The sequence below is a fragment of the Diceros bicornis genome, chromosome 12 (assembly GCF_020826845.1).
Source record: "Diceros bicornis minor isolate mBicDic1 chromosome 12, mDicBic1.mat.cur, whole genome shotgun sequence".
Taxonomy (NCBI): Eukaryota; Metazoa; Chordata; class Mammalia; order Perissodactyla; family Rhinocerotidae; genus Diceros; species Diceros bicornis.
In genome coordinates, this window is record NC_080751.1 from 21,855,955 (window position 1) to 21,928,043 (window position 72,089).

A 72,089-nucleotide genomic window follows, 5' to 3' on the forward strand; every position below is an offset into this window, starting at 1 on the left:
GGGAGGAGTTTCAAAAGGGGTTACAAGGATCAATGGAGATCTTCTTGGAGGCTTTCCTGGGTATTTTATATGTAGACCTTGGCTCCAATTCCTGTTGTGAGGCAGTGTTCCGCCTTCACCCAGAGACTCATTGCCAAAGCCTAGGGATTAGTTAGAGGAAGACAAGCCACTTAAATTCATGAGGTTTTGTGATCCTAGTGAGATCTGTCCAGAAGTCTACAGTTCATTCACTGATTTCACGAAATACTTGTTGAGCATTTACTACATTCTAGGCACATTTCTAGGTGCTTGGAATTTATCAGTGAGCAAAACTAAACAACAGGCAAGTATATTCATTCATCATCTGTTTTCTTTCTAGACTTTTGAAAAGGAGAGACAGACATCTCATTTCTGGGCTTCTTGAAAGTCATTCTGTTAATTCTAGAACTTGGCCTTCATACATGTGAAACCAAAACAACAATAACAACAACTATTACTGTTGTATAAATAACATTTGTAGGATATTTACTATGTGCCAGATGTATGTTAAACAGTTTACATTTACTATATCATTTGATAGTCTTAACAGCTCTATGAACTAAGTACTACTATCATCAGCATTTCTTTGCAAATGAGGAACCAGAGGCTTAGGTAAATAACCTGTCCAAAGTCATACAGTTAGAGAATGGAAGATCTGGGACTCTAAATCTAAAACTGTCTTACATCAAAATCTGTGTTCTTAAAGGTGATGAATCATCCCCTAGCTGACGTTGAAACTCAAATGCCTCCACAGCCGGGTTAAGTGATGTAAGGGAAGAGAGCTAATGAGACAATAGGGAGTGGTGAGGACATTGGTGAGCCATTGACTCATGTCTGTCTCAAGGCATGAAAGTTCACATATTTCTGAAACACTGCGTTGGCCAAATAAAATACATCTCAGGGCCAGACTGAGCTAGCAAGACTCAGGTTCAAAGTTAAGGTATCATATGTTAAATTTAATTAATTTTTCAACCACAAAAATCTTTAACAATCTTGTACGGCTTGGTTTTCATCCAAAGCTTATATTTAAAATATTCGTTTCTCATGATGAATGAGACAGTGCAGGATAGACAATGACTAAGATTTCATTCTTCATTTATTCATTCAACGGATATTTATTGAGAGGCTTCTATATGCTAAGCTCTGGGGTTAAAACAGATAATATAATAGATGTCGTTCCTGCCTTCTTGGAACTTAGATCTAGTTATCGAGATCTGTGTTGAAACTCAAGAGGTGACACACAATGTTTCTCAAATTTGTTTTAATATTTTGTAAGACCTAAGTGTTCCAAGGAAAAGACTTTGGGAAGTACTTTGCCTTAAACCAGAAGATGCAAGATGACAGCACATTAGCTGAGAGACATGCTTGGTTTGGCCAGCATAGTGATTTACGAAGCTTTTGGAAATGTCTTTAGGAAGGGCCTGCACTCTGCTGTTGGACACAGACCCCACCATTATCTATTGGACGTCACCTGTCCTGCTTCCAACATTTCTATGGCCTAATGGGTTCTGAATGCTGCTACATCTACAGCCTCTTTTCACAGCACAGACTCCCTGCTGCTCTGAAATCCTCTTGGCATCTCAGGAGAACTTAAGAAAGAATGAAAATTGGTGATTTAAATATTCCAGGTGGAGAGAAAGCCTGGGCAATGACTGGGAAGCAAGGAAGCAAATGCCAACATAGGAAAACAGCAGACTCTCCAGGCATCTCTGTAGAATGGTAGGAAGCAGAAATATCAAGGGAAACTGACTTGGGAGACAAACCCACAGGCAATAAAATGAGATACATGTTACCCCGGAATGCAGTCGAAACAGAACTCCACATGGATTAGGCTGCCAAATAAAATACAGAATTTCCAGTTAAATTTTAATTTCAGATGAATAACAAATACTTGCTTACCATAAATATGTCCCAAGCATTGCATAGGACACCTTTATTAACAAATTATTTGGTGTTTATCTGAAACTCAAATTTAACTAAATGTTATGGATTTTTATTTGCTCAATCTGGCAACCCTACTCAAGGGACAACCAGCCAGTGGCTTGGTGGCAACTTGCGCTTTTTATTTTTTTTTCTAACATGAAAGAGAGGAACTAGTGGTCATCTCCCATGTTTAGATGCTCCACTCCGTGGCCTGATTCGGATTGTAAAGGCTGTGGGATACAGCAACTGTCGGAAACGCAGGGAAGCTGAAATCCAACTATTTGAGAACAGAATCAGTGGCTTTGGGCGTGGGAGGCGCCTTACAAGACATCCAGTCCCACTCCCTGAGGAATCTTCCAGAAATGGCCAACGTAGTGGCTTAGTTATAACCAGACTGAAAAATATCACTGCAGAGGGGGGTGGACACAGGCCCCTGGACTTGTATCTTGCTCCTAGACAAAGAAGAAATATCCAGAGGCTGGCTCCGCAGAATACCAGTCCAAATCTTGGCCAAAAGTCAGAGGAAGATAACTGTCAGGTAGCTTTTTTACAATGTCACCAAACATTTGCTATACTTTCTTCTAGATACTTGGAAAAAAGAGACAGCTTTTTGTTTATTATCAAGTTTTACTATAAAAGTATATCTAATTCCACCAAAATGTATGCGTCTTTAAAAATGAAATCCTGGTCATTTCTCAGACAAAGGTTTTCTTCCCACTGGAACGAGGATCACTGTTGCACTTTAAAATTAAGTTGGGATTCTTTGAAGAGAATTCTCTTCATCGTAGATGATGGATCTACGGTGATCCATCATCCTCAAGGACTTTCATAAACAAAAGGGAGTATCGCTGTGCAAAGATTTCTTCCCCAGACAGAGTGATATTTGAGCTGCAACTGTTTTAAAAAATCAGACTTTCACCTTAGGAAATTCCAACAGGAAAGACTGAAGGTTGTGGAGTTTCCAGGGCCAAATTTCCCATTGCTTATTCAGATGGGGGAAATGTATGGGACACAGGGGGCTGTGTACCTTTGATTTTCCTTTTTAACTAACTGCTTTTGTCCTGAAGCTCATTTGTGCTTTTACCCGGATGTACTTGTGGTCCATAGGAGTATGTGTGCGTGCATGTGTGTGCATATATGGATGTGTGGTGAATACATTTGGTTCTACCGTCTCATATGATATGGAGACTTCTTTCATACCTTGGTTCTTTTGGTATTCAGGGAAAAACAAACAGATATAAATATTCTCATACTTAGGGCTTGTGATGGTTAATTTCATGTGTCAACTTGGCTAGGCCACGGTACCCAGATATTTGGTCAAAGGAGTTCGCTGTGCAGGCATTTTTTAGATGAAATGCCTTTTAAAATTTAAATCAGTACACTTTGAGTAAAGCAGATTATCCTACATCATATGGGTGGGCCTTATCCAATCCGTTGAAGACCTTAAAAGAAACAGACTGAGGTCCCCTAAGGAAGAGGGCATTTTGCCAGCAGACTGCCTTCAGACTTAAGCTATAATGTCATCTCTTCCCTGAGCCTCCAGACTATTTGCCTACCCTGCAGATTTCAGACTTGCCAGCCTCCATAATCATGTGAGCCAATCTCTTAAAATAAATCTCCAGTTAAACACAAACACACACACACACACACACACACACACACGCACACACACACATTAATATAGGTCTCTTACCCAAAATTTTATCAAATAAGATGGTCAAATTCTATTTTATATTATGTAATCAGTTCCTGGAATCCTCTGGAATCTTCTCTGAGTTCTATACGGCTTTCTGGGCTCTCTGTCTTGACTTAAAGGACGCATGCAGAAGACCACCTTTACATTCAGCCTTGGCCAGAGATTTCAAGGAGATGAACAGGCCCTCCTCCTTCCTTCCCTTTGCCACTTCATTCAGGAAGGATGAATTCACCTACAAACACGCCTTCTCCACCCCCTAGCCTGGAGAGTGGGTTTTAGTATCAGAGACAAGACAGGGAGGTTATTTGAAAGCTGGCCAAGAGGAAAATGTTGCTATTCGCACTGTATGTGTGAAATTTTTGCACAGCTCTTGGCTTCAAGGGAGCCTCAGTGTGAGGGAGAGGAGCAGCAGGCTGGATCCCAAGCTCTCCAGAAACTTTAGGGACGTGAATCAGAATTCAGCTCTCAGTGCTGAATCGAGGAACCTCCATGAGGACCGCGGAGCCAGGCTAAGGGATGAATGGGAGTCTGTGACCAGGCCTCCTCAGAAGATATTGCTGTTACCCAGATGGCATGAAACAGTTACGCTTGCTTCAAGGGAACGCTGAATCACGTGTGCCCCGGGTGTGTTAAAAATCCACCAGTGAGGTTAGCTCAAACACTCACATTCTGCTTTCCTATGCATGGGTATCAAAGTTAGTGCAGACCCCTCAACACCATAATCCATTATCAAAAACTGAAAGCAGCTGGTTGGATTTCTAAACTTTCTACACAGAGAAACTCATCTGGTCCCAGTTTGCTGCAAAGAAATCAGTTTTGTTCCTTCTCACAGCCCAGCTACAGAAAGCACTGGGAGCAGCCTGGTTCCCCAAATAAAGGGCCATCCTGCTGATCTTAAGGCTTCATTCATGCTGAGGAATTTGCAGCCCAACCCCACTGCCAGTGCCATTCTGCGTCCAACTTGGAGGCCCCAGCCAAGCAGGGACTCTGAAACCCCACCAGTTCAGAACGAGGAGGCTCGGATTAGCAAAGCAGCTCCAGCCCCTCAGAGAAATCTCTGCACAGATCATGTGTATGATGGGAAAAAAAAAATCGTTTGTAATGGATTGTCTCAGAACCAATTTTTTAGGATTGTGCAAAGTTGAAGTATCGACTCACTTTCCGTTAATTTCAAAGGCAGGGCGCGGCCATAATTTATCCCTTTGATTCCACTGCCCATCAGCAGTTGTGGCCATTTTCTGCCCGGCTGTGGAGAACAGTTAAATGATGATGTCCTTCCCCCCTCTGACTTCTAGCCTGTTTCAGCAGTCTCACCAGGCACTTCCTGTCTCCCCAGCTCCACTGTCTGGCACTTATTTCAGACAAGTCAATATGTTTAAATTATATCTGAACTCAAGGTAATTAATCATACAGCTTTATGCTTTGTAATGTGTTTTGCTTTTTTTTTAACTTCTGGTTGGCATTCCACTGAATCACAATTAAAAAGAAAAGGCTATCTGAGATGCATTGTGAAGATCACGTAAATGCTAAGGCTGGGAATCCTTTCTGGACGAGGCTGTACACGGACTACACTGAAAACCTCTGATCTTCTAGGGATCCAAATAAGAGGGTCAAGATGGCATTTTGGGAAATGTTAAGCAGATCAAAGGAAAGACCTATATGAGCTTGCTGGATCCCAGTGTACAGAAACAATCTAATGTGAAAACATAAAAGTCAGGTGATGAGTTGTCTCTTTAATGCATTTTGCAAACATAGCAAAGGCTTTGAAGCTCATGGCACGATTATGCCACAGGACTGTATTGGATACATGTTACTGAAGATTGATAGGTGCTTGCTTCAAATGAATTATGGTCTCCTCCAGTTTTAATGGCAGCCTTATAGCACATGGCCTTAGTACTCAGTTTCATATTCATATCTAGTCCAAGACTTGTATGCATAGCATGTAATGGTTCCTGACTCTCTCGAGGGTTGATTGACATTCAGGCTCCCATCCCTCAGTGAAGAATTTCCCATCTAGGCAGTGGGTGTGGAGTACCATCCAAGACACTTCAAAAAGGATGGCGAAAAGGTAAATGATAGATTCAGAAAACTGGGGCAGGAGACTCATTTAGAGATACAACCTTCCAAAAATGATTAATTTAGACACATTTCAGAAAATATAAAAATGATATACACTGTTGTATCAGTCAGTATTCAGTGTAGGACACAGATACTTCAGGCATTTTAAGCAGGAAGAGATTCAACACAGGGAATCAGGTGTTTTCAAAATCCCGGGATGGGCTGAAGAAGCAAGTTTTAGGCTGGGCCTTCTGGAATTACTCCCAGAACCATCTAATGCTGACACACAAAGGGAATGATGAAAAGCACAAAAGTGGCTCTTGCAGGACAGTAACTCATCTCTTTCAAAAGCCTTTCGAAGTAGGATTAGTCTTACTAGTCTAAGTACCATCTTCATGCCATGCAGGCCTCGGTATAACAACAAAAATAAAAACAAAAACCAACCAAACAAACAAAAATCACACCCTAATACCCGTGCACATTCTCCAAGGCTCTTTTTTTCTAAGATTCTTGCTATCCCGAGGTTGACACTCTAAGACACATCACGACTGAAAATAAAACAATTAGTCTAATGTCAAAGACAGATATTGTAGGGAGGCTAACAGTAGGTATTTATCTGGGCAGATCCCAAAGGAGGCAAGTTTAAAATGGGTGGCTGTCTACATTTTAATCGCAGCACTGTAGTGAGAATTAGTGAGCAAGCATTGGTCAGTCTCAGGCAATATATTAATTGCATTCTTGGTCAAATTCTGAGACATGAGGGATTATAGAAAGTATTCTAGGAGAGGTATGAGCAAACAATCGCCGATACCTATTTTTGTCAATAAAGTTTTATTGGAACATAGCTATGTCTATTTGATTATACCTGTTGTCAAGGCTGCTTTTACACACCAATGGCAGAGCCAAGTAGTTGCAACAGAGATAGTACAGCCCACAAAACCTAAAACATTTACCACCTGCCCCCTTTACAGAAAAGTTCCCTAACTTCTGGGACCATAATCCATAGATGCCAGTTCTCAATATCCATACAGATGGCCACAAACTAGCTGCTGCCCAACACTCAAACACTGAGTCACAATGGAGAATAACGTTTTCCAGAAGAAAAAGCTATTTGGTATTTTCCTGTCTGACAATACAGACCTCCTTTTCTGTTATCTTTTGGACTGAGCAGGAAGCTCATAAAAATGTTAGCTGGCAAAGGAAGACAGGTTTTCAAAGGTTCTAGATTCAAAAGAGCAAGAATATTTCTAGATAAGAGCTGTCCAGTAGAATTTTCTTCAATGATAGAAGGTTCTATATCTGTGCTGTCCAATACACTTGAACTGAATTTTTAATTTTATTTAATTTTTATTAATTTTATTTAAAATAGTCACATATTTATAGTGGCTACCGTATTAGACGGTGTAGGTATAAACCATCACCTTTGTTCTCCAGGTTGATTTATCAGTCACTAACACCTCGCTTAAAGATAAAAGATTTCAACATTAACTGATGGGGATATGAACAGACTCATGATCAATAAAGATCTCAAAAATATTTTATAAAAAGGCATCTGAAAAAATCTTGATAAATAACACATGGAAAATACCCTCTTATTAGCAGCACATAAAATCTAAATTGTGAAGGCAGTGAAGTCTGGTGGAGTGAAAAAGTGCTATTAGGCCTCAATCCAATGTTGAGGATCTTTTCACCTTTCTGGAGACTCTCGTTTCTAGGACTGTGAATTTCCTTTTGCACAAACTAGAGTTCAGCCTCTAGCTTAGTTCATAAAGAAATCTTTCAAATCATTGATCAGTCCTAAATATTCATATTTACTACCCACGTTTTCGTTTCTAGGTCACATCATATTTATTAGTTAGGTTTTGGTTTTTCTGTTAATTTAAATACTGTTCTTTCTCATTTGGACAGTCAATAATTTTGGGAAATTACTTCAAATCTGTTTTTCACCATTGACCATTATCCCAATAGAAAAATTATTTCTGGGTTTGAACAGGCAATTCACTTCTATTTTTTCCCTATTCTATCTTTCTGAATGTGAAAGAAACATAGTGGAAACTCATGACCAACTCAAAGGAATATGAGGAGTGACAACTCAGCTGCCAACTTCCCTTATCCCAGACTCACACGTCTGTCAGATAAACAGGATATAGGCCACATTTCTCCAGCTGGACATCTGGGCTTTGCAGCTGCCACAAAGACCCCATGTGGGTAGGAATGTCAGCTTAAATCTGAGACTGAGTCAAGGAAAGGAGAAACAGCAGAAGTCGTGTGGTACCTGAGACACCCTGTGTAACCACCTCTACCTCATACCTTTGTCAAATCTCAAAGGACATAATATACACCAGAGCTGTAACTATGTCAAAAAATGTCAAATTGCCACATTTGGGAAGTAAACAACAAAAAGTTGCCCCTGTGGCATTGAATAAAGTATGTGGCTCTATCCAATTTTAAGGCCATTTGTTCCCATTGAAACTTAAAATCTAAGAAAGGAAAAAATGATTTGGGATCTGTTTGACTATATCTGAAACTCTTTCTTTTTCCGTGCAGGGACATTGACAAGGTAGGCTAGATTGAACATGGCAGTGCTAAATGATGCAGTTTCTCCAACTTCACTTGACAATGATTGTAGCATTCTCCTTCCAAGACAAGGACTTTTCAAGAGAATCACATGCATTTATGTCTAAAAACAATGGAGATATCCAGAAAGCTCTAGAAAGTAACAACAGAAGAACCCTCAGCAGCAACACTGTCCACAGATGTTAGAACAAGGGAGGTCCCTTTCTTCACCACTTCAATTAGAAATCTAAAGGGCACCTACCAAGCCTGTCACTGATAATCTTATTCAGAGACTAAGCCATGATTTGAAGGCCCTCAAAGGGATGGTTTCAGTCCACAGCAGGCTGGAACTCCTGTCTTATATGTAATGGTATCTGTGGAAAGTCAAAACCACCAATCTATTCAGGTTCCAATAACAAACAAAATGTATGTGTGATGGATGAAATTTCTGACTGTGACTGTTTCTACATTTGCCATGCTGGTGCAAGTTTCCAGAACTATAGTGACTGGAATTTTGGTCTAAACTGATCAGTCATGGTCCCCAAAGTCACTGTAATCAGAGTAACCAATACTCCTGTGTTTCTGCCAATTGTGCTACTGTGTAGACAAACCATGGATGATAAGATTGGCTTAGTTGCAATTGGAATAGTCTCCCATGGGCTATATTGCCACATGCAAAAGGCCTTGTAATTTTTATCAAGGCAGAGATGCTTGCTAAATTCCAGTGCTACTGTATCTGACCACGTTTTCTCTGGACTCTCACCCAGGGAAAGCCCCTCAGTGAGGACAACTATGGATAAGAAAGCGCACTTGAAGTCAGAGGACCCACAACCCACAAGTCTCTTATCATGTCTGTGCCTCCGCTTCCTTATTTGTAAAAAGCTACCTCACAAGTTGCTTTAGGAGTCAAACAAGATAACGTAAATGTTCCTGTTACATGGTGAGCGATTAAAAAGTGTCAACTACAAAATGCCATGATTTTACGATTGAAGTAAAAGAGGCTATATGATGTCAACCAAAAATTTATATCAAAACTAATTATTTTTAACTTCTCTGCTGTCTGGAGGTATAACTTCCTATCTTCAACCATTTCCTAAGGCCTACAAGCAGTATTCACTCTATCTGCCCAATCTTAAAGTGTGTGTATAAAGTCAGTCTTAATACATGTAGGGATGAGGCTTGTCCCTACGGCTTACTAGAAACTTATTTACTGTTGGTTTTGCAGTAACTCCATTTTTCCCAAAGGGGCCACAATATAAAGGACGTCACTATGGAGCTAAATCAGCCTGCAGCTAACACAGACAAAATCCCTAGATGAACATTCCAGTTCCAATCCATTATATTGTTACTTCTCCAACCAGCATCAGACCCACTTGTCTTATCTTATGGGTTGAATTGTATCACCTCCAAATTCATATATTGAGGTTCTAACTCCCAGTACCTCAGAATGTTACTGTATTAGGAGATAGGGTCTTTACAGTGGTTATCAAGTTAAAATGAGTTCATTTGGGTGGGACCTAATTCAATACAACCGGTGCCCTTACAAAAAGGGGAAATTCGGAGACAGACACACAGGAGAACGCTATGTGAAGATGAAGGCAGAATTTGGAGTGATGCTTCTTCAAGCCAAGGAATGCCAAAGATTGCCAGCACACTGCCAGAAGCTAGGGGAGAGGCATGGAACTTCCTCACAGCCCTAGAAGAAACCAACTCTGTCAATACCTCAGTCTTGGACTTCTAGCCTTCAGAACTGTGAGACAATAAACTTCTGTTGTTTAAGCCAGTCAGTTTGTGGTACTTTGCTACAGCAGCCCTAGCAAACTAATGCATTCTGGAAGGGTTATCCTCGAACAGAGAGATGGGTTTTCCTACCAGAGAGAGGAAGGGGAATGAGGAGAAAGAACTAATGTTTCTCGAGTACCCAATCTATTTCAGGAGTTTTACATTGTCATGTTCTGTCATTTATTCCTCATCATGACCCTACAGAGTAGGTAGCACTTCCATTTTGCAGATGAAGAAACTGAAGCTTACAGAATGTAAGTAACTTCCCTAATATTCTGCAGGCAGCAAATAGCAAAACTAAGTTCCACACCCATGTCTGGCTCTGAAGACCCACGCTGTCCCCACTTCCTCACTTTGCCATCTGACCCTTGAAATGGGGTCTCACATCATCTCCAGACATTTCAGAATTCCTGCTCTGTTGTACTATTCTGATAGCAATTCAATTTCTTGATCAAACTGCTCCTTATATTTACACTGCCTGGAGGCTAAATCAATGACAAAAGAGAAAGTGATAGTTTAAATTTGACATTATCTTCTGGTTGCATGATCATTTTCCAGTCAGCTCAACTGGAATCAGAGTTTTCTTTTTCAAAGAAAGCAAGACTGAGTGCTTTCTAATTTTCCTCAGAGTTTGAGATGCAGAAGATAAGGTTGTCACTGTGATGGCAAAATGGCTAAACCATGAGAAGAGAGTGGAAATTCAGTTTCTGATTGGCTGGAGCAGCACAATGAAATCTGGAGATCTTTTATGTTAAGCCCAGGGTCAGAATTCACCCAGTCTCCATTTGGAATTTAAGTACGTTTTGCACCTACCATCCAGAGAAACATGTTTGCTGTGTTCCTGCTCTCACTCTTAAGTGTTAACTTTTTTGGGGGGGGAGGGGAGAGTGGTGGAGAGGAGAAATGTACTAGTTTTGTTTCTCATATACACAATTAAGAGTTTCTACGGAGACATGTTGGAAGCCAACCCAGAGAAAACGTAGGACATGACAACTCCTTTCTACCATTCGCAGTTAGTGCAACTTTGGCTGCATGGCCCAATGTCAGCTTTTTCAGGAAGGAAGACATGGAGGAATAAGATAGCTACAAAGATGTCTGTCCTCAACTCTTATATTAGCTTTCCAAGTGGTGGTGTTCCGGTCGGGGGCCATGGGAAAATGAGACGGGATGGTAAAGTGGTTCAGAACACGGGCTTTGGAGTCAACTCTTAAAGAAGAGGTCCCAGCTCTTCTTTATTTTCTCCAGGGAAAATATTTAACCTCACCAAGGTTTAATCGCCTTAAGAGAAACAAAGTGCACAGAAGGAAAAGTTTCTCAATTTGAACTCCATAGGACTTGCAAAAAGATTCATTTAAATGACACAATCCATGTAAAGGGCATGGCGTAGAGTAGGTGCTCAAAAATGGCAGCTGTTATGATGATGAGTTTAGAGAATATGTTCCTGGGCCTCCTCTCAGGCCTGAGCCAGGGTGGACAAGCCACTTTTCTCTCTGTCACTTTTATGTCCTGACTGTAAGGTGGGGCTGACACCTTCCTTGCTTGCTTAAAGCCTGCTCACTGTTGCATGCTACACCCAGGGAGGAATCCCTGGGCGGGTTTCTGCCTTTGTAATCTCTGTTCTGTGGAAGTTGTGCAGCAGTGCACAATTAGACAAGCTGGATCCCTGCTGGCAAGGCCTGCAGCACACAACAGGAGGTGCACACGCCGGAGCTGACCCCAGCCTTCACAACACTCAGCCAGCGGCTGCCAGCGGCCCTTCACTCCGGGCACTCAGTCTATTTGGAGCTAACAGTTGCAAAGCATGTCAAAGCCTTCAGAAATACCTCCAACCTCCACATCCTACAACTCCCCCTCCCCAACGAACCTACAAGGGCCAAAGCATAACCACCCCTCCCAAGATGGCAAACTGAGAAGTACCAGAGGGGGTGGGGAGTTGGCCTGGAGCTACGAAGCAAGGTGTTGAGAGAGTTCTGGAATGGAGCTCACATCTCAGGACTGGGGAGACTGGGGCAGGGCCCTCCCTTTAGGGGAGTGGCTGAAACTTGCAAACAGATCACTCCCAAGCATGCCTCTCCAGCCCTGAGTAAACTTCCTTAAGCCCCAAGACACTTGGCCCCACCAGGGTTTCCTATGGCTGTCAGGGTCTTCAGGGATTTGGGCCTGGAGGCCAGCTCCCTGGGCATTGGCTAGGATGAGTGTGCAACTCCACAGCACAGAAGGAAGGAGACATTCACCAGATACATTGTGAAAAGGTGCCATTCAGACAGCCAACAAAACGAAGGAAATAATCATGATAACCCAACCCGAATGGAATGATTTGATTTCTAGATTGAGATGATTAAAAAAATTTACCAAATCTCCAATGTCCAAGCATTCATGTATTTGTTGAACAAATATTTTTTATATATTTAAAATACTTCAGGCCCTGTGCTAGGCACTGGAGATACAAAAGGGAATGATATAGGTACGTCCCTGACCCCATCAAGACTACAGTCTAGGAGCTAAGAGAGAGAAGTGGAATGTTAGGGAAGTAGAAGATGACAGGTACTATTTATTCTGGTTTCCCCAGTAGAGACTTCTCAACGATGGAGACAGAGCAAGAACTCAATAAATGATGAATGAATAAATGAATGAAAATAATTAACATCTATTGAATGTGTACTATGCACCACGCACTATTCTAAGCATGTAAACGTATTAACTCATTTTATGCATGTGTTGTATTAATGAATTGATACATGCAATCAAATATATGTAACATTCATTCAGTAAATGGAAGTAGGAAATGAACAAATGATATACACTCAGCCCCTAAAGCTTCTATCCTGAATATGCCTTGAATTTGTAGAAGAAAGGACAAGAATAAACAAAATGAGCTTTGGGTTAGGCATCAAGAAATCTGTATAAACATGGAAGGAAAATGATTTTTGCAATAGCCGTATGAATAAGCTGAGTTCAAATCCTAACTTCACCTCATAGCTGGATGATCTCATGCAAAGACTTTAACCTCTCAGGCCTCAAAATCCAAATCTGTAAAATGGATTTAATGCACTCACCTCTTGGGGCTCTTGTGAGGGTTACATCCATCAGGTTCTATGAGAAAGTGCCCCTGAGCTGGGAGGCACCCTCAAAATAGTAGTTGCTATGGATTTAGGACTTATTAAGAGGCAGCAGAGCATAGAGGGATGTTAAACTTAGAATCCAAGTCCTTAGTGCTAAATCTGGGCTCCATTAGCCAATTGAAATATGTAAACAGAGGGATTAATTGAGATGATGTGTGTTAAGACACTTTAGTACAAAGCTACCGTTGTAGAATGAGAGGGGGAAAAAACAAGGCTTTACTGGGGAATGAGTCACCAAAGGCTTTCTAAGAGTCTCTTGATAATCTTTTGAGCAAGTTTAAATGGATAGAATGAACTAGGTGAACTCCCAGGTCCCTGCTCTCCTGGGAGCCTGTGACCATGCCACACGGGTGTGAGAATCCTGTTATTGATTCTGATTCCCTCAGGACCAACATGACCCACCCGGGTATGGATTCCTGGGGTTACCTGTGGCTAACCAAGGAGTTACTGCTAGGCAAGGAAGAGAGTGACAGGGCAAGAGAGAAGGCAGGCAGGAGTGGGCCTTCTTCATTCTCAGAGCTAGGGCATCTGAGGGTCCAGCAGGGACGGGGCCAGTCCTCTGAAAGAAACAACTAGCCAGTTGCACAACAATGTCAGACCATTTAGGGAAAAATTAACAAAATGTTCCAGCTTTCATCAGGAAGTGTATTCCATGAATAAATTTGCACAAGGCATAGGCACATTGGGTTAAAAGATAATACAGATAGCATTTTATAGACTGTACAATAAATTCTTGCTTTCCTGTCCTTGGCCCACCGAACATGAGACACATTTCGTGTATATTAATTATTTCTAGTTAAAAAAAAAAGTGAGTACAGAGTCAATGAATTAATTAGGTGTATTTAACAATTCACTTTGAATGCAAGTGTATTCCACAGAAACTATGGTACATCTGGTTGATTGGTTTAAGATTAATTCATTAACATGCTGGTTCAGAAAGAGTTAACTGATGTCAAGAGCTATCTCTTCAGACTGCTTTTGTAAATAGTCATGACACCACAAGAATTTCAAGTTTTTGGTTCAAAACTCTAAACCTGTGAGGTTATAAACTTGGCAAAACCTGTTCTGCCTTTGCGGTGAACAGAACACATGCTATTTTGAAACGTAAATCTACACAGCTCAATTTACAGCTCCTTAGGTTAAATGTTAAAGAAGTTATAACAGACTGGAAAATATGTGTAGCAAGTAATTATTTGATTTACAGGGGAAAATTACAAAGAGGCCATTGGCCTAATGTCTTAGGAAGCTTTTTTTTTTTTGGTCTGTGAGCTCTGGTCCCATTGTCCTGGTCAGATGAGAAGGGGAGAAGAGTCCTTGGAGCCGTTCCTACGGGATCCATGTAATGAATTGCTTGAGGCTGACTTTCAGATTGTGCATGCTAAAATTAAAACCAAAATAAAACTGCAGAAGTTCCAAGACACCTCTGTATGCCACACGGCCCTTCGTCACTTACACTGATGCACCGTGTTGCAAATTTTATCTAATCAACCGACATTTTAAGACATGGAGAATTCAACAAGAATAACAATGTGGTGACAATTTAGTCCTTTCCCCCCTTCTTAAAAACACCGTCTTCTATTTGGTCTCCACTCAGGTCAAGACATTTCACTAATTTGCTAGTCATTAAAAAGATATTTTTATACCCAGCCTGTAATATTATACTCTTCGGTGATTATGATAGCTCCCAACAGAATTCCAGACTCGAAAATGAAGGCTGGGAAGTTGAACTGCAATTATGATACTTTAAATAATTCCACAAAAGTAGAACCACTGTTAAATAATTTATGGTCTTTGATCTTGTCACAGATCTACTGAAATCTTCACATCACTCAAGCTAAATATTTTCAAACAGAAAAGGGATAGTTACTTTCCCCTCTACAACCCACTCACCCAGGCTGAAGATACAGAAATCAAGGTTCCAGATGTTCATCTTGTTGCAAGGTTGGACCGTAGGAGGGGCATTTCTGCCAGCCTTGGGAGATCTGCCAGAATCAAACACTTTGCCTGGCATTTGACTCTGCTTTTCTGATTCATGTATCTCTAAAAGTAGAACTGGGAGGAGGTGAGAGAATAAGTAACTTTTGATTAAATTTATTTGAATTTTTGCAAGAACTGGACCAGTGGCTCTCAAACCCCAGCATGCATCAGGATCCCCTGCAGAGCTGGTGAACGCACAGATTGTCTGCCTCCAGCCCTAGAGTTTCTGATTTAGGAGATCTGGGGTGGGGCCCAGGAATTTGCTTTTCTAACAAGTTCCCAGGTGACACTGATGTTGCAGTGCTGGTCTGGGCACTGCATTTAGAGAACCCATGAGCTAAACCTTTCCTTTAACACAGTGAAATTGCGACCTGCAAGACATTGAGCTCTTAGACTCCATCAGAGCTGTCTTGGGAAATAAGTGTGAGGGAGAAAGGGGCAGGCCTAGGTCTCTCCACGGCCAAATCTAGAGCTCATTTTAAGAAAGCAAATGAGAAGAAAGAAAGAAGGGCCTTCTGCCTTCACAGTGAGCCCTCAACCCATGACTAGGGGAAGGAAAGTGTTCTCAACTGAGAAAGGAACCAGCCTGGGAGCTCAGAAGTTTTAGTATCTGAGAGAAAAGGCACCAAATTGTTAGTCACCATATTCATCGGGAAAAATCTCTTTTCACTTGAAGAGCAAAGAGGAAAACACAAAACAAAACAGAAATAACAGCTCAGGATGGCTATGGCTCATCCTTCTACGACCGTGTCTTCTCTCCTTAAACAACTCTTTAACTACCGTGTATTTCAAGTATTTAACATTTACAAATAAGATGTTTCCAAATTCAGTTTGGGTTGTCTTCATTTGCAAACTTAGGCCAGACCTTGCTTGGCAATTCATATGACAGCAATGGTTTCATGGAATTTGTTTGCTGGATTTGCTTTCTTTAAAAAAAATCTGGGGAGGAGAGAGTAAGAAGTCAAAGAGAGTATCAGGACATTATTTAGCTTTAGAAACAAAGAGAACCCAAAGCAGATGAAATTTCACAGGCTCTCTGCTGATTTGTTTGCAAAGCCTGCACTAAGGAATCCTCGAGAAGGGTGAGGTGCCGATATCTCTGTTCTGGGTGAGGTGCCGATTATCTCTGTTCCCTGATAACCTCCCTCAGTAATTATCCCCAGTTTTGCCTCAGGGATCTAGAGAATGCCTGCTAACGCAAGTGAGTCGTTTTGCAATAATTTTCAATATAACAGCAGCTGAATGTATCTGGACAAAGTAAAAAAAATACCTGTTAGAACAGAAAAATGTTGAAAGCTGTTTGAAGGAATATTACCATTGTTCATTTATAAACAACCTTTAAAGGTAGCCTTTTGCCTAGGGTGGAGAAAAAAAGGTGCCTGAATTGTTTCTGGCTTGTTTTTCTCATGAAGGAAATGGTATATTTTAGCATTTCCAAATAAAAGTAAACTACAGGGAGATGTCTGAAGGCTATGAAGCTGAGCTGGTAAGAGTAAAAATATCAGACATTGACTGAGCACATACTCCGACCTTCACAACAATCCCGTGAGGAAATGCAGGCCTGGAGAGGCTGGATAAGGAGTCCAGGGTCACATGTAAACAGCAGAGCTGGCCTCTGACCTGCGACCTGCCCTCTGCCCAACTCCAAAGCCCCTGCTAGGCCAGAGAGAAGTACTGAATTCGCAAAATAAAACAATTTGTTTTCTATAAACAGTGTTGTTGCTATTTGAGGGGAAGGTGAGAAGGTGCAAATAGAATATTCATTTGTCCTATAGTTACCTACACTATAAGCTATAAAATAAGAGCTCCAGTCACTGTGGAGAGCAAATATCAGCATCAGGGGCAGGGGTCTACACCCACAGACCTCAGAACCCAGGACCGGCCCATTTCCACCTGCTGTCCCTTGAGCAGTCATTGTCTCTACTTCTTCCCTGTGTCACTCAGCTGCTGAACGAGCCAGGTGCTCTGCAAACCCTCTGCTAAACATTTTGCCTTCCTTGTGATTCTACCAAACCTCTTTCCCAGACCTTGATAACTCACAATGAGAAATCACTCAATTTATTAAAATGCTAAATTCTCTCGGCTCAGTAATTCTGATCAATTTTCAAAAAGCGGAAAATATATTTAGCCCATTACAAGTATGCTATAGCTGAAATTCCCAAATGTCCCTCTAAACTTGCTCCTCCCTACCCGTTCCCCCTCTCAGTACATGGCACCTCTCAGCTTCTCAAGCCATAAAAGTCAAAGTCATCTTGTTTTTTCCTTTGTCCCTCTTCCTCTGCATCTGACCTACCAGCCACTCCTAAAAACTATCTTCAGATTATATCTCAATTCTTTCCACTCTCCCCATCTCCATCGCCATCTCCCAAGTCCAAGCTACTGTCACTTCTCACCTGGATGAGTCCAATCACCTCCTACCTGGTCTTCACACAGCAGCCAGGGGAATTGTTTTCCACTCATCCTTCAGAATATTATTTTTATTTTTCATTATACAGCAAGTACATAAATGCACTATGGGAGGCTGAAAATGGCTCCCCAAAAGATATCCACATCTTAACCCTGGGCCTATAAATGGGACCCTATTTGGTTGGAAAATGGGTCCTTGTAGATGTGATTAAGTTGAGGATCTTGAGACAAGGAAATGATTTTGAATTATCTAATTGGCCCCTAAATATCATTACAAGTGTCCCTCTAAGAGAAAAGCAGAGGGAGATTAGACACACACAGAAATGGAGATGGCAATGTGACCGCAGAAGCAGAGACTGGATTGATACAGACACAAGCCAAGGAATGCCGGCAGCCACAAGAAGCTAGAAGCAAGGAACAGACTCTCCTTAGAGACACAGCCCTGCCAACACCTTTATTTCAGCAGTGAAACTGATTTCAGGCTTCTGGCCTCCAGAACTGTGAGACAATAAATGTGTGTTGTTTTAAGCCACCAAGTTTGTGGTAGTTTGTTACAGCAGTCACATGAAACTCATACATAAACTATTGATGTACAATTCAAACAATATAGATAAGGTTTAAAGCCCTCTTGACCATCTCCTTTCTTCCCACCTCATCCCATTTCCCTCATCTAGGGTACCCACTGTCATAAGTTTTGGGCTTTATCAGTCCAGTCCTTTTTCTATGCATTTATATACATGGATGTACTAAATAAAGATGCCATTTATTTTTATGTTTTAGTGAACCCAAAGTGTTCTCCCAAAATTTATGGTTTAGTTTTGTCTGTTTTTGAACTTTACGTAAATGGAATAACGTTCTTCTGTGACTTACTTCTTTCCCTCAACATTACGTTTTTGAGATTCATCCATACTGTTACAAGTATGGATCTATAGTTCATTTGTTTTCTCTACTGTAGCATATTCCGTTACACGAACACACCACAATTTATTTTCCATTTACATCTAGACTGATCTTAGGAAAGAGTAGTTCCATCATAATAGTACCTGCTCGGAGCCCTCCACTGCAGTTTTAGTGCGTCAGACTCTTCCCATGGCCCACCTTTGCCTCTCCTGCCTCATTTTACCCTACTCTCCCTGATTTGTGAGCTTTCTTTGGGTTCCTTGAACACATCAAACTCACTCCCACCTTAGCACACTTGCCGTTGCCCCTCCCTGGACCACTGCATCCGCATATATTTGATCCTTGGCTCCTTCTTTTTCTCAAATCTCATCTCACCTCTGCAGCCTTCCCTGACCATCCAATCGGAATTAGCCCCATCCTCACTCATTTCCTCCCATAGCCCTTGTTTTATTTTTCTTGGTGCACCTCTGCCTGTCTGCACTTGCCTTCCTTATTTGCTTCCTGATCCCTAACCCGCAGCTCTGTGAGGGCACGAACCTTTCTTATCCACCACTCTATCCTCAGTAGCTAGAACAGTGCCCTGCACAGAGTGGATGTTCAGTATACATTAGTTGGATGGACAAATGAGTGAGTAAATGAAGCTGTAAAAAAATGAATATCTTGAGAGTAGATTAGGCTAACCAAAATTCACTTGTTCATTCCTTCCTTCCACACATATTATCAAGTGCTTATTTTTTCAAAGCCCTGAGTTGGCACAGGCGATGAGAAGACACAGTTTGCTCACTAAGACAATTTTCTGCTAGACAGACTTGGTCAGTGAGGGCCGTCCCATGGAAGGTGAGGAGCTGCAGGAGCATTTATTAGATGGGGTGTTAACTTTATCTTAACTGCATGCTTGTCTCCGCTCCCGGGTGGAAGAGGAGGGTGGAGCACGTGCTCTCGGGGCTCACAGCACAATAAAAGCCACTAGACTATTATTAGTGGAGCAGGGGTGCTGGGTACCGCACCAACCCGGCCTCTCCTTAGCCGGGAGGAGAGATCTCCCCAAGCCTGTCTGAAGATCTGGGCAGGATTCCAACAGGTGGAGAGGTGTCCCCCAACACAAGAACCAAACACAGGGATGCCAAAGACCAGTTTAGGGGTTCAAAAATAAAACAAAACAAAAAATAATTTGCCTTACCACTCACTTCACAAACTTTCAGAGCCTCTTATTACACTCCATGAATTTGATTTCAAAATTTATCCAGTTTCATTGCAGATGTGTAGCATTCATAACTCCTTCTAGACAGTCCATTTTTTAAGACTTTAATTATTTCCTCATTATCCACAGCCAGAAAATACAATAACCGAAATCTGTGCAGGAAAAAAGTATGGCAAATGGATTTTAGAGGTATTTCCCGTTCCCCTTGCTTAAAAAAAAAAGAAATTCTCAATTATTAGGCTTCATCTCTTTTAACATTAACTTCAAAACCCAAACACCAAATTAACCTGACAAAGAAAAGCAAAAGAGAACAGGTGGCTATAAAATGTATTAACCACGGGGGTCCTAGGGCTGGGAGTGACTCAGGAGGCTAGGCACAGAGAGCAAAACCTCTCATGTCTAAACCGCAAGTATGAGGCCAAATCTCAGTGGGCAGTAGCCACCTGGATGCAGGAATTAGGCAGTTGGTGCTTTAGGAAGCTGAGGGAGCCTCGTGGTGGAGCATTTACGTTGCAGATGGAGGAAGCTGGGTTCTAGGCTTTTCAGCACAACTTACACCATGCAGGACAAAAAAGAGGAGAGTGACCAGCAGCACAGTCACTTTTACCAAAGTCACCTTGTGTCTAGAGTCACAAAGGTAATTGCCCATGGAGACCAGGCAGAAACTTCAGAGTCAAGTTGGCCAGGTTAGGACCATGCTGACTTGGAGAGCTGATGTCCCTCCAAAGAAGGTGGGGCCACCAGGACCATTTGTGTCCCTGTAGAGCTAGATTGTCAGAATTTCCAAAAGTCAGAAATGCAGATGTTTTCTGAAAAATATGGTTCTAAATGTTGGCAACACATTTGAACACCTTTTGAAATACTCTGTGAACCGCACCAAATACGTCTGTGGGCTGAATTTGGCTTGTGAGCCATCAGTTTGCAACCTGTCACTTGAGAGCAGTGGCCTCAGGGGCACCATGAGTTTCATCTCTGACATCCACAGAACCCCCTTTCTCATAACAAATATTTTGAAACATCTTCCTCCCTCTCTTAAAATAAAATTTATAGATAACATAACCTACCTATATACCTAATTCAAAAATTTAAATATAACGTCCTAGCTATCACGTAAAAGAGAAGTAAAAGATGGGGAATTTATACAAAAAACATGTATCTCAAGTGTCACTGCTAGGACACAACTACCTTGGAAGGCACAAAGAAATCATCAGGTGCTTGCCTCCTTAGAGCAGACCACTGAGAACGCAACAGCTACAAATGCAGAGTGACACGGTATGTTGGTTAATCACATACAAGTGTTTTATCCACATGAATGTCCAGTGGGATATTTATAAGCCATACAGGATGCAGGAAAGTTCTCTGTAGCATAGGACTGTCCTTCTATTGCTGCTTCTGCCCACTGATCATGGTGACAACCAAAAAGTGCTCCCACAAAATTTCAAATGTCCCTTGGACATGGTGCCACCCCTGTTAAGAAACAATGACATAGGCTGACCAGGCAAAGGGCCCACCAATAAATTTTAGAAGTCAACTGACTGCATGATCCTAGACAGTTACTTAACCTCTTTGAGCTTCATAGGCATTTTTGTGGAAATTAAATACATTAATAATTGCAAAATGCTTAGATAATCAAGCTCCAAGCAAATGTTAACTTTTTGTGCCATTATTGGGTTGGTGTCAGCTGGTAGTTGCTCCGAGTCACCATTTCTCAGTGTGAGGCTATGGCTAATTCCCAGTGTTCTTTTCTGGAGTTTGTGAAGGAAACACGGGAAAGGAGGCAAGTCCTACAGAGATGTAAAGCTTCATTCATGACCCTGAACAAAGTTTTCCACTATTTTGCTGACTCTAATTCTACTTAGAAGAAAGCCACAAAGGTACCACCTTCTCAATTTTTTTCCAAGCTGCTTTCGCTTCAGCACTTTCTGTTTTTACTATATCAGAAAATATGAAGTGATGTTGCTATCATATTGCACGTGATAAATCGATTTTCCCAACTTGGCTCACGGTCTCTTCGGAGAACGGCCCGAGTGTTATTCTTTCTCTATTTTTGCAGGGTACCTAACACAGGGCAAAGGACAGTGAGGCTCTCAATTAACACCCGGCAGTCACATACGGGTGGAAATAATCTATCTACCTCCCTACTTATCTATCTAAATTTGAGGCTCAGGGCGTCTATCTCTTGCCCTCCGCAAGATGTCTGCACATTCCCTGGGGTTTCCGTGGGCACTTCTGGTGGAAGTGCCAACTCCTACGGGCTGACCATCCTCAGTCTCACACCAGTGCGACATCCACAGTTGTCCCCTTTCTCCATGCTTTGTATCAACCCTAGTAGAGAACTCAGTACTGTTCTTGATTGCTACAAAACTAAAACAAGAAACAAGAACCACTCTCACAAAGAACGTGTATGTGTTGGGGATTTTACGTAGTGACGTGGGATGGTTGCAGCACAGTGTTGTCAATAGTGTACATTTTAATATTAGAGCCCTACTTCTCTTTGAAGGTTTTTTGACCACTCTGTCAATACATCTCAGGTCACATTGCATGACTCTCCTCTGCTCCCAGTCTCCCTGACCCTAGTCACTACAGAAAAAAAAAAAAAATCCTTCTCTTTTATTTTGCAGAATAATTCCACTCTCTCCAGTCCCCGCGGCTCCCCCACCCCCACCCCAAAGCCCAGGCTGAACTCCGGCCACACCCAAGCCTTCTGCACATCCTACACCACCTGCTCCAGGCCTCCCGCTTTCCAGCCCCCCACTAGGACTGGCTAGGCGAAGGACACAGTGTCGATACTCCTGGTCCTTCTGATACAAATTATGCCACCCTTCTCAAAGGCAGAAGAGGCTCAAGCCAGAATTGGCTTTAAATATTATTTTTTTCCCGCCATTTTAGAGGACATTTGTCACTGAGGCACAATGGCATGACCTCAGAAGGTGACCAGACAGACTTTTCAGGTTTTCACTTTATTGGGAGATAGTCATTTAGAAGCTACTCGAGGCCAGCACATGGCAGGTTCTTACAACATGACAAGTCACTGCCCGACTATCAGCTCTAGATAATAATCCTATGCTTGATTTGTGGACAGAATTCATCAACCTGACCCTGTTGCCACCTGAAGAAGGTGGTGGCTAGTGAACCAGGCACTGACATTCTGTGCCTCGGGTTCTCATTTGGGAGGGAGAGAGAAGGAACTGGATGAGCCCAATAAATCTAGGATTATAAATCATCATGTGGCCAAGTGCAGAAAAAGGCTGAGAGGCACTAAGTATGTACCAATAAATACCAGCAAAAATAAAATAATTTACTTCAGGATATCATAAATTAAAGATATTTTATACCTCTCTATTTATATTTTCAACATTCCTTGTTATTTCCTATGAGGAACTTAAATCTACCAAACTAAGAACACAACATCAGGGTAGAATGCAGCAAACACATTTTTAGTGAAGTCATCAACTGAAATATTTTTTTCCCCAAAATTTAGACCCAGTGCCATACCTTGGTTCAGTTCATACTGAGCTTATACATTTTTCTCATATGATTGAACTAGACAAATCTGAAACAGCAAAATACTCTTTGAGCTAAGCTTAAAACAAGCCAGTAGTTCATTTAGTTCAACTCACTGATTTTCATGTTAAGAACAAACAAAAACAAGCTACCAAATAAAAAATATCTCTCCCACATTGAAATATTTTTCCTCTCTGGAGTAAAGTAAATATCCATATTTTTCCCTCACTTAAATTCTGTGATCCAGTGATTAAAGAGCCAAAAGAGAGAATAACTTTCCTCATCTACAAAAGGTTGATTAATTATAACTCAAGTTTTTTTTTTTGTCCCCACCACCACAAGGGAAAGAAAGTGACAACTTTAAAAATAACTCAAATATAGGGGTTATAGATATACAAAATAATAAATTTGAGGCAGAAACCCAACATAAATAGACACAATTTAAAGAACTAGACAGAACATAGCAAAAAAAAACAAAAAACCCTCTTCCAACCCTGTGTTCATTCTTAGTAGCACAAGAAATACTTTATATTTTCTTGGCCATGTTTAAGTCATTCAAACACTATTGCTATAACTTTTTTTGTCACTTCATAACCTTTATTTCACAGTTTCAAGTTTTAAAAGAACTTTATTCATCACCCCAACTCAAAAACTAGTAGGCACATTTTAAGTATGCTGCCACCAAGTGGCAGTGCTGCTACAGTCACCAGATTCAAACAAAAACCTTTGGCTTTGCCTACCATTTAGAAGTAGATCCCTACTAACACCTTTCTCTTTATAGAATTATTAGGCTTCTTTGCCAACTTCTTTTCCCACCACTGACCTATCAAAAACAGCTACATTTGCAGTCACCTAACAATTTTCCTTATCCTCTAGCATAAATTCCTTCAGAATGAAAATCCTAAGTAGAAACAGAATTGTCTTCCATATATGAGATATCAATAGCCACGTTTAAGTGGATAATCTCAAAGGTTATATTTTAGAGCAACTTTTAAAGAAACGAACATGTAAGTTACAACTAAGTACCCTTTTCACTAATTCTTAGCTTATCTTTAAATCGCCTTATCTGAATTGCTAAGCTTGGCATCAAAATCCACTCTCAGCAATTTGTCCAAAACTTCTAAGTTCCCTTGGATCCAAAGAGCCCTCCAGGCTTTGCTAACATCCACATACTCTCTTTCTGTCTCACTAGCAGATATTCCAGGTTCCTCATCCAGGCTGCTGGAATGAATTCAGCGCTCAAAGCCTCTTCTTCATTCCTCTGCATGTGACAGCAGAGAGTACACAAGCCTTATTTTCTATTTCTCTACAACTACAAGTAGTTAAGTTTCCACTTTATTCACTTTTGTCCCAACTTTCCTGATCTCCAAGCAGCTATTTCCAATAAGAGCATCTGGCAGAACTTGTTAAAATGAATTTCGATAGAGGACTTAATCAGTTACATTAAGCTCGCAACTACCTGAGCAATACACTCAGATCTTTCAGCCTTGTAAACTGTCTCAATGATACTTTTTAAAAAAAAGCCTCAAAAACTGTTTTCTGAAGGCACCCATAGTCCTTACACAAAATGGATATCATTTACAAAGAAAAGTTACGTAATTTTTTTGACAGAGACTTAAATTGGTTTCATGACAGGGGACTATTCCATGTTGCTCTGGGGGCATATTTTACAATCCATTCAAACTCAAAACAACTATGTACACAGCCTCTAGAAGAAAGTAAAAATGGAATGATTTTTAAAGTAATATTAATAAACTGGCCACAGAGGTTTTCCTCTTCTAGTACAAAAATCTAAACCCTTCTTTTCCTCTTCTTTTACATTCTCCCCCCCCCCCCCCCCCCCCCCCCCCGTCCTCTCCCTCCTCCTTCCTCCTCTACCTCCCTATCCTCAGGCCCTCATAAACCCCTCCTTTCTCTCAAACCCCTTCTCACTTCCCGGCTCTGCCTGCACTTCTGCTGCCTGGGCTCACCACCCCGCCTGCTCCAGCCATACTCCCAGGAGATGAGAGCAGCTCCCACAGTCAGCATCTCCTAACACCCCTGCCTGTTCCTGGCAATCCCAGCCACCCCACTAACAGTACTGCTCCGTAAGAAAAAGTCTGCTGAGACACAAATGTGTCTTTTTATTGCAGAAGAATAAAGGTTTGATTCATCCACCAATGTTTAAAATCCTTATATGTTTCTCTCTCTCCTCCACTGCCATTTCCATGGATCTAGAAGCCAGGAAGACTGCCTCTGATACAAACTCCACCTCTCTGGAGCATTTTGCCTGTAAAGTTAGGGGATTGGACTGGTTGAAACGTAAGGCACTTTCTAGCTTAACATTAACAGATGCCATCCTTAACAAAATAAATTCAAACAATTCCTGATTAAGAATAATAATACTTAATAGAACATCATTTATGGTCTGCCTGCTATGTACCAGACACTAATACACTATATAATCACAATAATAGTCAACATTGATTGTGTGCCAACCAAGTGCAGAGCACTTGATATGCATTGGCTCATTTGCCCCCTCAACAACATCGTGAGACATGTACTGTTAGTATCCTCTTCCTGCAAATGAGGAAACCAAGGCACAGAGAGAATGAGAAACTTGTTCATGGTCACACAGCTAATGAGACGTAGAGACGGGTTGTGAGCCCAGTCAGTCTGACTCCAGTAGGCAAGGTCTAACCACTACACTTTACTCAGAACAGCACTACAAAGCGGGTATTATTATCACTACCTCCTGTAGAATAAACAGTTGCATGCTGAATCACCTCCCAGAGAGTGCCAAGTCATTTAAACCAAACACGCATCAGTTCTCACTGTGGTTGGTTCTTAAAACTGAAAGCATCAAGATCATGTATAAACTGATATCCAAATAGACATGTTAGGGAAAGAGAAAGAATTGTCTGAAGCAAATATCATATCAACAGAATATGTTACACTGATTCAGACCATAACAGAAATGGTATAAAAACATGTTAATGTTATAACATCAAATATAAAAATGGTCATTAGAATATTACCATATTTTTTATTTCCAGAAATTCCTTTCACCATCCCTTGCTCTTTATTCATATTTTACTTCATTTTTTAAAACATATTATTCTATTTTCTGCAGCTGATCTTTCCAAAACCTGGAGGTTTGTTAAGGTCTTATTTTGCTATCTGTTGTTTCTGCTGGCTCTTGCTAGTGGTGTCTTATTTCTCTGTAAGTTTAATGATTTTTGACTATGAAAAGCTAATTACCCTTAGAATTTTACCTGTGGAAAATCTCTGAAGCCTGGGATGAAGACGGATTCCTCAAAAAGAGATTAGTGTTTGCCTCCGTCAGCACATGGAGACATTACCAATACTGGAAAACTTTAGACACATTTATCAGCTTGAGAATTTTTAGGCTACCCAAGTGATGTGAATTTGGTTTGCAAAGCTTCAGGAGAGATGGTTTATGGTTATCAACTTTCAAGGTAGTTTTTTTCCCCCATTACTTCAGTGCCAAGATTTGCAATAGTTTTCCTTCAGGCCCCTGAGTGGACAGAGGGTCACTAGTTTTATTTTTAATTCACCGTTGCACTGCAGGTGTAGCCCTGTGGAGCCCCAGATTTCTGGAGGCTCTGCTATTAGATTCCCTACCTTGGGTGAGCCATGAGTTTTGTCTTCCAAACCTCAAGTCCCATGAGGCCTTGAAAACTGATGCTCACTTGTACCCAAAAAATGCCCTCATGGCAGTAACTGGGCTCCTACCTTCATCCAGCTCCAAGCCTGAGTATTCCTCAATTTATTGCAAGTTCGTGGACAAATTATAAAAAGATTTCTTAAAATTTTAGTCAGCACGTTTATTTGTTTTCAGTGGAAGTTCAGTTCAGGCACTCACCCACCATTCTGTCACATGGGCAAGTTATTTTATGTTGTGGAAACACAATTTCCATATACATAGATGGCTTCAATAGTAATAATAATATTAAATCCATAGCTTGTTCTTAAGATTGAATGAGATAGCTACTTGAAAAGCACTTTGAAAATTGTCAGGTCCTACATAAATATTAGCCATAATTGCTATCCCTGCCTTTACTTATTCACAAATATCTATTAAGTGCCTACTGCATGGCAGATACCATTCTAGCTGCAAAAGGCATAGCAGTGATAGAGCAAAAGAGAGAAGAAAAGATAAAGAAGAGGGCAGATAGAAAGTTACAGTACATTTCAGTATGTTAAAGTTTCTGAGGCCCCCACCTACATGGGGGAAGCCAGAACTACACATTCTAATTAAACCCCGTTGGTCTCCTTTGGCCAAACAAGACTTGGGTAGGCAGCCTGAGAGCATCTTCATGCACAGGATGTTTTGTAAATTACCTAGTGTAAAACCAGAGTCAAAGGAACCTCTGATGTGGCTAGGGATTGGGTGGCAGAGTGGGAGATTATTGCTTTTCATCATAAGTTTTCCAAACTGATTTCTTACTGCTTATATATTGCTTTGATGAAAAAGAATAATAAGAAAAAGAATTCCTACAACCATACCTTTGGTGTGTGGCTAATGAATTCTAATGAGTCGTATGCACATATAACAGCAGGAAAGGCCTGGAGTCTATATTGGCCAGTGTTTCCTAGAGATTCCCTAGAACTGAAGGCCCTCTACAGATATTGTCAATGAGTGAGTAGGTGAGTGACTAGATGAATAAATGAAATGAAGTCACATTAAAAAAAGGCAATAGGTAGTGGTTAAGACCGGAACTCACATAGTCTGCAGGTTACCTGCACAGGAATTACAGAAACACTGTCCCTCTGGGACCATACAACTCTGTGCCAGGGTGGAGGCCTGGTGAATTGAGCTTGGGCTATATTTCTGCTCCCACTAGCCCTCTTGGCTGGGGCCCCTTATGCAGTGAAAAACCTGTTCAACTGTACAAGGCAGCTCTGAGTTAAGAGCACAGATTTGGAACCAGATGCTGGGGTTCAAGTCCTAGCTCCTCTTCTTACTAACACTATCACCTTGGACAAGTAATTAAACCTCCAGTTTCCTTGTAAGTAATGTACAAATAATACTACCTGTCAAATAGGCTTGTTATGCAGATCTAAGGAGCGAATGCAAGCAATATAGCATTAAGAACAACGCTTTCAGAAAGTAAGTGGTCAATCAATGTTTGCCATATTCCTGCATCACTCACTTTGGGCACATTTGCAAAATGTATTTCAGTTTGCACAATGACTCAGCTGTAACATATATGTGGGTTTTATCTTCCAGTGGACAGAGCACTGAATGTAGAGACTGAAAATCTCTTTCCCAGTGACACCTCTGCCACATGTCAACCCAACGTTAAGTGACTTGGAGCAGCTCACTTCACCTCCTTGAGTATCAAGTTTCTTTGGTTCTTAAACTGAAATAAGAGCATCTCACAGCCTTCCTCTGAAGTTTAAATGAGATAGTATATATAAAAGTGGTTTTTTTTTTTTCATTATAAAGCACTATATGGTGAGAAGGTATTGGAAGTAACTGAAGAGTATTAATCCATGCCTACTTTTCTCCTGTTCTCATCAACAGGGGGGGCATCCAGTAGATACTTCTGAATTAAGAAATAAGTAAATGTGTCAATGAATGAGAATTTAACAGTGTTTTTCAAAAGGATTTATGGGCCATCTGCATCAACGTTACCTGGGGAAGTTGTTTGAGAATCACTGCTCTAATTTAATGAGCCTGAGTAGTCAGGCAGATACTGATATCTGGCAACTCAAAAGTCTTTCCAATGCCCTTCTCCCTCACCACTCCCCTCCATGAAGGCTGGAAGGAGAAATGACTCATTTTCTCAACTTTTGTTAAAGTTAAGGATATCTGTGTGTCCAGGTCTAGGACAAGGGTCAGAGGTCTGCTGGGTCGGAGGAAGAGGCTTCTCTAATGTCTTTATTGTTCTGATAAAAAGACATGAACATGCCTAACGTGCTTCTTCTTGCTTCACTCTCTTCCTGCCTTGAACACCCATGTGTGGCTGGACCTGCCACGAACCATAAGAGAAAGACCAACCAAGAGGACCCCAGGGGTGTCAGCCTTGACACTGTTGAGCCTCTGAGTCAACTTCAGCAATCACTTACCTCTGACCTTCTTGTTATGGGAGAAAAACAAACTCCTAGTTGGTTAAAGCCAGCAAAATCCAGCTTTCTGTAGCATGCAGATGAACAAAATCCTAACTGACAGAACGAAATCCTGTCTATTTTCTTTTGCCCTGATCTCCAGAGAAGACGCCAATATATTAAATACTTTCATGAAAAAGTGACTGTAAGTTTATTTACAGAGTGGTGAGTTTGCCTGGGAAGGAATTTGAAGAGTAGCTTACCTGAAGGTGCGGCCTCCTCTAATTAAAAACTCTCAGATATTGTCCTACCTGTTGAAACACCCATGATGTAAGAGGGAGAAGGGGCTTTCGTTGAATGATTTCCTGGAAAGTTTTCTTCTGTAATTGTTCCTTTACAGAATTGCACAACATTTAGATGAAAGATAGGCGTTAGAGAAAAAGTACACCCTCCATTCCCAACCCGCCCTCCTCTCCCAACCTTGGGTGACTGCTCTAGGAGGAATAACCAGGTTTACCCCTGTCTGACTCTGCCATTTCTTTCTGGATTGCCTGGTAAAGAGCTAGCTAGTCCAACAGCTTCTTCTGCCCTGGACAGTCTCACCTTCCCACTAAGTTTCCAGGTGCTTTCAGCACAGGTATGTCACTCCTCTAGAGCAGCTTACATTGGCCGCAAGATGTCCATCCTCCCTAGCAGGACATGCTCATGACAGCAAAAGCCCTTGTTCTCGTACTCTTGGTCAGGGGACCCCACTCCTAAAATACCTATAAAAAGAGAGGGAAACAGGACCGCAGAGTTCCTCTCCTAGAGCATGATCCTAGAGTGTCCAGCTGTACCCAGCCCCTATGGGCCTCTCCATGGGATAGCAAGGGAAAGCAATCGTGTTTATGCCACTGTTGACCCTCTATCAATAAGTACCAACCTCTGTCGTATAAGATTTGTATTTCTTTCTTGGGCTCTTAAGTCCATACTGAAACAGAAGGTTCTCTGTGCAGATTCTGGCTATCTAAGCTTCTTTCACCTCCTCCCCACCCCTTCCCTTGGGAGCGCTATCAGGCTGGATGGTCCACTCAACCTCTATTGCAAAATAATATATTATCTTGGATTTCTTCTACTCAAAAAAGTTTAAAGGCACTCTCAAACTTATAAAGTTAAATATTCATGAGTTGGCATGGAAGGCTTACCATGTTGTGAACCCTAACAACCTTCCCATTATCATTCCCCACCACTCTCAAGTGAAGCATTAATACCGTGTTGTTTTACTTCCTGCTTCACAAACACAATTTGAAAATCCCAACAAGATTCGTAAAGTCATGATAAAGTGCAGTAATTGACAAATTTTTTTGTGTGTGTGTGAGGAAGATCAGCCCTGAGCTAACATCCATGCTAATCCTCCTCTTTTTGCTGAGGAAGACCGGCTCTGAGCTAACATCTATTGCCAATCCTCCTCCTTTTTTTTTCCCCCCAAAGCCCCAGTAGATAGTTGTATGTCATAGTTGCACATCCTTCTAGTTGCTGTATGTGGGACGCGGCCTCAGCATGGCTGGAGAAGCGGTGCATCAGTGCGCACCCGGGTTCCAAACCCCAGGCCACCAGTAGCAGAGCGCGCGCACTTAACCGCTAAGCCACGGGGCCGGCCCCCAAAATTATTTAACTATTGGAATTACCTGGCAGTTGTTTAAAACACAGTTTCCCAAGATTTGCTCCAAGAAAACTTGATCCTTTAGCTCTAGGATAAGGTTTGAGGATTTGCCTTTTCACAAGTATAAAATGTGGCTTTAATGACTCATCAAATTTGGGTAAGAATGATGAAGAGTAAAGAGGAAGAAACACCCTTCTCCGACCTTCTGTTCAAAATCTACCTGTCCTTCAAAGCCTAACTGAGACTTCTCATCTCCAACGCCCTCGGACCACTCCAATACATGGTGCTCTCACCTTGTCCTCCACTCACCTTCACTTGGCACTGGAAAGTCTTTCCGATCACCCATGTTGCTAGTTAAACTTTCATGTGATTGTGTGACTTATCTCATTAACCCAGGGGTCCTTAAACAGAGCTGTGCATCAGAATTACCTGGAGAAGTGCTTTCAAAGTGTAGATATTGGGGTGGCTTTCCTCCTGGTGACTTTATCCGGAAGGTATAGGGTGATACCAAGGCACTCGATTTTGAAAAAGCTCTCCAGATGATTCTGGTGAGTGCCTTCTCCTTTTTTAACCTATCTCACACCACACTTCTTTGGGAACTCCCATGCTGATCAAACTATGAGATCCTTGAGGGCAAGGACACTTATTTCTACTTTTCACATGGCTTACCACATCACCTTGAGTCTGGTGAAATAAGTGTTCAATCAAGATGCATGGGCTGTTTGAATGTTTGATTGATGATTGATTGGGTAATGATTGATTGATGATTGATTGAAAGGGTAAAAAAATTGACCTCTGAAGTGGCCAATAATTAATTTTCATTTAGCTTCTATTCCTAACCCATGCACTCTCACTACACCTACTTGCTACGAATTCTGAAATATCTGATGAATCTACTTGTTCCATGTGTGGGAATGTAACTACTGATACTCAAAATCCATAAGAGGCGCCATATACATTAGAAAGATGGGTGACATCTCACTTTTCCCAGAGCACCAAATCAAGGACACCCCACCCATCCCAAATGTCACACACATTGGAAAATCGGGGGCCATATTCAGAGGCATTGTCAATGTGAACAACAAACTTCCATGGAGGTTTTCAGCTACATCAAAGACTGCACTGACATCCTTCAAAAATCTTCCTAACAAGGCAAAGTTGAAACTGCTTTGACTCTTACATTAAAACAAGTGCCATCAGCAAGTAACAAAACCAGCAAAGAACAGTGCATCACAGGGGTCAGTCCCAGCAATTAGGCAGAATAATATGGCAGCCCAGACAGTGCTCTCTATAATTCTGAAATTGTAGGAAAGCCTTTGCATGCTGACAATCTCTTCTCCCCTGGATTGTCAGGGAATCTGTTGCAGCACTTCCCTAAAATGTACTATGCTGGTAACACATGGCAATCAGGCATTAACAGCTCGCAGTGATTGATGTGTCATGTCGGTTTTAGTTACCCAGCAGAGCTTTGAGGGAAACGAATGTAAGACAGGTAAGTTTTGATTGACTAGGAGTCACTGGTAAGGGCACTAGGGCTAATTATAGAATGCCAGTGAAGATTCTTGCTGGCAAGGACATGAAGAAACTGAGAACTAGAAAGAACTAGAGGAGAGGAGGGGAAGCTGCTAAAAGAAAGTGATTTAAGAGTTGAAGGGACATTAGGCTGACTTTGGGTGTCATCATTCCAAAATGTATTGGGAACATGGATGTGTCATGTTTGGGGTTATGAAAGTGGTGTTCTAGGAAGTTGTGTGACTCTAATTCCCAGGATCAAAGAGGGGCCAGCCAGTATAAATCTCCAGATAGGAACAAAGTCCAATTCCTGTTCAGAAACTATTGGTTTAACTCACATACATAGACCATCCACCACAGATGGGGGTCGCCCAGTGGACCTCCTTGCTTCACTTCACTTCTGCATTCATTCCTCTGGACTACATGTGGTTGATGTCTTTTAAGGGCTCTTAAATGCTGGAGACTTCTTGGAATCATTTTGGTAATCACCTGAAAGAATTAGTGTTAGAAAGAATTTTAGTTCTTCCAGGCGCTAGCACCTGAAGGACCTCTAAAAACACAGATTGCTGGATGCCAACCCCAGAGCTTCTGACTCGGCTTCTGACTCTTGGGAGTGGGGCCCAGGAATTTGCAATTCTAACTTCCCAGGTAATGCTGATGTAGCAGATCTGGGAATGGCCTAGCTCATTTCTTGAGGTCTATTTTTGAGGCTGGTAGGCTGCCTCAGTTCAACTTACTGTATCCAGGGAAAAGAGGGGGCAACTTCCCACACGTGTTGAGGAATGTGGTACTAATTCTGTGGCCAGTAGAATGAGGTCCATGGGGTGATGGTGTAAGCAGAGTCAAGGAAGCAGTTCAAAACACACCAGCAAAATATCTGGGGAAATGATGCATGTGTTTATCTGCTTTCAGAACTCCAAAAATCTACAAACAGGCTTTGCCTCCACCCTATGCTGAACCCTATGGGATTTGGAGCAGGTACTCTTCGTATCTGAGAAATAAGACATAGTTTCTATAAACACCTATCTTCCTTCTTTCCTCTTTTCCTTCCTTCCTCCCTCCCTCCCTTCCTTCCTTCTTTCCTTTTTCTTTCCTTCTGGAATTACTAAGTTAAAAATAAAAAACAAACTCAATTAAATTGACCAAATACAAGTTGGAACTCATCTGAAGGCTATTTATCCTCAAGGCCACCATTGTTTTTCCTGAGGTTTTTCCTAATGGGAAGGAATGGAGGTCTTGGAATTTTCCCAGCATCCTTTACAGTAGTAAACTCTTGTGGCTCAGACCCCCACTGCACCTTGTCATTAAGTAGCACTTTAGGGTCTGGCCAGCACAAAGACAAGGACAGCTGTGAAAGTTAGGATGGGGGGATCATCCATCTCACTTTCAATGCCACGCATCACTCCGATGCTGCAAGCTCTATATACACACATCATTTTGCGTGATTTATGGCCCTAATTAGATCCCAGTGGCAGTATTCCATCAGCTAACAATGCATATCCTAATCACCTTTTCTTCATACAAATGATTTCTTTAACTTCGCATGCATAACTTAACAGCTTTTATTTTAAAAACTCATGTTAACAGCTTTCCTGTGGTAACCAGTAGGGGTGCTATGATAAGAATCTAATTTGCTGTAAAAATGACTCATTTGTCAAATAAGCATTAAAATAATTGTTCCCCTTTTGACTGTTACCCTGCTGTTTCCAGTCATTTTCCAAAACTAAATTATTTACTCATTTGAAAGTTCAGCTGTGCATATTTTAATTGATATTCCCTCATAGGACTCATATTGTTAATGACAATAATTAACCCGAAAAGGCTGCTAAATAATTATGCTGAAAAGATATGAAGTATTTGCACAGAAAGTAAAATCAGCATTTGAAAAACTATCAAAATGTAAAAGTTTCATATTTTATGGCAAAGCACAGTAATAGTTCATAATCAAATTAAAGAGAGAAAGGGAAAATGTAGATTATATGATTTGATGCAGAATATTTTACATTTTCAATAGAGAAAAGTAGTCTAGCTAACAAGATTACTCTGTCATCGCAGTAAGCTCCCAATATTACTATTCTAGCTGGCAATATAAATTGTTCTCCAGCACTTCGCATAGCTTGGAATGGGAGCAAACTAGCTCTTAATAATAATACCTAACATATATTCACTGCCCCTCTGTTAAATAAATCTCCCTGTGATGGGCTCAACAAGCTCCACGCACTTCCAACAGAGACAGGAGCACTAGACAGATTGTCCCCCTTCCCTAAGAATGCAGCTGCCTCTCAATTTGCCAGGAAGGTCTCAGCAGAAGTGGCAAGTTCTTGTTCTCTGGAACCCAAGGAGAGCAGAATTCAGAAGAAGGAGCTGTTGTCTCTGGAACCTTTTCAAACTTGAAAAAGAAGGGACCATGGAGAGTCTTTGACTTACTGATGTGTAGTCTTCCCTGGCCAGTCTACCAAGCTTCTAGTCTCTAGAATCCCATAAGGCTGACATTCCCATGGAGATGGCTGGAGACCATTTACCCAAGTAGACAGAACTTCTACACTCCTAGAAGTCTTGAAGTACAGGTCAGGACCTGGCTATGTATATTCCACAAATGCTTTTGAACTAAAGCAGAAATCAGCTTTAGAAAGCCACAGAAGTGCTAGAACTTCATTGAAGGTCTCCACTGGTGTATTGGTATATGCTTTCCATATGGCAAGAACAGCCATATTGGACATCAAGAAATGCTTCTGTTATTGCTTCAACTCCCTTTATTTTTACCTTACAGTTGATACCACTTGTAGCATAATAATGTTGTAATAAAAGTGATGATAACACTTGTATTTACATAGTTCTATTTATTTTTGCTCACAGGTGCAAAGACTAATGCTAATGGGAGGCAGAAGAATAACTTATGAATACACGGCCATGCCCGACTTCCACAAATATCTCCTGCAAGCATTGAATACATGGAATAAATGGATGGGTGAGTGTGGTGCTAATTATGCTTCTCATCAAATAAAATTGCAACTTGCATAAAGAACAAGATTTGATTTTAATATATATCTAGATTGTTCATTTGTCACTTCTTCAATGGTTATTCTTTCCATAAACGTTAATTTAATAGGTACTCTGAGCTTAGCACTGGCAATATAGTGGCCAACTGGCAATATAGAGGCCAATAGCACCCTCAAGTTGCTTACATTCTGGCAGTTAAACCAAAGGGTATAAAGTAAATTTATATTTGGTCAAGATGGTGAAGAGCGACAATATTTTGATGCAATCGCTCTCTCCAAATCTGCAGAAATAATACAAAGTTATAACTGAGCTCAATAGTTAAACACTCCTGAACCAGAAATGTGAAGAGGTGAGCTTGGCTGGAGCAACTGGCCAACCTGGTTCCAGGTCTGGGGGCAGACACTGGAGCAAGAAATTCAGCTCCATGTAAAATGAGAGGTTGAAATTAGGGACTGAGCTGAGGTTCCCCTCTTGATGAAATGAAACTGAGAGTGGGGGTGGGAGACTATTGCCCTATTTTGCCTACCTCTGTGGCTGTGGACCTAAGGAATAGGGCAGAGGTATATCCAGCTTCATAAACAAGAACTGAGCTAAGCCATCCATTGACTCAGTGCCTGGATCTGCCATATTCCTAAAATCATCTTAAGGAGAAGTACAAAATGCTATTATTATAAGATCTGATCCTGAACTTGGGGCAGAAGGAAAGCGTAAGGTAGACAACCACAAACCTACCAGACAATGAGAGGTGATCACTGAGAGAAAGAAATATAGTTGGGGGACCCCCTCAAAATGAGCCTATATAAATTCCAAAATATAAGAGATAATCTAGGGATAACAAAGACATATGAAAAATTAGTACTGGGAATGTGAATTCATGCCAGATAAAATTGATTTTATAGAACGTCATGACAAAGACTTTAAAATAAGTATGTTTAAGGTACTCAATTAAAAATAAAATAATAGTCTTTGTTTAAAAGATTGCAAAATATTGTGAAACAAGAACAGAAGTAATATAAGAACATGCGAGTCTGTAAAAGAACCAATTAGAAATATTGGAAATAAAAAATATAGTCATTATATAGACAAGTTAAAATCTAGACTGGATACAATATCTTCCAATTCTGGAATTGGAAGATATCATAGAGGAATTTGTCCAGAACAAAGCACAGAGAGACCAATGTAACAACATGAAAGAATAGCTAAGAGATACAGATTATAGAGTGAGACACAGGGGTCAGGAAACTATGACCCGCAGGCCAAATCCAGCCTTCTGCCTGTGTTTATACAGCCTGTGAGCCAAGAATGGTTTTTACAGTTTTTACTGATTTGAAAAAATCAAAATAATAGTATTATTTTGTGACACATTAAAATTATATGAAAATTTAATTTTCAGAATCTGCAAATAAAGCTTATTTGGAACACAGCTGCACTTGTCTGTTTACGTATTGTCTATGACTGCTTTCGGACTTGAGTACAGTAGTCCCCCCTTATCCACGGGGATATGTTCCAAGATGCCCGGCGGGTGCCTGAAACCATGGATAGTACCAAACACTGTATATATTATGTTTTTTCCTATACATAAATGACAAAGTTTAATTTATAAATTAGTCACCATAAGAGATTAATAACAATAATAAAATAGAACAATTATAACAATATACTGTAAAAAAAGTTACTGTAGATCTTAGCAACCTTAGCAGATGACTTTTTTTCTTTCCTTATTGAGTTGAGAACTTTCACCTTTTCACATAAAGGAAGCACCTTACCGCTTCTCTTTGGCATATCCAATTTGCCAGCATCACTACTCTTGCGCTTTGGGGCCATTATTAAGTAACATAAGTGTTACTTGAACACGAGCACTGTGATACCACTACAGCAGATCTGATAACTGAGATGGCTACCAAGTGACTAATGGGCAGGTAGCACATACCGTGAGGATACATGGCACAAAGGGATGACTCACTTCTCGGGCAGGATGGAGCAGGATGGCGTGAGATCTCATCACACTTACTCAGAACGGCATGCAATTTAAAACTTATGAGTTATTTGTTTCCGGAATTTTCCATTTAATATTTTCAGACTATGGTTGACTGCAGGTAACTAAAACCACAGAAAGGAAGACCGCAGATAAAGGGAGACTATTGTAGTTGCAATAAGAACAAAATGGCTTGCACAGCCCACTTATATTTCCTATTTGGCCGTTCACAGAAAAGTTTACAGATCCCTGCTCTTACATCCCAGTTTAAGAAAAGGAGGAAATAGCGTAGAAGCATATTTGAAGAGACATGAGAATTTTCTAGATTAAAGAAAGACTTGGTTGTGAGAAAGATTTAATACTCTGCTTCTTAACTGTTTCTTATTTTAAGAATATTGATGGGGCGTTTTTGGGCCATCACTGAGTTTTACAATCTAAGGTTCAGAGCCAATATACTATTTCATTGAACTGAGCAGTCAATTAGACAACTCATCAATCCAATCAACCATCTGTTGTTGGTTCACTGAAATGATTGTTAAATTCTGCTCAATTGCATCTAGAAGCGCTGATCCTATAAATCTCAAAAATTCTCTAGGTTTCTATCTATCCATCTCACCAAATTTCTGCCCTTTCCTGAGACACTATCCGGTGAGTTACCTCGCTCACTCAACTCCTTCTGCCAGACATGCCCTTCCCGTAGTTCTTCATGTGGCTATCTTTCAAGTTGCAATCTTTCAAGATTCAGCTAAGACATTATCCTGTTCATTCAGTACTAATTCTCCAAATATATATTGAGTGACTTCCATGTAGTGCGTGCTCTTCTAGGTGCTAGGGAGACAAAGGTAAACAAGTAACTACTCTGCCTTCAAGGATCTTACCATATTTTACAGTTAAGCAGGTAATTAAAATGGACAATAATAAGCACTAAAATCAGAAGCAGAAGAACAGATGAAGAGCGCGTAACAGTTGGGGGCTTGGTGCAGTCGGGGAAGGTTTCTCAAGGAAGAAACTTCTTAGTTGGGACATTAAAGATGAGTGGAAGTTAGCTGGACAAGGGTGGTGAGGGGTAGAAGAGAGAATTCCAGGCAGCAGGCAAATCATATGCAAAGGCCAGGAGGTAAGAGAGCGCATAGGATTTCCAAAAGTGTGTACAGTTGGAAAGTAGAGGTGGGGATAGTGGGTTAGTAATAAATGAAGCTAGAAAGGCAAACCAGAGCTAAATCATTAAGAATCATTTTAGGTCTTACCAAGAACCTGGAGATTTTCTACAGGCAGAAGGGGAGATTCTGAACAGCATTAGGCAGAGAGCAGTGTGATCATATTTGAACTTTAGAAACATTTCCCTGGCAGCACCAAGGAGGAAGCCTTGGTGGGGGCAAGACAGGCATGGTTGCAAGCATATAAATTTGGTGCAGGAAGCTGAGGGAGTTGCTGTCTTATACCTTCCATTTTCTCTGTGAAGTCAGACACAAGGTCATCTACTAAGATAAATGAAGAGATGGTTGGCTAGGACATGTAAAGATGGTAGAGAAGCTTTGCCATAGCTGTCATGAAAAATAAGATAAAGAGATAAAGAGCTGACTGAGAAAATAGAAAAAGGACTGCCAAGCTCATTGAGACTGGAGACCTCCAATTTTTATCAGCCCCATTTACTCTGCAGCCTGGCGTGGAGAAGCCAGTGGGTCAAGAACCCATGGTTGGAGGTTTTACTTGGCCTATGTGATAAAAGGATAACGAGCCCAAGGAGTTGAAGGGGCTTTCAAAAAAATGGTTGAAAATGGACCATGGGACCAGGATGAGTAAGGAAGAAAGTGAAGACAATCAGAGAGCTGGAGGGCTGGAGAATGCTAAGTGACCTGAATGGGAGGGGCTCTGAGAGGCCCCAGAAGGTCAGGAAGACAAGCTTAGGCTCCAGAATGCCAGTGGTTTCATCAGCAAAGCAGCAGGGTGACACCAAAGTTTAGAGAGTAGCCATGGGAGTAGATGGATGAAGCCAAGTGGAAGGTAAAATTAGAAACTGAAGTGATCAAGGAACTGAGTGGCCAGGGTGTTACTGGGTCTTCATGTGGATGATGTTTTCATCCTGGTTGATGGAAGATCTTGACTTGGGGATAGAGAAGAAGATTGAGCCAGATGCCAGTATCTTCAAGAACAAAGGAGGAATGATGCAAAGAATGAAAAATTATAATAAGGAGAAGCAGAGGGTAGTATAACTGCATGGCATGAGCCTCAAGAGAGGAAAAGTGATTATATATATAATAATAGTGGCAAGGTTATGGTCAAAAGGGGACCCTGAAGGAGTAAAGAAGATGCTGACAGTATCTCCAAGATCGAAGTCATGTCATGTGGAGTGGGGGAAACTAGTCGCAGAAGAAGCCATGTACTCAGGGAATACCAGGTTTTTAGCAAACAAGGAAGTGCATGCTAGTTTAGAGAAGAGATTGAGAATGTATAAAAATGTACAGGAAAGAATTTATCCCAAAAGAGGGACTCTAGGAGGCTTAGTAGAAAGGTTTGGAAGGGAGGGAACTTCAGAGAGGTAACGTCAGTTCAGTTTATATCATTCATTCATCCAACAAATGATTATAGTCCTTCCAAGTGCCATGCCATGTGCGTGGTGCTGAGGATGTATAAATGCAGAAGACATAGACTCGCTCCCCAAGGTACTCTTCATCCACTCATCATAAGCTACAGTGGAGCGCCTTCTAAGCAGTCTCCCCATGACATCATGGTGAATGCTAAGACTACTGGAAGACTTTGAAGAGGAGACCGCAGTTCATTGCCACTTTCCTGAGCAAAGACATGAGACAGTGGAGGCACTGACTTTATGAGTCTCCTACAATGGTTCTAATGCAATTGGAGAAATTAGGTAGCATAGCCTGCTGCCAACTCTCTGTACAAAGGCAAGAGGAGGAGAAAACCCCACACCAGGTGTCCCAGCTTCTATCTCCACCAAATCCTTTCTTTAAGGTGCCAACGTGGAACAACGAACAGAATGAAGAAGCACGAACTTCGCCATCTGTGCGCTCTGTTCACGTGACCATCTCCTCCAACACATTAAAAGCTCCTCAGAAGCAGGAGTTGCGTCTTTTTTTCTGCACCTATTTGTACTTAGCACAGTGCCTGGCACACAGTAGATATTCAATAAACATGTCTTGAGCTGAAATGAACTAAATGATTGACATTTGTATGATATTTAACAGTTCACCAAGTAGCCCCACATGAATTATCCGAGGAATATAAAAACTTTGCAAAGTAATCATTCTCATGGCTCTACTTTCTTGAATGCTCTCTACCAGTTAGAATCAGCATAATTATTTCCCTGACTTTACAGATAAGGAAAGTGAGATTCAAAAGTTAAGTGATTTGCCCTGGGTTATACAACTAGCTACTGGTGGAGACAGGATTCCACCATCCATCAAATCCTGAGCAGTTGCTGTCACAAAGTGTTGTAGTTCACAGAGAATTAATTCCTTGGTGGTCAGTGAGTGTGAGACAGAAGTAATGATAATAATATTGTGTAGTATAATAGTATCGATAGCATAGTAATGATAATATAATAATAATAATAATCACTTATGTCCCCTTTATCCTCCCCCAGGCTTTACCTATACAATCTCTAATACAAAAATCCATAGGATACCAATCATTATTCATTATTATACAGGAAGAAACTGAGAATCAGAGAGGCTAATTAATTTACCCAAGGTCACAGGGCAGGAAAGAGACCTATTCCAGCCCCAAACTCAAGTCTGTCTGTGGCCAGTCTGAATTCTTTCTGCCATTTTCTTCTGCCTCACAAATTATCCCAAGTCAGCCCTTGAATGCTATCTTGCCTAAATCTCCATCCTAAGTGTTCTGAAATTCATGGCCATAAAGAATTTTGGCAGTTTTGTGATTAGTGTTGCGAGTCAACCATACTTACTACTTACCACTATTCACTACTAGTTGGGGGATACATAAAGAGAAGGTGAACAGAAGAAAGAAAGAAAAGCAACTCATTCTTTCTTTCTTTCACTAAATATTCAGTGAGTGTTCTCCATGGGCTGGTCCCTGTTCTAGGCACTGGGGATGAAGAAGGCAACGAAACAGACAAAATCCCAATCCTCACGGAACATCTATTCCAGCAAGTCCCTGTCCTCTGTGGTCCATGGTCTGGTCAGGGGAACCCCCTCCACTCCCGCAGAGCCGTTCCCACCTCTGCAAATGACGTTAATGCTCTCAGGCCCCCAAATCCTGAGGAGAGGCAGACCGCCTTGTAATTAGAACCTGCACGAGGATGTCCAAGGGACTGGATTTTTACAGGGCCTAGAAAATTGTCCCTGCACGGCCACTGGAGGGGACGTTCATATAAGTGAAGAAAGCAGATGGTGAGCAAGCCGCAAAACGCCCTGCTGAACCACCCGGGCTGAAAAGATGCGCTTCTCCACCGACATCAGTTTCAAGTTTACTGCGTGCTGAACTAAGGGTTATGTTAAGATTGTGCCTCTCAACCTCAGTCATCAGAAATGGTTGTGTTTCCTTTTAAAAGGCTTTTGAAATGCTGCCCCACCCCTCCTCCCACAAGGGCAGTCCTCCTCATTGCCAAGCCTAGTTTCATGATTCGTCTCCAAAATGCAAAGTGCAAAATAGTGTTGGCCTCAGATGAGCCCTCCCTCTCGCTGGCCACTGGAACACCATCTGCAAGTTGAGTGGGAACAGTAAACACCGCAGGTTAAGTAAGTCATTACTAATATTTTCCTTGAGCTCTGAAACTTTTTAAACAAACAACAACAACAATTGTATCATAATAACCTTCCAGAGGTTAACAGCCGCAGGTGGTCCAGCTCAGTGGAAATGCAAACCAGACAGCTGTTTGATTATAAACTGTTGATTCTTATGGAGATCTGGAGAAAACTTCTTGCTGAAAAAGAGTCTTCTCTTAAAAACCCCTAATGAAACAACACATAAATGTCAAAATGACAAAAATAAGGAAGTGTGTCATAGACTAAGCATTTTAATGTCCTTTCTGGCTTCCTCCAGAGTGTTCTCTGGATCCAGCCACATTTAATGGCACAGATTCTTAAAGTGGTGGTGCACAGCATGAATTTTTATGACCCAAATAAAACTTGGAGAGGGTCACTTTCTCTGCCATAGTCAGTGTCCTCAGCAGATGTGTGGGAGGCTCACGTTTCAAACCAGCCACCTAAGCCTGCCTTTTACCTGGACCCAGATGCTATACTGGAGTACACATGTGAAGATGTAAGGAAACCCTGAGGTGTGTAGCATTATCCTGTCTGTCTCCAAGCCATTAAGACATTGCAGGGATTCCCCTGGGAAGCCTTGGCAAAGCTAGAGAAAATTCCAAGGGCTGATAAAATGGTTCAAGAACGGCGGATGAAAAGTTTCTAATCAAAACCTTACATTAGCACCAGACGGCCTCACAGATTGATGGCTATAACTGTTTTCCTCCTCTGATGATGAAATGGGACAAAAGAAAATCACTCCCTAAATCAGTGTTTAATTACTGGTCTATTATATTACAATCAGAAACATTTCAGAAAGCTCAGAAAAGAAAACAAAGTTGAAGGTTTTATACTGAAATCCGCAGCGAGTGGTGAAATGCAAAAATCTTAGGTCTCCAAAAAAAAAAAAAGAAGTTCTACAATGGCAATCACCTATTTCTCTTCTAAATAAAAGAGGAGTAAGGAACAGCAATGAAAAATGTAGAAGAGAGAATTTCACAGCTCCTCGTTTAGTTGCAAAAAATTAGCAGAAAGGTGAGATCACAGAGTGTGGGGAAAAAAATGCTTTTTGGTTTGACCCATATTTGATGGGGTTTTCTGACATGACCATATTAAGCAAGAGGTGGCAATGAGCCAAATCTCCAAAATAAAAGAAGCACCCAAGATGCTTGGCAGTCTCTTGATACTTTCCGCTAGTTGGTAAAAAGAGGACTATGAGGCTGGTAGTGCTCCATTCCCATAAAACAGAGCCTGAAGCCTTTCGAGGGCTTTTTAACGCCATACTAGAACCAGACTATGGCTGCGTCTCAATTCCTGGAGGCTCTGAAAGTGAGACAAATGTGATTTAATAAATATTTATTGAGGGTCAACATACAATGCATACTCTGTTAGGCAATGTGGAGCTACAAAAATCTAGACAGTTTTGCCTTCAAAGAGCTTTCAATCCCCAATGAAGATAAATACGTGAATAACTAACCAGAAGACAAAGGCATGACGACTCTTTCTCTGTACTTCATTACTATGTTTATTGTATTTATTATTTATTTAGGGAGCTTCCAGGAATGCTACCTAGGGATAGAGACTTTGAGCTTGACCTGAAAGTTTGAAAAGTATTTCAATCACGAAGGTTAATTCCAGAGTCAGCCAGGAAGCATAAGATAAGTGCAGACAGTGAAAAGCGATACCGATGTACCTAGTCACTATACATTTCTCCATGTGTTGCTCCTATTCTTTTTAAAACTCTAAATATAATTAGCGCCTGTATAACGTAATTTTTATTTTAAAGAGTTTTGATTTTTTAAACATGTTCGTGTGATTTTCTCTCTGAAATAATTGTCTACCCTAGAAGTAAGCTACTACAGGTATGTCTATGAGCTAGCTGTCATTACTGATAATGTAGGCATAACCCCACCTCCAGAGGTTATGCTCAGCAATTCCCATCCTACACATGCAATATAAATGCAGAGTTCAGGCCTTCAAGCCTGCTGCTCAGGAATTTAACTCCCCACTTGCTGCAGGATGGCAGGAATTTCACCCTCAGATCACGAGTTCTCTAAGCTAATGCTTTGTTTACTTTTATTAGTTTTGGTGATGGAAATTCTCAAACAAATACAACAGTAGAGAGATTATATAGTGAACCCATCATCCAGCTTCAATAGTTATCAATATAGCATCAACTTTATTTCATATCTATCCTACCAACTGCTTCCTCACGGATCATTTTGAAGCAATTTCCAGATACCATATGTGTAAATATTCCAGTATGTGCATCTTTTTAAAAATGTAATCACAACACCATCATCACACCTTAAAAATAATTTTTATTTTATTTTATTTTTTTTGGAGGAAGATTGGCCCTGAGCTAACATCTGTTGCCAATCTTCCTCTTTTTCCTTTTTTTCTCCCCAAAGCCCCAGTACATAGTTGTGTATCATAGCTGTCGAGTTGTAGCTCTTCTCTGTGGGACGCTGCTGCAGCATGGCTTGATGAGCCGTGAGTATGTCCACACCCAGGATCTGAACCGGCGCACCCCAGGCCACCGAAGCCGAATGCATGATCTTAACTGCTGTGCCACCGGTCTTGCCCCTAAAAATATATTGAGCTGGCATCTTGACTGGGCTGGAATAACCAAGGCTTTACTTTCATGCTGGAGGTCTTAATGAAGATGGCTAAAGGGCTGGGATCGCTCTCCTCCATGTGTTCTCTCCAGCAGGGTAGCTGTACCTCTCTACGTGGTGGCTCAGAGCTCCAAGACAGCAAAGCAGATGACACCTGGCTCTTAAGACCCAGGCCCAGGCCAGTGTCATTTCCACCACATGTTATTGGTCAAAGTAAGTTAGGGTCAACTCGATTGAAGAGGAGGGGAACTAGACTCTATTTCACCTTGGGAAGAGGACATGATTGTATACAGATGGGAGAAATTGTTGGTGACCATCTTTGCAGGGAAACAACTACATTCACCCAGTGAAATTATTTGATATGTCTCTTAAGCCACTTTTAATCTATAGGTTACTCCTGCATATTATTTTTCCTCTTACATTTTTTTTGTTTAAGAAATAGATTGTTTATTCTCTAGAGTTTCCCAGAGTCTAGATTTTGCTGATTGCCTCTCGCTGGGTTTTCTAATATACTCCTCTATTCTTTTGATTCTCTGAAAATTGGTGATTAGATCTAGAGGCTTGATCAGATTCTGGTTTGATTTTCTTTTTTTCCAGGATGGCGTCATATACCTCCATTAGGAGACACATAACCTGGTTGTCTCTTTTATTGTAATGTTATCAGACACTGAGGATCGTTATCTAGATCAGGGGTCTGCAAACCAGTTTATGGGCAAAACCCAGCCAGTGCACCCTGTTTTTATAAAGTGTTACTGGAACATAATCATATCCATTTGTTTACATATTGCCCACGGCTGCTTTCATACTCCAACTGCAGACTTGAGTAGCTGCAACAGAGTCTATGTGGCCCACAAAGCCTAAAATATTTGCTATGTGATCCTTTACAGAAAAGTTTGCTGACCTCTGATCTAGAGGCATCCAGACTGCAAAATCATAATTTTCTAATTCTATCATTTCTTATTTTTTATTGACGGAAATATTCCTATAAAAAGAAATTTCTCATCAACTATCTGGTTATCTCAGATACAGATCATATATGAAAAGCAGGATACATGTTAAGATTCTTCCCCTCTACTTGCCAGTTTTTAATATGAGGTAGTTTCTTAGTATTCTCCAAAAGTGACCAAAGAGGTGTTGAAGGTATTTTTTTTTTTGATGTTTCTGTTTTGTTTTAAAGTATCATTATAAACCCATGGATTTAAATATAGGGTTAAATCCATTGCATTCAGTTAATATTAATGCTCAAATTGTCCCATCTTTTCTAAGTAGAAGTTTATTTAAATTGTCTTGAGTCCTTTTTTATTTATTTATTTTTTTGGTGAGGAAGACTGGCCCTAAGCTAACATCCATTGCCAATCTTCCTCTTTTTTGCTGAGGAAGATTAGCCCTGAGCTAACATCTCTGCCTATCTTCCTCCATTTTGTATATGGGACACTGCCACAGCATGGCTTGATGAGTGGTGTATAGGTCTGCACCGAGGATCCAAACCCACAAACCCTGGGCCGCTGAAGCAGAGCAAGCGAACTTAACACTATGCCACTGGGCTGAGCCCTCCAGAGTCCTTTTAAAATAATCCCCATATTACTGAGAACTTTATTACTACCTGGTCTAACAAAATGTTCTCGGCTAATCTTGTCCATTTCTTTCCCCACACATAGAATTATTTCTCCAAGGAGATGTGTCCTTTGGTGAGAAAGGTATTTAGTGAACAGAATTCAGATGCATGGGGTACACACTGATATGGAGGAGATTATTATTTCTAAGTCTTTTTGAGAATAGAACTTGAAAATGTGTCTTTTTTAAAAGAAAGAATATTACGAATTTATACTGATTCCTCTGAATCAAATTCAGGACTACAGCATTTTTACTTTATCTCATTGGCCTTACATCTTTATTTCCTTAAACCACTCTGAAAATCTCAGTTCTAAAATCTCAAATAAATTGAATTATCCCATATACACACACAACTGCAGGATAGCAATATCAACATTATCACCAAAAATCTGATTACCAAAAATAGTTAGAATTTTTTTGTAGTTCTTTTCTTTATTAAAGTATATCCCACTGAGGTTACCCAGTCAAATCACACTGTTAAAAAGTTAAGCTAATGTTTTTGATGAAATAGGACATTTTGACATGACCATTTCAAAACAACTCAAATTGTTGAAGCATTGTTTTTATACCAAGTAATATTGCAACAGAAACTATGGATCCCCGCCGAATTTCTGAATCACACTCCAGACAGGATTAGGGACGGGGTGAGGGTCAGAAATGAAGTGTGTCCATCGTATACATTACAAAAAACAAAAACAATAAAAACTATTTCTTAGGAGGAAATATCATGTTCTCCCATTTTACTTTCTTTTCAAATTCCCCTAGCAGGAGTAATAATCCAAGCTATTACTAGTAATTTACCCTTTCATATTAATGGGCTCTGACAGGAATAGGGGAAGAAGTTTCAAGTCACTACCTAACCATAGGAAGGGGCGTCAAAGAAGAATGTGAGGAAAAGGGGCAGAGCATGAAGATCTTCAGACTGCAACTCAAAAATGTTTCCTTCATCCCACTTTTCTCAAAGGTCATACCCTATAAGGCAACCAGATAAGAGTAGCGGGAGAGATTTCATGGTAGTCGGCATCCTTAAACTTCGTTTAAATCACCAAACTGCTTTTGAGAGGCATGACTTCTCCCCTCATAGGTACGTTTCTGTTTCCTTCTCTTTTTTCCTCCTCTTTTTTCCTCTCCCTTCCTCCTATGCCTTCAGCCAGGGGCTGGCAAACTACAACCAACAGCCAAATCCAACTGCCACCATGTTTCGTAAATAAAGTTTTATTGGAACCCAGCCAGGCCCATTTGTTTAGGTATTGTCTATGGTGATCTAATGGCAGAGTTGAATTGTTGAGAAAGAGACTGTATGAACCACAAAGCCTAAATTATTTATTATTTGGCTTCTTACAGAAAAAGTTTGCCAACATCTGCTCTAACCTAACTTCAACCTGCCAGGGTACGGCTTGGCCTTCCTGAGCTTGAAAGATTGCTAAGTTTTAATTTAAACTTGCCAATGAGAATAAGCTCCCTACCTAAACAGGGTAGAAAATGGGTGCTGGAAATTGAGCGAAACTCAGGTTCAAGAGCAGTGCCTCCTAGGAATGATCTGAAGTCATTGGTTCAGCTTGCAATTTTTTGAGAATTCTGAAATGAACTAAAAAAAATTTTAGGCACAATACAACCAGAAATACCCAAATATTTCCATTAAGGATAAGAAGGACTACTATCATTGCACACTTTTCATGTGCTAGGCACGCCACAGGTAATGCATTATCTTCTTTAATTCTTATATCAGTCCTAGGAGGTGGGTACTGTGATTATCCACATTTGGCAATTGAGAAAACTAACTTAGAAAGAATAAGCAACTTGCCTAAGTTCACACAGCTGGGAAGCAATGGAACTGAAATGCAAACCCTAGCCTTTTCAAAAAAAGCCCGTGCTTTAAAACCACTAGGCAATGTACTCCTAGGCCAGGACACTGGGGTTTGCCACAGTCCAAAGTCTAGACTCTGAAGGGTTCCTGAGAAAGGGCTGACCTTTCTTGTTTAGGGCTCAGACTACCTAGAGAGAGAAGAACTGTTATGAGCAACATGACAAGGAGAGGAATCTGTCACCAAAACTATGAGATAACTTCTTTCATTAAAGAGACTTCCAGTTAAATATGGCAGCCTGACCACAAACATTTAACATTTCTTCCTCCTGAGCCTCCACTAAAATAATGATAAAGGAATAAAAAGGATATAAGTCCTTAAGGACAAGGAAGCAGGAGAGGAGATAGCAGCAGATGAGAAATTTAATACATTTTTAGAATGAAAAAAATATCAAGGAGGAGTGGTGACCAATCTAGCTGAGCAGAGAAAGTTAGAACGAGAAGTCTGCAGAGGAAGATACCACAACCAGAAGGGAGTGATGATCCCCTACAGAATTCCTAAGAGGCTCAGAAATTAAAGTGCTAGATATTGCACAAGGCAGGGGACAGGCTCAAATATAAATACAGTTTTGGGATATGGTGGTAAAAGTCTACATATAAAGTGGTTGCCTCCCTAAATCCTTTTCCTCACACCACATAATCCCAGGCAGAAGTCTATAAGTGTATTCTTCTAAAAGGAATAAACTAGAGAGGCTTCAGCCATAACAAAGGGATGGGGCAGGATGAAGAAATAAAAACTGGAGGCTTAGGGAAGCTTTGTGGGCCTATTAACTAGCCTATTTTACTTGTCTTGTCCCCAAAACTACAGCAAAGTGTATGCCCCACCCTCAGAGCTCCCACGGTCAGATTCTTTGCTGGAGACACTGAACAGCCCCAGACTTCCACACTCTGACATGTGGGGCATTCTCCAATGAAAATGCTACTCTCTGTGCAATGATGATGCAATGAAGCCCACCGGTTAACAGGCCCACAAACCTTTCAGTCAAGCCCATTCCTAAATAAGAAGAGATATTCAAAGATTATCAGATTTGAGGATAAGTCTCCAGAATAAAAGAGATAACAACAAATCAACACAGAAAAAGGGACCCAGATGAAATATAGAGAATGTAGGAACAAAACAAAGCTTCAAAAACTGTAATTAATACCTGCAGAGAGATAAAAGGATACTACATCCATAAAGCAAAAATTGAATACTACAGAGGAGGAACAATCAGAGGAAAAGATGAGTTCTTGGAAACTAAAATTATGATAGATACACCTTTTTAAAAAAATAAGTAGAAGATCTGAAAGTAAAATCATGCAAACCTCCTAAAAGAAAATAAAATTAGACAGAATAATAGCAAATAGGAGAGAAACAAAGAGACAGAGAAGATAAATCTGGTTAATCTAACATCTACTTTACAAAAGTTCCAAAAAAAAGTAAACAAAAAAATGGTGAGTTGGAAGTTATCAAATATATAATTCAAGAAAATTTCTCTAAACTGAAATTATGAATCTTCTGATGGCCCCACATTCTTAGAACCCCAGGTGAACATGGAATATCCAGAAAAAAATATTTTTTGAAGACTATACCAAGGCATATCATTGTGAAACTTTAGAATAAGAGTAAAGTGAAAATTCTAAAAAGATTCTACTCAGAAAATCCAGATCACATGCAAAGGTATAAGAATCAGAATGACATAGGACTTCTCAACAGCAATAAAATGTTGGATGACAATGGAATAATGCCTTCAAAATTCTTAGTGAGAAGTGATTTCCAGCCCAGAACTGTTTATCCAGCCAAACTAAAAATTAGATGGAGATAAGAGGAGGGAAGACTGCTATGAAAGACTCAGCTATAGCTTCCCTGCATCTCACAGCTTCCCTCTACCCTTTCTTAGGAAGCTACTGGATTAGTATCCCACTGATCAAAAGGAGTAAACTAAGAAAGAGAAATATTTAAGGAGATCTAGAAGCAGGGGATCCAATCCAAAAGAACAGCAAAGAGAAGTCTCCATTATGGTAGCTGTGCAAAAGCGGTGCAGGAGGCCTCCAAATTTTTTTTTAATGGAATAGATTAAATGATAAATTTAAACATTTGGGGAATACAAATAATCAAGATGTGTATAATAAATCTGACAGATCAATTGGGAAAAATTAAGAAAAGATTTGGTGGTAATCTTAAATGCTTTCCACCAAATATTTTTAGCTCTCTGCCTTTCAGACACGTGGTAGAATTGCTCTTCAAAGGCATCTTGTGGTTGGTGGAGCCATGTGACTAGTTCCGGCTAATTAATTATAAGCAAAAGGGATGTGCATCACATCTGGGCCAGAGCGTTTAAATGTTAGTTTGTTGCCCTCCAGAGCACTTTTCTTTCTGGCATGGAGACTGACTAGGTTCAAGACGGTGGTTGCTCCAAGAGCTTAGGATCCTTAATGACTACAATGAGTAGAGTCCCATTGTTCCCTTTGTCAACCCACAGTGGACACAGAACATGGGCAAGAAAGAAACTTCTGTTGTTTTGAGCCACTAAGATGTTAGGGCTGTTAGTCAACAAAACGTAGCCCATCCTGACAAGTATATGAAAATCCACATATGCGTAAAAATAGAATCATTAGAACTCTATTAGAACTGTAGTACACTACTAATTCTAGGGTGATAATATTTGTATCATTGTGATAATGGAAATTCTGACTATTAATTTAATTAAAATATTTGACATGACTATATTGAGAGGTTGGAGGAAGAGGAAAAAAGGGTGGTGGTTTAAAAGAGCTAAATAATTATGCATCATAAAAAAAGATCCAACAGATAATGTCTAAAATTGATAAATCAAAAAATAATAGTTAAAGAATATTATTTTAGCAGTATGGAGATAAACGTCAGAAGAAACAGCTGAGTATTAAAAGAGATTTCTCTAGGGAATGGAAGTAAGTGAGAAGGGGGGCAAGGGACTACTCTTTCTCTTACATGCTATCTAGTACCATCTGATTTTAACTACGTACGTGTATCACTTAGACCAAAATGAATTTTAATAGTGACTGTAGCACTTAGTTTTATTTGATATTTCTATCTTAAAAGAGCATTAAGTCAGGTTCCCCTGGATTTCATGGAATTCATGCCACAGAAGGCAAAGTTGTGTAAATCTTTTCCTACTCTTGAGTCTCTTGAGCCTTCTCCTGGACTGCCCTGGTGTTCCCAAGACCCAGGGGGGCTGTATGTCAAGCCTGAGCAAAGGTGTCTGGGCTCCCCCTGGGAGGGCAACAGTGTCATCAAGTCTGACTCATCTATAAAATAAACCCCTTGCAGAGCCAAGTCTGGGATAGCTGCTGAGGAGAAGCTGGAAGAAGGCACATACTTTTCTGGATCGATTATAATGCCTGGCAACACAGCACGCATTGGTCTTCTGAAATTACCTCCTGGTCTGAGTTCCTTCTTTGTTCATAAATTTACCCATAAGTAAATACAGGTCAGTCAAGGAAGGGTTTCAAAAAGACTCACCCTTTCAGTGGGCTGCATCTCCAGTGAGGTAAAACCCTAAGGTCCAAAGAGCTCAAAGTAGCCTGCAAGGTCGCAAGACCTTCCAACCCTCCCAAACTGCCCCCGGGGGCTGGGTTGAGTCTCCAGAAGAGAAGAGTGCTCACTCATGTGGGTGGAAATGGAAAGGCCATCCAAATAAATGGCTGGAAACATTCCAAGAACTATAGATTGTCAGGATGGATGTTATTATTTCTTCAACAATGATTAAAAAAGAACTAATGGCCTTACTACGTGCTAGGAACCGTTCTAAGTGCTTTATGTATTATCTCATGAAGTTGGTATTATTATGATCATCGTTTTACAAATAAGGAAACTAAAGCACAGAGCAATTAAAAATATCTTGCCCAAGGTTGCAGAACTAGTAAGCTGCAGATGTAATTAGAATCGGGCTATCTCACTGGACCCAGGGTCTAAAGTAAATCACTGGTAATATTTGGAGGAAGAATCATTTTCCAAAATTCCACATCAAAGTTCTGCACCAAACAGAGTAGAGGCTGCTTTTTAAAGAGGCTGTTGCTACTCACAAATCCACAAAGCATGAATGTATGTGAAACAATCATTACGCCGACTGCATAGGTCTACTATTTATATGAAGCTATTTAACTTAATTACAAATAACTTAGGCTATAGATGGGAGCAAAGCAACACTAAGGATCTTGATTTTGAAACTGTTCTAAAATAGCTTTTAAATCTAGGAAGCAAATTGTCTTTCAAAATGGAAATGAATGTGTGATGCAGCAAAGTCTTAAAGTTATTAGCATCTTTTGCTGAGCCCGGATCTATTTCCTTTGTCATTTACACGATGTACAGTCTTTAATTTCAGCTCTGTGATCAAAGAGATGAAACTTGAGAAGCTCACTATTAAAATCAATGGCTGTACTTGGGAAGAGGAACAGCGGCGACGTGAGGGCTGCTTTTCACTTACGACATGGGGAGACCAGACTCTCTTAATGCTTTCAGGCAAAGTCCTCAGTCCAAGCTCTAAAGGAAGAGTGTGAAGTCACACACACACATATACATGCGGTTCAAGAGAGGCTCAGCCTTGCCCAACCCATTCCACCATACCTGTGAGGGCTCCATTGCTGAATGCAATGCCAGGAAACATGTTTTTAGGAATTCAGAGTATCACGTTTCATAATTTGATTTAAATCAATTATCCCATCCCTCCCTGGAACAGACACAAGCTCCAAAAATACAAAGTGTAAATGGAACCAGCTGCAGCAAAAGCTTTTTGCCAGGATGGATTTCAGTCAACGTAATCAGCCTCCTTTTCAAAGTACGTTATTGTTGAGACCCAGAGACTGCGTGAAACACTTCCAGTGTCCTGGGAGGACCAGGAAGGTAACCAATTATGGGAGGGTAGAAATAAAAGGAGCTGATCTTTTCTGTCCTGGCTTGCCTTTGCCCCAAACTTTTAGGAAAAATTAATTCACTCCTCTGGGGGAATACTGGGAAACTGGCAGCCTTCAAACACTATCCTTAATTTATGGATATTTACTAAACCACATAATCACCCTGAGTTATCCCATTACAGGGCTCAGCAGAGCTGACGTCTGCAGCTCTGGGTGTGAAGATCAATTGTGAGAGGTTCTGTGAGTGTGTGTCAGAGTGTTTATTAAAGAAAGCATGAGTGTACCCCACAGTTATTGAGGCTCCCAACATGCTGCCCAACAAATGGATCCCATGCGTGGGGTTTGGCATCATTCCATTGAAATCCTTCCCCTTAATTGATTTAAAATGATAATTCAATTAAAATAATTATTCTAATCAAACTTCATATCTTATTGGCAGGTTCTATGGGGGCCTCTGCCCTCAATGTTATTTTAGTATTTTCTTTATTTGTTTTCTCACCCAGCTGACTTTGGCTCTCTGAATCTTTGGAAAATTTTACGTCATTGGGTAATCACTGTACCTTTCTGGAGCTTTCCACTCAAGACATAGGGAACAAAGGAAACTAAATATCCTAGGGAGATGTTTTACTTTGAATTTTGACCAAGTAGGCACCAAGAAATGACTGAGTATGATGTGTGGATATCTCACCCATTCACCTAAAATGCAGACCTCAGAGGGGCAGGCCAGCCTGTTAAAGCTGTAAGGGGAGGATGAATGGTAGTCCCATCCTTCTTACTTTTGTTTTTTTGGTTGCCTCATTTTTCTTTCAGGAGCTGTTACATTCTTGAACTGTATAGTAGTTGTATCAGATCTCAGGAATTCTCATATAACTCTTCTAATTTTTGAAATATTATCCTAACAGTTATCACATCTCTTCTACACAACTAGGTTGGAATCTAGTTAGGGAAGATTTTCTCAGGCTCATTTTAAAGATGAGGGAAAAGCAGTACAGAGAGAGTAGGTAGTTGTACCAGTACCACACAGCTAATATTGCAAGGGCTCACTGTCAGTTTCCAATGGGAGAACCATACAGCAATGTGAGGAAGTGAAAAACAAATATTTCTATGTTTTAATTTTTTAGCATTAACAAAATTTGCAAGAACATTGGGCCAGTATGATTTGTATAATGGCCAATTTTTGCTTTGAAGAATGTTTGTCCTGAAAAAAAACGAAGACTCCAGGTGCACTTTTGCCTGAGGGATGCCATCCTCTCGACCTGAGTCATCGATGCCTGGGAATCCAGCTGTGGCCTCTTCCACTTTTCAGCCATGCTAATGAGCATATGAAAAAGATCTGCAATAGAAGAGTCAGGCTCCTTTCTGGTGTGACTCTTAAGTTGAACATCATACTAGGAGCCTGGAGACTGGATTCAACAGCTCTCCCGATGAGTAGCTATGTGACTCTGGAAAATCCTTTTTGTCTCTCTGTGCTTCAGAGTACCGTACCACAAGACCTTCAGATTCTAGTATCTACTTTTAGCCAAAAGAGCCTCAATTTTTGAGATTCCAATATTAATCCCATTTGAAAATTGTTTCTAAGAGAAAAACTGGACTTCGACAAGGTAACCGGCCAGTTTTGATTAGTACCTTCCTGGCAGAAATTTATATCTCTTGATCCAAGGGAACTCCTGTTTATCAGCATATTATAAGTATACTTTTAAAAAAAAAAAATACCTTTGCAGTACCTTTCATGATGCTTTGATAAAGTGTAAATTTAGCTATTTTACAAATGGCAAAATACAGAGCTGGAGAGATGTCTTGAGCATCTCGTCATGCACCTAGAGGCAAGGCAGAGCCTGACAATGAGGAGGAGGAAGGAGTCGAGGCCCATGGAGCCTGGGTGGGAAAGACAAGAAGAAACCTGCATGAGGGCTCGGACCCTGGGCCCCAGGCCCCTGGCTGCTTGGTTCTGGTGCTTCTCCGGGGAGAGCCCATCTCAGGAATTTACATTAAAAGCCACATGGAAAAATTAGAGGGAGAAAAGGGGGCTGTGAGAAAGGGCATTGAAACATCATTTAAAAGGAAACTAGGTCAGATAAAAAATTTCTCCCAAACCCGGTTCTTTTCCAAATTACTTCCACGCTGGATTACCCATTTTACATGAGCCAGCTTCCAGAGGGAACCCCTTTGCACATACACACTTTGTCCATCACAATTGTGTGGGGGTAACAAATAGAAAACAAATTATATTTACATGAAAACAATTTTTATGTACATATATATGATCCAGCCCAAATCACAAGTTCAAGGAAACCAGTGTTTTATAAAGTGTACTACTCTGTTACTCCTTTTAAATATAATTTTAAATGTCCAGAAAGTTGAAAAGTAACGAACAAAAGAAAGACCCCTTAAGAAAATAACTGAATTGGAACTAAATCATCTCCTAAAACCATTTTTATGCAAAAAGCCTATTCAATAAGCAGTTTCTACTCCAGGAAAACATTTGACCAGCTGGTCCATTAAATTTGTGGATGTGAGTATCACCTGGCGTACGTGTGGAACATGCAGAATCCTGGGCTGCCCTACAGGTATTCTGATCCAGTAGTTCCGAGCAGAACCTCAGGAGTATGCATTTTAAATAAGAGCCCAAGCTAATTCTGACGGCACTGACCCACAGACCAGATTTTCAGAACCACAGCCCTAGACAGTTTCCCCTGAAGACTCTAACTTAATCAGTGATCAATAAGTTTACTTGTGACTGCTGTCATTTACCAGAATTTCTCAGACTAGTATCTAATAGAATATTGGCTTAGAGGAACAAGCACTGGACTAAGGGCCAGGAGGCCCGGATTATAGTCTCAGCTCTGTCACCAAAGCATTGGATGGCCTCATCTCTCCTGCAATAAAATGAGTTAATAAATGCAGTTATTATTATATGGGGTGATCAACATCGCAGCAGCAAAATCAGATTTCTGTTTGCTAAACAATGAAAACCAGCAGCAAGTATTACAATAATCCTAGTGAGGTGCTTCAGTCTACTTTCTGGGACTGGCATTGGTTCACCTGCTAGATATGGAGAGGAAATATTCAAATCCATTTAATGCAAATGGTAGTTCTCAAATACTCATTCTGAGCCAAACCAAAACACTGGCGAGGAATGAAAAATATGCACCCTTACCTCTCCTGGAGAGTTCATGTGTAACCTCACAGAATTCATTCTACACTAGAATTCATTAGAATTAGGAGTCATTCCATATTAGAGATATGCAACGTGCATGCAGAAGGGCTGAGAGACAGAGCAAAGTAACAGACATTTGGCATGGAAGGAGTAAGTCTGGGAGATCTTTGTGGACAAAGCAAGTGATGGGTAAGGTCTAAACAAGACATGATCTTTGAGTTCATTGGAAGGAATAGTCTTGAATTCTAGTTGTTGCTCAATTTAGGCAGACTTCCTGGGACCATGGAACATAACAATTTGTCCCTCCTTAACTGGAGAGATTCTTTTCTCTTTCCTAGTTTATCTTCCAAAACCAGGCTGATCCAGGTGTAAACATTCCATACATACATACATACCTACAACTGATTATTCATTCACTCAGTCTTTCACTCTTCCTATCAAGGACTGCATTTTTCACTGGGGATGCAAATAGGATGAAGCCACAGTGCTGCTCTCAAAGTTGACAAGAGAACCACACAGTTCATCAGTGAGAATTTCTCAGTGGCCACAGGTGCATCCCAGTGAGCTCAGATTAAGCAACCCAGGAAGGTTCCTTCTCTTTTATGCTTTTCTTTTTCCGGATTAACTCATTCTACCCAATGGGGGAGTGATTGGAAAGATAGCACAGTATTATGATTCAGGTGTGGATTCTGGAGCTCAACTGTCTGGCGTGAACCCTGGCTCTAAGTAACTCATAAATCACTGCCATTTGTGTGATTCTGGGCCATTTACAGAACTTCTCCAGGTCTCTGTTCTTCATCTGTAAAATGAGGACAGTAAGTTAATATATATAAAGCATGGAGAACAGTGCCTCTAAGCTCTGTATGGGCACTGTGTAAGTGTTCACTATTAAGGGGAGGCTTCCTCCCACACCAGCTGTCAGCTGCTTGAGAGCAAAACATGTGTAGCCCCCGAACTCCCTCACTGATGGGCACCCCCAACAAGAGCATCTACTGCATGCTAAATACTCAATATGTGCATTTGTATGTGGGCTTGCCTGGGAGCTCTTCCTTTAAGCAAACCTGCATTTCCCTCTAGCCTGAGGTCCATCATCTTCAGGGAGATGGAAAACAGCTGGTGAATACCTTCCTACAATAATGCTCCTAGCACTTCATGACTACTATCAGGTTGCCCATCAGCCTCTTCCTTTCTAGGCTAATCCATTCTTCAACACTGCCGCACACAGATGCCCTCCCAGTCCTTTAACCATCTCCCTTGCTTGGCCCAGAACCTGTCCCAATTCTCTGTATCTACATTGCCCAGGAGAGTTTCGCATAGGACCAGCACACACATTCTCCAAAAACACATTCTCCAATACTTCTGACAAATGCCCTGGTGCATTTAGACTGAAATACTTCTGAAAACAAGATTCTATATACTTTCTTACTATTTTCTTTACTTTAACCTGATGGATTAAGAGGTCCAGATGGAAAGGAGCTGACTGTGCTCATAAGTAAGAAAAGGTACGTGAACTGATAAATATCCTTGCCCACTAGGACTTACATTAGGGCTAGAAAGGAGGCTTCATTTCATGTGTCAACCCCAATCACTCGGTGTAAGAGTTCTGCTAAGGGGGATTCTGAGGTGGTGTCTGAGCTCAATAAGAAGTAGGCTGTGATCTAATAATAGTGTGTGCCATGGGCTCAGGGGTGGGGAACAGTTTTTGATATTTGCTAGACCTGCCCTAGATCCTTCTGTCAGTCTGTTTACTAACATGGTAAATTTAGGCCTTAGAACATGCTGCTATGTATATACCGATTCAAAGAATATAGTAAGCCCTACGGGTCAAATATTTTCTCAATTATTTTGATCTCTCAATCATCATTTTTAGGATTAAAAATTTTCGACAAGTTCCCAATTAACTTTAAAATGTGCTTCTTGGGAGGAATGACCTAAACTATTATCAGTTTATCACTATTCAATCTCAGAGTAACTAGCTAGTCATCTAGCAAGGGCCTAAGGGAATGGTATCCAGGAAAGGTAGGTTTTGACATGGGAGATGAAAAAGAAAGGAATTTGGAGTACTTTCCTAAAACACACACACTGACAGGGTTCCACAGTGCAGCCTGGGCAGTCAGTATAGGACGTGAGGACACACGGTATTGGGGAGAATAATAAATGCAGTGTCCCGAAAATGAATTGGATTCAGCAAGACGGAGGTGTCTGAAAAGCATACACCATCTGTTTCACAACTTTGCTCATCCCTGGGCTTAGGGGATAAATCTAACTTTCCAAAGGGCATAAAAGATATGCAGGAGGCAAAAGTCCTCCTGCCCACCAACTAGGTGAGGTGAACCACTTAAGATCTATTGGGCACGCTAAAGAGAATCCCATGGAAGTGAAAGCATTCATCTCCATGTTTAAGTAAAGAGAACTGGATGAAGGGGTAGGTAGTCTCTCTTCCCTTCTGGGATTTGCAGATCTTTTATTATTGTATATTAACTATCCTAGGGCTGTTCACATATTAACATCTCTAAAATCAGGATGCATCTTCAATCAATGGCATATCATAGTTTGATTGATAATTTGCTTTTTCTTTCTTAATGGAATATAAAATAATGGCATCTGTTACCTTCGATGGCTCCTTAGATGCAGTGAAATATGGTATATTGGAAGGGGGATATAATACATGGGAATATACAAGAATCCTCTGCCGTCTCTTCTCTGGGGTTCAGCCACAATTGGCAGAGCCTTCTGAGCCTCTGTCTTCAATACATCATGTGTTTGTGGAGGCCCCAGGATTATGCTTGTGTGGCTACATGAAAAATCTTGTCAGAAAGGGAAAAGGCAAGGCGGTGCTATTTATTTTAATATGTCTTCAGCTATCTTAAAGGGTTTTTTCTTACCTCCATGTTGGAGGTCTTTCTACCAGTTTGGAAGAGTGCTCCCCTCCCTCAATTCCCCAAATGTATCCATTAAATTTTAAAGCTTAGGAGTTTTCTATGTGGCCCTCTGTTTCTGTTAGATCAGGGAACAGCCACTGAGAAAGGGAAGAATGCTTTCAGAGTGTCACTTACACTCCAGAGGCTGTGTACCACCCACAGTCTTCCCTCTGTGCCTCTCAAATGGATCAGAGTAAAATTAAATATAAAAACTCATTCAGACACTCCCAGTTCTCCAGGCCTTCAGTCCAGCCTTTGCCACCTGGTGAGGAGTATAGCTTAGTGGAGCTCTGGGAATATAAAATAAAGTAGCTATTGGTGCTTTGTCAATCAACATCCAATCCCACGCAAAAGCAGAACGTGCATCCATGTGCCTGCCACATGTAGAATGTTACTCAGCCACCTTGGAGGGAGGGAACAACCCCTCCAGGGAAATTCTTACAGCCCAGACATCTGATTCAGGGATCCAAGTGAGGAAAGAGAGAAGAGAAGGGACAAGAATGAATTCATGGCAGGTATTAATGTAACTCTGACCTCTCCAGTCTTGACCACCCAACTACGCATGGGGAAGAAAAAGAAGGAAAGAGGACAGACAGTAAAGAATGGAAAGGAGAGAAGAGGGCATGGATGTTCTCTTCCTGAAGCATAGCCAGGGGTACAAGGAGAGCACATTCTCTAAAAGTGGCACTTCTCAAAAAAAAGTTCTTAAGGTACTATGTTGACATCACTATTGTTAAAAGATGTAGGTGAAAAGACTTCAAAGACAACAATGTGAAAACAAGGAGAAGCTAAGAAAAACCTACGTGGGAAAACCTAGAAGGAGAAAGTAGGCTTTTCTTTTTCCCATAAATAACACCACATGGGAGCCATGACTCTGCTTAGGGAAATTGGCTGGGTCAGGAGCCAAGAGATGGTCATAAGGAAGAACGTGTTGATGGTCATCCAGGTGGACTTCAAGGAGTTTATGCTCAGCCAAGGAGAAAAAGCAACATTAGCTGCATTAACTGGCTAACAGAAAAATCACACACATAAATATGTGCTTGCCTTCTAGTGAATACAGTGGGTCTCTCTCTAAATTGATTGGCCTGAATCAATGACAGCTGGGAAAGCCCTAAAGGAGGATGACACTTTCCCCAAATCCTACCTCCCAGTGTTATTTCCCTTCAAATTACATTTGGTCATGTCTGCAGAGTATTAAGACACTCAATTTATCAAAAGAACTCGCAGGAATGAAACAATCTTCAAACTGAGACTTTAACAGAATTGACAGATGCAGCAGCTCCCTGTAGAATAGCTAAGACACGCAGAGGAACCTGAATATCATTGTCCTAAATTATCTGGAATAAATTGCACAAATTCCCCCACTTAAGGCATATGAACACGTCTCTCTCTCTGGGGCTTGTGTGAGAAGAAAACACACCTTTACTTGTCTGATCTACTCCTTTGTAGTGTTAAGTGGGGAAGAACAAGTAATGTATCCTCACCAAAAAGAATATTTTTCTCCTCTAACTGAAAAAGCTTAAGAATTCCTTACATGTGTATAGAACTTTATACTGTTCCAAGTATTTTCAACTGTTATCACACTTGATACTCAGAGGCATTAAAGCCCACAAATGAGATGTGTATTTACAGTTATCTTCATAGCGCCAAGCAAACCAGCAATATTTCTGTAAACATTACATATCATTGCTCATAGCCTCCAATGATCTTTCTCTCCATCCACTGTCCCACCTTTTCCTCTTCCCTAAAGCTTCTTCCCCCTCCCGGTCAGTTCTGCCTCCTATACAACCTTTATTACTCTTTTTATACATACAAGTGTTTGCATTTCTACTGCCTCTGAGGATCTTTATTCATAAGATGATGTCTCCTCCATTTTCCCTTTTTCTTTCTTTTTTTTAACTCCCTCTTTTGTACTCCCATAACACTGAGCAAATTATGCCCACATAATTCACCACAGATTTGATTTTGTTTTCCCTTCATGACTCCCTTCTCTTGGCCATACCCTATAGTGCTCACACTTGTTTATCTCGCAATCTACATAGAGAGTATCTACTTGCCCTTCCTTGCCCTGGTTCTATTTCTGCTGCCACAAAGATAAGTTGATGTTAGTCTCAAGCCATCAACTTCAAAAATGGAAATTACCTTTTTGTACAGAGAATCCTTCCAAAATTTTTCTTCTTACAAACTTAGCCTGTACTCTTCACCTCTGCCCCAGAATTTTAAAGTTGGAAGGCACCTATGAAATCTAATCCAACTGTCTCTTTTAAACATGACTAAACAGGGATCCGAACCAGTCTCACTAGTTTTGATCTTTGCAACATATATTGCAATCTGGCCCAGTCACATATCCCATCTGAGTTTTATAGTCATAAATTACTTGACATTGTCACCTAGGGGCCCAAATGTATTTTGAACTCACTCAAACTCCATCATTGAGCTCCTCACACTCCCCAATCCCTCCTCCCATCCCAAAAACTGCTGCTCCTCCTTGGTGAATAAACCACCATCCAGCAGATGTCATCCTTGATTTGAGTGTCATCCTGATTCCTCTCCTCCTTCCCCCCACCCATTCCCAGCTCATCTCTTGATCTGTCGCCTTCTCTCAAGCCTTTCTGTCACTAGCCTAGTTCAGGCCACCAATAGCTCTTATTTGAATTACCATAACAGCCTCCTAAGTGGTCTCCCAGCTCCCCCTCTCGTCCATGTCCAATTGCAACCACATGTCCTTGCAGGAGGCGGAAAGACTTCTCTAAAATAAAAATTTGATCATGTCACTACCCTGATTAAAACCATCAACGAGTCTCCAATGCCATTAAGAGAAAGTCCAGAGCAGGGCTACAAGGCTGTCTATGTTTTGACCCTACCTTATGTCCAAGCTCATCTTTCGCTGCTCCCACATCACATTTCAAACCAAACTTCCTTCAGTCGTTTGGATGAGTCATGCTCTCTCCCACCTTCAAGACTTTGCACAAGCTATTCCCTCTGGCTGCAAGACTTTTTCCTCTTCCATTTTATTTGGATAACTGGCAAACTCCTATTCATCATTCAGGTAGCAACCTTAAAATATCTGCCCCCCAGCTCTTTGCATAGCTCAGGCTCGCTTCTGGCAGTTGTTTGCTCAGATGTCACCTTTTCAGAGAGCCCTCCCCTCACCAGCACACCTCGCCCAGCATCACTCTCCGTCTTCCCACTCTGATTCATTTTTCTTCATAGCACATGTCACAACCACGGATTATGCACCCAGTTGCTTATCATTCTCTCTGCCCCTCCCCAACCCTCCTCCCCCTCGCCACCACATCAGACTTTTTTAAGTGGCATGAGAACAAGGACTCTGCCTGTCTTGGTCACTGCTGAATCCTCAGTACCTTGTAAGCACTTAATAAGTATTTGTTAGATGAATGAATATTCTTAGTGTTTAGCATATTACTTTGTTTATAGCAGTAGCTTAATAAATATTTGAGGAAGGGAGGGAGGGAGGGAGAGAGGAAGGAAGGAGGGAAGGAAGGAAGGAAGGAAGGAAGGAAGGAAGGAAGGAAGGAAGGAAGGAAGGTTAAAAGCTTGGGAGTTTATAATGGCTTTCATCTTTCCTTTCTATAAAAGGAAACATCGTCTCCTTTTATTATTTGTTATTTCTTCACATTTCTCCTATTAGCCTTTGGAAACAGGTGCCCAAAAAATGGATCAGACAATCATCAAATTTAACTCAGAATCCAGCAGAGCAGTGAGTCCCTCCGTCATGAGCGTACTTCCAGACTTCTCCAACACATTTCTTAAGCTTATGTATCTGCATTGAATCAGCAGTCTCTGCATCTTTGATTGAAATGCTAGAGTTAGTCCACAGCCTTGTCCCTTCTCCTGCACTTTTCCTGAAAACAATTATAGAAAGAATTCCTGGCCTATTCTGCTTCTCTCATATACCTCTCCTAGCACCCCCCAAGCTGTGAGTAGGTGGCATTATTATTACTCCTTGACTTTCTCGTCCCTCATCAACTGCACAGTGTCGACATAGACATCTCTCATTTGTTCTCTGATTTCTACTATTTTTTCCCCACTTAGTTCACCTTTATTTTATAGAGAATATTTGCCTCCTATTCAGGGTTTCCTCAGAACCTTTCCCTTAATTATTTATTTGAGAATCTTGCCCACTAGCCTGAAGTTTAAGGGCCTGATCTTTCTTTTCTTTATCAAACAGGGAACTGTGCTTACCCACGTCCCATCTGCTGACCCTTCTCTCATCCCCCTCAAAGTTGGTCCATGAACACTGGCAGTGACCTGGTCTCTCACGTGCAGGAACATAGAAAGGCATCTGCTCCAGACAGGAAATTAGAATTCATCCAGAGCAGGGGGGTCCCCGGATCTGTTCATTCATGTTGGGCCTCAGTTCCTTCCTACTGATGTTTGTTCTTCCTTTTACAGCCTCAGCATCATTCCTTTTGGCAGTAAAGATGAATGTAAAATAGGACTGATGGAGTTTGCACTGTACTGATCATTCATCAACAGTACCCTGGTGCTGCCAAGCACCCAGCCAAAAGGGTTTCTTTTCTTCTTATTCCACGCTTAGTTTTAAATCCTTTTCCCTATGCTAAGCATTTTTGAAAGGCTTGGTTCACTTTGAGCTTCAGCTTTCCGGCTTTTTAAAATTTTTCTTTTCATTTTCTTTTTTTTTTAAACATTAGACATTCTATTTTATGCATCCCTGGTTTGGGGTTTATACTTGTAAATTTTTATATATCTTTAAAAGTCTGAGCTCATCAGAGAGAACTTGTGGAGCTAACCTGGATTTTATGGGTTTCTTTTATTTTTCTCTCTCACTTAGATCTATTCCTCTAAAATCATCAGAATAATATCAGGGTGGAATCAGAACTAACCTGGAACTCTTTTTCATTTACTTTTAAGGTACTCATTGTAAACTTGATTCACAGAACATTGTAGAAAAAACAGAAAATCAAAAAGAAAAAGATTGAATTTATCCAAAACCTGGCCAACTAGGAATAATCATCACTGACATTCTGTAGTATATACTTGCAGGATTTTTTCCCCAAGGCTTTAGCAAAAAAGAGGCTCATTCATCATCCCATTTTACCGCTTGCTACACTCACTTAACATGCTACTGTGCACATCTTTCTGTGTCACTAAATACTTTCTACATCATTTTTAAAGACTATGTAGCATTTCATGATATAGATATTATTAATTCAACAAATGCCTATTATGAGACATAGTCTGTTTCCAACATTTGGTATTAGAAACAATTGTATAATGAACATCATTGTAGGGGAATCTTTGTGCATATCAATGACTGTTTCTTTAGGATTCATTCCTCGAAATGAAACTGCTAGGTCAAAAGTTGTGAATTAAATTTTGGGATATAGATCAACATCACCCTCCATAAGGGTTTTACATTTTCTGGAGATGCGCACGTGTACTTCCTACATCCAGGACAACAGTAGGTGTCACAATTTTTAAAAAACCTTAACCAAGGGCCAGCCCCGAGGCATAGTGGTTAAGTTCAGGGCACTCTGCTTTGGTGGCCCAGGTTTATGGGTTTGGATCCCAGGCACGGACCTACACCACTTATCAGCCACACTGTGGAGGCATCCTACATGCAAAATAGAGGAAGATTGGCACAGATGTTAGCTCAGGGCTAATCTTCCTCAAGCAAAAAAAAAAAAATCCTTAACCAATTTTATAGGTAAAAAATGGTATTATTTGTTGCTTTGAGTAGCATGTATTTAATTACTAGTAGGTAATAATATTTTTCATATGTTTATTGACTTTATTTTTCTGCTTTTGTGAATTATCTGCTCATAATCCTTTGTACGTTTTCTTACTACAGTGCTTGCCTTTTTCTTAAAGCGTAAGAGTTCTTTACGCTCTAGGAATATTTTTAGACCCATCCTTATAAATATTTTATTCCTGGTTTTCACTTACTTTTAAATTTTCACTATTTTTTATGAAGAAATAGTTTTTATTTAGTAAATGAAATGTATTATTTTTTTCTCATATATGATCTGCCTTTGATATGCCCTGAATGTCTTCCCCACCAAAAGATGATTTTTTTTAAAGCACCAATATTTTCTTCCAGTATTTTTATGGATTATTTTTTCTACTTAAATATTGAATTCATGTGGAACTTAATCTGGTATATGGCATGAGGTAGGAAATCTTAATTTTTGTCTCAAATGGCTAGCCATTGTTTCAAAACCATTTATTAAATAATCCTTCCTTACCCAGTGATTTTAAGTACCATACTTATCATATACAAATTCATAAATATATTTAGGTTTATTTTCAGATATTCTATTCTGTTAATTTGAAAAGAATTGGCACTTTTACTCTAAGTCCTCTTATTCAGAAATGAGGTAAGTACTTTCATTTACCAAGATATTCTTTCTCAATAAGTTTGTCGTTTTTTTCAAGTAAGTCTTTAACATTTCCCGTTAAGTTTTTATGAACACATTTTATATTTCTGGTTGCTATTATTAAGGCGATTGCTTTTCTCATTGTATTTGTTACTGGGTTGTTGCTAGTATATGGGAACTATAATGGCTGTTGTGATGTGCTGCTCTCACCCTCCTTTGTGGCTTGTGCACTCATCTCCCTAGGGGCTCGGTGTGGACGGACGGCAGATTTAAGCTGAGTCCCTCTCTGGAACTGCCCTTGACAGGACAGGACTGCCTGCCCAAAGTCACACACAGCTCATGTCCAGGTGGGGGGTATCAGGGTCCAGACACCTTGATTCAAAGCAGGGCAAATTCTGAAGAACCATCCCAGCTTCAGCGCTCCCCATGGAAGTGGACGTGGTTCTTGCGGCAACCGCATCACAGTCTAACACCTCGCTCCACTCCTTCTAAGGTACTGACCCTGTGAGTACTCACCAGTGAACTTCCGACATGTAAGCCTCTATCTCAGAGTCTATTTCCCAGGGAGCCAGCCCTAAGACAGCTGTTCTCAGGAGTGATCTCTGGAAGATCTTCTGAGGAAGAAGATTGAACTAAAATGCAGTTTTAAGACTGGATCACCCGCTAACCGGCTGGCAACGCGGACCCGATCTCTAATGGCAGGTGGAGCGCTGAGAACTACAGACTTTCTCTAGCGGTGCAATTGCTAAAGCTTTTCACCAGTGACTATCCGGGATGGGATACCCTTGGAAGAAAACGCACTAGCAGGTGCAGCAGCTTAAGCTGTGAGAGGTTCTGAGGAAGTATTAATTATAAAGACAATGGAATCTAATGGCTTACTGAGTGGCATTTGATGTACTGGAGAAAGACAAGAAAAGGCTGAGGGTAATTAATCACTAATTGAAGACTAAGTGTGAAAATCAGAGGACCTCCCTGGCAGCATGTAAAGAGGCTCTGATTCCTGATCTCCTGGGGGAGGAGGAGGTTAAGGATCAAGCCCAAGATTTAATTATAAGAGTAGCAAAGCTCCAGAGAAAGTTGAATTCTCAGCCCTGATATGTCTGCTACGCCAAGGTCATGGTCCTGATTGGGAAGGAGTGGGACCCTGAGATTTGAGATGGATCATTTGGGTCAATACACTTGAAAACCTTTACATTCCAGATCCCCTGACCTCTCTGGGCCTACAGAAGTGGACCACCTCTCCCTATTGTCTAGAGCACCCCTTGCTTAAAGATGACACAGAGGCCTGTGTCCTACAAGGCAACAAGTATTCTCCCTCAAGTTCTCCCCTCCCCTCCCCTGCTGGGCAAGAGAACAATATGTAGGGTCAAGTCACAAGGTAACCTGGATGATGACGTGCTGAGCCTGCAAAGATACTGTAAGACCTAGCCAACTTATACTGATAGTATGTATGGGACTATATCCTGAGGGTGCTAGGAAAAAAGCACAGAATGTGAAGTTGGGCAAGGGAGAGTTTATCAGTATGAAGACATTCTCCTATAATATAGGATGTAATTTAATATCCTTCCTAGGAAATGGTACTAGCACACTCCTAGGATTGCTCTTGGAAGATCAGAGACAGAAAGAGCCCATACTAAGTGGAGTATAAATGCCAAAACTGCCTTAACAGATGGTAGAATGAGGGGTTTAAAAGCCCAGGGGAGTAGGCACACTAGAGCGGATATACTATGTAGGGCCAGAAAGCTCACCTGGTGATTAGTGTTCTGCAGTAGGGTCCAGAGGACACCCCATTCACCACAGCAATAAGGCAATAAGGAATGGGCTGGTGAGAGGGCCTGTCCACTGTAGGCCAGAGCATAGGAAAGGAGATGCCGTTATAAAACTGGGCTCACTGGTAGCAATGAAGATGATAGAACCAAAACCAAAGATGATAGAGGCCTGGTAGTGATACTTAACTGTCAGAAGCAAGAATGGCACATGATTACAATGAGTTGCAAAATCCAAGTGGCAGCCAGGAGGGCCTGACTCATGCAGAGCTACGTAGATGGCGTCTTTATGGGCAAAGCAGATGGGTGGCCGATAAGGGCATTGTTCAATCTAAACAACCAAAGAAATCATGGAAGGATGATCAGGAGGCTGAGGACAGACACTTCCAATAAAAAGGCATGATCCCTTGCCCAGTTTCTGAGCTTAAACTAGTTTTCTAACTCAGAAACCATTGACTCAAGGAAAGGCTAGGTATTCAGAAGGAAGGAACCTGAAACACCAAGGCAAGTATGCTTAAAAATAATTTCCCTAATCCTTCTCTAAAAAGACCTATGGCCACTTACTCTGGTCATCATATACTGAGGAAAAGTAGAATAAACTAACATTTCAAGGACTGTTGAACAAAGGGTCTGAGTCTATGCTGGGCATAAAAAGCATCCTCATGGCCCCCTGTTAGAGTGGGAGCTCACAGAGGCCAAGTAATGAATGGAGTGCTTGACCTAATCTTGCTTGCAATGGGCCCACTGGGTCTGCAGATCTACCCTGTGAAAATGTCCTCGGATGCCAAATGTATAAATGGAACGGACATACTTGGTAGTTGGCGTAATCCTTAAGTGGATTCCTTGACCTTTAGGGTAAGAGCTATTGTAGCGGGGAAGGTCAAGTGGAAGCCTCTGAAATGGCCCCTTCCCAGCCAAAAGTTATAAATAAAATACACGATTGTATCCCAGGGAATGTGGCAGAGATTAGTGTCACCCTAAAGACCTCATCGTGACCTAGGACACAGGGGTGGTTGTCCCCATTTTATTCCCATTTAATTCACTATTCTGGCTACTACAAAAACCAGACAGATCTCGGAGGATGACATCAAACTCAACCTAGTAATAGCTCCAACTACAGCTGCTGTGCCAGATGTGGTACCTTTTCTAGAGCAGATCAACATGGCCTCAAATACACGGTATACAGTCATTAATCTGGTGAATGTAGTGTTTTCCATTCCTAACAGGAAGAGGGATTAGAAACAGTTCTCTCTCACTTTGGAACAGGCAACAGAATACATTAACCACCTTACCCTGAGACTATGTTAACTCTGCTGACCTCTGTCAGATGGTAACCTTAAGAGATTGAAATCTATTGGACATTTTTCAGAATATCACACTGACCCACTATTGGGCAGGATGAGTAAGAAGTAACAAGTATGTCGGACCTTAGTAAAACATGTCTCTAGAGGGTGGAAGAAAAAGTCCATGAAGATTCAGGGACCGGCCATATCAGGAAATTTTTTAGAGATTCAAGGATGCTGATACATCTCTTCCAAAGTAAAGGACAAAGTTTTGCATCTCACACCTCCCATCAATAAAGAGGAAGTACAATGCCTGGTAGTCCAGATTCTGGAGGCAGCAGTTTCCATATTTGAAAATACTACTCTAAGCCTCCTATTGGGTGATATAATAGGCTACCAGTTTGGTGTACATCCCAGAGCAGGAAAGGCCCCTGCAAGGCAGGGAAAGCCTGCTGTAAGGAAAGCAGGCTTGCCACTTGCTCAATATTACCTGGCAGAATCCATGGAATTAGAGGTATTGGTGTGAGGAAAGATGTCCTGTAGAGTTTATGGTAGGCTCCAATGGAAGAATGACAGGGAAGCCCCCTAGGGTGCTGGAGCAAGGTCATGCCACCTATAGTGGTAATGTCTTTTGAAAAACGGTTACTGTATGCTACTGGCTCCTGGTAGAGATGCAATATATTATTTATAGGACATCAAAAGACCATGGGGCCAGAAGTGCTCACTGTAAACCAGGTTCTGTCAAGTTAGGCAGGCCCAGCAGCAATTCCTCTTAAGATGAACATTATCCCAACAAGCAGGGGCAGAGAGCACAAGCAAGTGGCCTAGACCCCCATTTCATTCATTGCTTTGACACCAATGCCTCACCCTCAGCTCACATCTACAGCTGCAAGGGCGGGGCCCTTCAAGACTGTCCCTTGGGACCAAATGACAAGAGAAAAAAGGCTGAGCTCAGGTCACAGATGTGTCTGTTCAATATGTGGGTGCAGGGCGAAAATGAACAGCTACTAGACAATATTCCCACTCAGAGGTGGCCTAGAAAGGCAATGATACGGAAAATCCTCCCAAAGGACAGAGCTTCCAAAGATGCACCTGGTAAATGCATTTTGTGTGGAAAGCAGTGGCTCAAGGTAAGAATATATATGGACTACGGCCAATGGTAAGTCGCTTATCTGGTGTGTCAGGATCATGAAGGAGAGAGACTGGAAGATCATAGACAAGGAGAATTGGGGAAGCAGAATGAAGATGAATCTATAGAAGTAGGCACAAAATGTTATCTTTACCTCTCATGTTAACTAACCCACCAGAGAGTGTCTACCACAGAAAAAGGACTAAACAACCGGACAGGCAAGATGACTTGTCCCACTGATGTTAGCCAGCCTCTGCATCAGCCACCCACGTGCTGGCAAAATGTGTGCAGGAACAGAGTAGCCACAGAAATAGGGATAGGAGCCTAACAGCATGGGTTCCCAGTCACCAGGACTGATCTAGCTAATGCAGCAACCAAATGTCTAAACTATCAGCAATAGAAATCAATGCTGAGTTTCTGAAATGGCACCATCCCTCAAAGAGACAACCAAATGCACCCCTTCCATCTTCGAAGAGGTAGTAATTCATCTTTTTTTTTTTTTAATTTTATTTATTTTATTTTCTTCCCCCAAAGCCCCAGTAGATAGTTGTATGTCATAGCTGCACATCCTTCTAGTTGCTGTATGTGGGATGCGGCCTCAGCATGGCCGGAGAAGCAGTGTGTCGGCGCGTGCCCGGGATCCGAACCCGCGCCGCCAGCAGCGGAATGCGCGCACTTAACCGCTAAGCCACGGGGCCGGCCCTAGTGATTCATCTTGAATGGAACTGAAATACGTTCTGGGTATGGGATTGCCTTTCCTGTGTGTAGGCCTCGGCCAGCACCATTGTTTTAAGGTACAATATTTAATCTGCTGACCTAGGTCCCACAAATATCACACTGGACCAATGTACCCACTTTACAGCAAAGGAAGCACAACAATGGGTACACACATGATCATTAGATCCACTAGTCCTATCACATATCACATCACCCAGAAGTTGTCAGGCTGATAGAGGAACTGAAAGTGTAACTGAGATGTCAGCTTGGAGATGATACTCTGTGAGAATGGGGCACCCTTTCCAGCAAGTAATATACATCCTAAATCAACGCACATTATACGGTGCTGAATCTCCATAGACAGAATATATAGGCTCAGGAAAAAAAGGCTGGAAACAGGAGTGACACCACTTACCATCACTCACAGTGACCGACTGGTGGGATTTTGTGATTCCTGTTCCTGAACTCTACAGGTTTAGAGATCTTGGGTCCCAGAAGAGGAGAACTCCCACCAGGTAGCAGGGCAAGAATCTCATTAAACTCTAAGCCATGACTTCCATCTGGCCATTTCAGGATCCTCGTGCCAAGAGACCAGCAAGCAATGAATTACTAGGATAATTGGTCTGATCGTCAGGAGGAAGTAGGGCTGCTGATATACACTGGGCATCAAATGGGAAGAATGTTTTTTAGAAACCAAGTGATCCACTGGGGCACCTCTTGGTAGAACCTTGTCCAATTTTGACAGTAAATGGACAAGTACACAGCCATGGCCTGAGAAGAGCATGATGACCGGGGTCTCCAGTCATTCAACCATGTGGGTCTCAGTCATCTCACCAGATAAATACCTAGCCCAGCAAAGGTGCTAGACTAGGACAGATGGTAGGGAACAAAGACAGTAAATACCAGTTGCAATCTTGAGACCAGCTGCAGAAGCAAGGGCTATAATTCATTCCACTTACTTTCCTCTTCTAAGGCTGTCTTTTCTTTGCAATTAAAATCTTTTTTTATATGCATTAATTTCTCTTTTATATTTTTTAAGGTTACACTTTATTTTCATTTCTTGAGCTGAATGCTTAGCTTATTTATTTTAGTCTTTCTTATTTATTAATTAAAACATTTTAGGTTATAAATTTTTCTCTGATTATAGCTTTAGCTACACTCCATCAGTTTTTGCGTGTGGTGTTCTCATTTCATGGCTAAATAGTCTAGAATTATAATTTTTATTTTTCTTTGAACTAAGATTTAAGAGTGCTTAATTTTTTTAAATTATACTAAAAATTTCTCTTTAACAAACTTTTATATAGAGTCTCTTTCTCAAATGTTTATATAAATTTAGTAATCTTATATCCTTGATTTCCACAACAAATACACCTGACTTGATGGCACTTTGCTATGCACAAATGATTTCTAAGGTCACATTTTTACCTTTTGGATCACCCTTGTTCCAGCTGTGATCCTCTTCTCCATTCTTAAAAAAAATAAACAAAACTTCCTAGCAGGTAGTAGAAACCATCCACCAACTTGCTACAGCCCAACTTCCCATTCATATTGCCAAGCTCAAACCTCAAACCAAGCTGCTTTACTGGAACTGTTGCCACAAGCAAAATCCCTCCTAAACAAAGTCTCAGTGTTTTCTATACTTGCCCTTTCATTCATGAATAGAATGAACAGAGCCTCTGACGCTGACCGGCCGGCTCGATTAAAGCCCGCCACGTTCTCCGGCAGCCCTTTTCTCC